Raw genomic sequence first — 72,089 nt, forward strand, 5'->3', positions numbered from 1 at the left:
CTGAGAAGTTATTCATAGTTTTACCACCTGTTATTTCATATGTGTTAATTAGACTATACCTTCCAAAGCACGTAATGTTATTCACAGAATACACAATTTATCAAAGTATTACCCATGAATCCCCCTTCCATTTCTCAGATGCCAGAAATGCAAGGGAGATTATTATGTGTACTCAATTACATTGATAAATGTGGTAATTATCTTCTTTAAAAATGTTCAGTCTGTGTCGGTGAAATAGTAGAGTTAGAGGCCCTTGTACATCTTACCATGTGGTTCCTTCAAGTCCTATGTGATTCAGTGAGGATGTATATGAATTAATATAATAACAGAACATATGGTAGCTAGATTTACTACAACAGAACAATATCAATTTAACGTTTCTAAAATTAGCATCTTTTCTTAGTGAGATGGGACCTTTATTACCAGCGGTAAGTAATACACAGAATAGGGGGATCTGACGCTTCTTGTCAGCAGCGGGAAGCACAGAGGGGCACCTGAAGTATTCCATAGTATAATATTGTAGAACAAGAATAGTAACAAACAGAACATTCTCATGGGTGACAATTCTTCCTTTCACAAATTCCACATCGCATATATTTGTATATATATATATATATATATATTAGGGGTGAGCGGGTTCGGATTTCTGAAATCCGAACCCCCCCGAGCCCCCCCGATCCGAGTCCGATCCGAGTCAGGCTCGACTTTTCCCGCCTGACTCGGATCTGAAATCGAGGCAAAACGTCATCATCCCGCCTTCCGAGTCTCGCGGGTTTTGGATCCTATATAAGGTACCCGCGTCGGCGCCATTTTCTCACTCGGCTGTGGACAGTGAAGAGGGAGGGTGGGAGTTAGGGCTGTGTAGTGTAGTGTAGTGTAGTGTAGTGCTGCTGTTGTCCACTACTTCAAAGTCCATAGGGGCTGGCTGTGTTGTGCTGTGCTGCTGTTGTTAATAGGGGCTGTGTCCACTACTTCAAAGTCCATAGGGGCTGGCTGGACTGTGTTGTGCAGTCAGTTCTCCATAGGGGCTGTGTCCACTCCAAAGTCCTGTGCAGTGTCCCAGTCCTAAAGGAGTGCTGTAGTGTTGTCCAGGGAGTGCTCTGTCCATCAGGGGTGCTCCCCCCAAGTGCTAAAAAAATAATATATTTTCTGTGTTTGTGAATTGTGTGTGCAGTAGCCGCACGTGCATCAACAAAGTAGTGCCAAGCGTGCGCCTGTGTCATAAGTAAAGGGCCGGCTGGCTTGACCGTTAAAGGGTGCTGTAACCCCCGAAAGTACACTCCAGTCCAAACCAAAAAAAAATTATTTTCTGTGTTTGTGAATTGTGTGCGCAGTAGCCGCACGTGCATCAACGAAGTAGTGCCAAGCGTGCGCCTGTGTCATAAGTAAAGGGCCGGCTGGCTTGACCGTTAAGGGTGCTGTAACCCCCGAAAGTACACTCCAGTCCAAACCAAAAAAAAAATTATTTTCTGTGTTTGTGAATTGTGTGCGCAGTAGCCGCACGTGCATCAACAAAGTAGTGCCAAGCGTGCGCCTGTGTCATAAGTAAAGGGCCGACTGGCTTGACCGTTAAGGGTGCTGTAACCCCCGAAAGTACACTCCAGTCCAAACCAAAAAAAAAATTATTTTCTGTGTTTGTGAATTGTGTGCGCAGTAGCCGCACGTGCATCAACAAAGTAGTGCCAAGCGTGCACCTGTGTCATAAGTAAAGGGCCGGCTGGCTTGACCGTTAAGGGTGCTGTAACCCCCGAAAGTACACTCCAGTCCAAACCAAAAAAAAAATTATTTTCTGTGTTTGTGAATTGTGTGCGCAGTAGCCGCACGTGCATCAACAAAGTAGTGCCAAGCGTGCGCCTGTGTCATAAGTAAAGGGCCGGCTGGCTTGACCATTAAGGGTGCTGTAACCCCCGAAAGTACACTCCAGTCCAAACCAAAAAAAAATTATTTTCTGTGTTTGTGAATTGTGTGCGCAGTAGCCGCACGTGCATCAACAAAGTAGTGCCAAGCGTGCGCCTGTGTCATAAGTAAAGGGCCGGCTGGCTTGACCGTTAAGGGTGCTGTAACCCCCGAAAGTACACTCCAGTCCAAACCAAAAAAAAAATTATTTTCTGTGTTTGTGAATTGTGTGCGCAGTAGCCGCACGTGCATCAACAAAGTAGTGCCAAGCGTGCACCTGTGTCATAAGTAAAGGGCCGGCTGGCTTGACCGTTAAGGGTGCTGTAACCCCCGAAAGTACACTCCAGTCCAAACCAAAATAAAAATTATTTTCTGTGTTTGTGAATTGTGTGCGCAGTAGCCGCACGTGCATCAACAAAGTAGTGCCAAGCGTGCGCCTGTGTCATAAGTAAAGGGCCGGCTGGCTTGACCGTTAAAGGGTGCTGTAACCCCCAAAGTACACTCCAGTCCAAACCAAAAAAAAAATTATTTTCTGTGTTTGTGAATTGTGTGCGCAGTAGCCGCACGTGCATCAACAAAGTAGTGCCAAGCGTGCGCCTGTGTCATAAGTAAAGGGCCGGCTGGCTTGACCGTTAAAGGGTGCTGTAACCCCCGAAAGTACACTCCAGTCCAAACCAAAAAAAAATTATTTTCTGTGTTTGTGAATTGTGTGCGCAGTAGCCGCACGTGCATCAACAAAGTAGTGCCAAGCATGCGCCTGTGTCATAAGTAAAGGGCCGGCTGGCTTGACCGTTAAGGGTGCTGTAACCCCCGAAAGTACACTCCAGTCCAAACCAAAAAAAAAATTATTTTCTGTGTTTGTGAATTGTGTGCGCAGTAGCCGCACGTGCATCAACAAAGTAGTGCCAAGCGTGCGCCTGTGTCATAAGTAAAGGGCCGGCTGGCTTGACCGTTAAAGGGTGCTGTAACCCCCGAAAGTACACTCCAGTCCAAACCAAAAAAAAATTATTTTCTGTGTTTGTGAATTGTATGCGCAGTAGCCGCACGTGCATCAACAAAGTAGTGCCAAGCGTGCGCCTGTGTCATAAGTAAAGGGCCGGCTGGCTTGACCGTTAAGGGTGCTGTAACCCCCGAAAGTACACTCCAGTCCAAACCAAAAAAAAAAATATTTTCTGTGTTTGTGAATTGTGTGCGCAGTAGCCGCACGTGCATCAACAAAGTAGTGCCAAGCGTGCGCCTGTGTCATAAGTAAAGGGCCGGCTGGCTTGACCGTTAAAGGGTGCTGTAACCCCCGAAAGTACACTCCAGTCCAAACCAAAAAAAAATTATTTTCTGTGTTTGTGAATTGTGTGCGCAGTAGCCGCACGTGCATCAACAAAGTAGTGCCAAGCGTGCGCCTGTGTCATAAGTAAAGGGCCGGCTGGCTTGACCGTTAAGGGTGCTGTAACCCCCGAAAGTACACTCCAGTCCAAACCAAAAAAAAAATTATTTTCTGTGTTTGTGAATTGTGTGCGCAGTAGCCGCACGTGCATCAACAAAGTAGTGCCAAGCGTGCGCCTGTGTCATAAGTAAAGGGCCGGCTGGCTTGACCGTTAAAGGGTGCTGTAACCCCCGAAAGTACACTCCAGTCCAAACCAAAAAAAAATTATTTTCTGTGTTTGTGAATTGTGTGCGCAGTAGCCGCACGTGCATCAACAAAGTAGTGCCAAGCGTGCGCCTGTGTCATAAGTAAAGGGCCGGCTGGCTTGACCGTTAAAGGGTGCTGTAACCCACAAAGTACACTCCAGTCCAAACCCAAAAAAAAATTATTTTCTGTGTTTAGCCGCACGTATATATCAAATCGATATAACATAAATGGAGGACCAAACTTTCTCCGATAAAAATAAAATAGAGAAAGATCAAGAACCACTTCCTCCTAGTGCTGAAGCTGCTGCCACTAGTCATGACATAGACGATAACATGCCATCAACGTCGTCTGCCAAGGCCGATGCCCAATGTCATAGTAGAGGGCACATACAATCCCAAATGGCAAAGTTCAGGAAAATGACCTTGAAAAAGACATTTAAATCAGCTGAAGAGAAACGTAAACTTGCCAATATGCCATTTACGACACGGAGTGGCAAGGAACGGCTAAGGTCGATCCCTAGTATGTTCATGACTAGTGGTTCAGCTTCACATGACGATGGAAGCCCTCCTCCCACTAAAAAAATCAAAAGAGTTAAGCTGGCAAAAGCACAGCGAAGAACTGTGCTTTCTAAGAAGATATCACAAATCCCCAAGGAGAGTCCAAGTGTGGTGGTGGTTGCGATGCCTGACCTTCCCAGCACTGGACGGGAAGAGGTGGCTCTTTCCACCATTTGCACGCCCCCTGCAAGTGCTGAAAGGAGCACCCACAGTCCACTTGCTGATATGCAAATTGAAGATGTCACTGTTGAAGTACAACAGGATGAGGATACTGGTGTAGCTGGCGCTGAGGAGGAAGTTGGCGAGGAGGATTCTGATGGTGATGTGGTTTGTTTAAATCAGGCTCCGGGGGAGACAGTTGTTGTCCGTGGGATGAAAAAGCCCATCACGGTCATGCCTGGGCAGAAGACCAAACATTCCACCTCTTTGGTCTGGCAATATTTCTATCCAAATCCGGACAACAACTGTCTTGCCATATGTACCATATGTAAAGGTGAAATAAGTAGGGGTAGGGACGTCAACCACCTAGGAACATCCTCCCTTATACGGCACCTGCAGCGCGTTCATAAAAAGTTACTGTCAAGTTCAGAAACTTTGGCTAAGACCGTAAGCAGTCCAGGGACACCTAAATCCCGTTGTCCTGTTGTATCCAAGCGCCTGCAAACCACACCGTCAACTCCCTCCTCGTCAATTTCCTCCTTAGTTAGGATCGGAAGTAGTCCTGCAGGCCATGTCACTGGCATGACTGACTCTCCTATCCGGGATTCCTCCGGAGGATCCTGCATTGCTACGCCTACTGCTGCCGCTGCTGCTGTTGCTGCTGCTGGGAGTCGTTCATCATCCCAGAGAGGAAGTAGGAACACCACTACTTTTACTAAACAATTGACCCTCCAACAGTCCTTAGCGAGGAGGATGAAGTACGACAGCAGTCATCCTGAAGCAAAACGTATAACTGAGGCCTTGACTGTTATGTTGGTGTTAGACGTGCGTCCGGTATCCGCCATTAGTGCAGTGGGATTTAGACAATTGATGGAGGTAGTGTGTCCCCGGTTCCAAATCCCGTCTAGATTCCTCTTCACTAGGCAGGCGATACCGAGACTGTACAGAAACGTCAGAAAAAGTGTCCTCAGTGTCCTGAAAAATGCCGTTGTACACAATGTCCACTTAACCACGGACATGTGGACAAGTGGAACAGGGCAGACTAAGGACTATATGACTGTGACAGCCCACTGGGTAGATGTATCACCTTACGCAGCAACAGCAGCAGCGTCACCAGTAGCAGCATCTCAGAAATGCCAGCTCGTTACAAGGCAGGCTACGCTGTGTATCACCGGTTTCAGTAAGAGGCACACCGCCGACAACCTCTTAGAGAAACTGAGGGAAATCATCGCCCAGTGGCTTACCCCACTTAGACTCTCCTGGGGATTTGTGATATCTGACAACGCCACCAATATTGTGCGGGCATTACATCTGGGCAAATTCCAGCACGTCCCATGTTTTGCTCACACAATAAACTTGGTGGTGCAGAATTTTCTGAAAAGCGACAGGGGCGTGCAGGAGACGCTTTGGGTGGCCCGAAAAATTTCTGGCCACTTTCGCCATTCAGCGACTGCGTGCCGAAGACTGGAGCACCAGCAAACACTCTTGAACCTGCCCCGCCATCACCTGAAGCAAGAGGTTGTGACGCTGTGGAACTCAACCCTCTATATGCTTCAGAGGATGGAGGAGCAGCAAAAGGCCATACAAGCCTATACATCCACCTATGACATAGGCAAAGGAGGGGGTATGCACCTGACTCAAGCGCAGTGGAGAATGATTTCCGTGTTGTGCAAGGTTCTCCAGCCCTTCGAACTTGCCACACGTGAAGTCAGTTCAGACACTGCCAGCTTGAGTCAGGTCATTCCCCTCATCAGGCTTTTGCAGAAGCAGCTGGAGAAAGTGAAGGAGGAGCTAAGACGGAGCGATTCCGCTCGGCATGTGGGACTTGTGGATGAAGCCCTTCATTCGCTTTGCCAGGATTCCAGGGTGGTCAATCTGTTGAAATCAGACCACTACGTTTTGGCCACCGTGCTCGATCCTAGGTTTAAAGCCTATGTGGTGTCTCTCTTTCCGGCCGACACAAGCCTGCAGAGGTGCAAAGACCTGCTGGTGAACACACTGTCAGCTGAAGCGGAACGTGACACGTCAACGGCTCCTTCTTCATTTTCTCCTGCAACTGGGGCTGCCAGGAAAAAACTTAGGTATCCTAAGCAACCCGCTGGCGGTGATGCAGGGCAGGCAGGACCAAGTTTGGACATCTGGTCCGGACTGAAGGACCTGGCAACAATTTCTGACATGTCTACTGTCACTGCATATGATACTGTCACCATTGACAGAATGGTGGAGGATTACATCGGTGACAGCATCCAAGTAGGCATGGCAGACAGTCCATACCTGTACTGGCAGGAAAAAGAGGCAATTTGGAGGCCCCTGTACAAACTGGCTCTATTTTACCTGAGTTGCCCCCCCTCCAGTGTGTACTCCGAAAGAGTGTTTAGTGCAGCCGGGAACCTTGTCAGCGAAAGGCGTAGGAGGTTGCTTCCACAGAATGTGGAGAAGATGATGTTCATCAAAATGAATTATCAGCTCTTCCAGGGAGACCAGCCTCCAGAAGGTACAGAGGGACCTGTGGTGGTGGATTCAAGTGGGGACGAGTTAATACTTTGTGAGGATGAGGATGTACACACTGAAGAGGGTGAGGAATCGGTGGATGAGGAGGATGAGGATGACATCTTGCCTCCATAGAGCCAGTTTGTGCAGGGACACATTAATTGCCAGCTTGTTTTGTGGGGGCCCAAACGAACCAATCATTTCAGCCACAGTTGTGTGGCAGACCCTGGCGCTGAAATGATTGGTTTGTTAAAGTGTGCATGTCCTGTTTATACAACATAAGGGTGGGTGGGAGGGCCCAAGGACAATTCCATCTTGCACCTCTTTTTTTTCTTTGCATTATGTATAGTTTGGGGCCTAGTTTTTCAAACTGCCATCCTGTCTGCCACTGCAGTTTCACGCCTAGATGGGTCACGTGTTTGTGCCGCCCACTCGTGTCGCTTAGCATAGTCATCCAGCTACCTCGGTGCAACGTTTTGGACATAAAAACACTATTGTGAGGTGTGAGGTGTTCAGAATAGACTGGAAATGAGTGGAAATTAAGGTTATTGAGGTTAATAATAGCATAGGAGCAGAAAAACCTACAAATTCTGTGATTTTAGCTGTTTTTATGCTTTTTTTTAAAAAAATACAGATCCAAAACACAAAACCCAGAACCCAAAACACGGAAGGGTGGTTTTGGCAAAACCAATCCAGATCCAAAACACGAAGAAAGATCCAGATCCAAAACCAAAACACAAAACACGAAAAGTGGCCGGTGCACACCCCTAATATATATATATATATATATATATATATATATATATGTCTGTCTGTCTGTCTGTTATTATTATTATCCTTTATTTATATGGAGCCCAAGTGTTCTGCAGCGCCTTACATAGTACATAGAACGAATAAGTGATCAAGAAACAAGTAACTTACAGTACATTACAGTGCAGGACAAGGACATGATTTATATACATTGCTGCAATAGCGATTAAAGCACTCACAGTAAGCAGCCGGGAGTTGGCAGAGATGTGTTAGGTGCCCTTATGGGGCGTAAAGAGTAGAAGAAAATGTAAAGAGAAGCACATGAGGGAAGAGGTCCCTGCTCGTGAGAACTTACATTCTTAATCTACATTCTATCTATCTATCTATCTCTTATCTATCTAATATCTATCTATCTAATATCTATCTATCTATCTATCTATCTATCTACAGACATGTGTGCATATATATATATATATATATATATATATATATTGGGTCGCAGGCCTTGAACAAGTGTTCGCTATGTCTCAGTTTGTTAGTTGTGGAGGAGTCAACCAGGATTTTAGATGAAACAAAAGAGGAAATTGAGACACTGGAAAAGTCCTCTAAACAATTGCTGATTGATGATAAGAATACAAATTGGTTAGAGAAGCTCAGCAGTAGTGTAGACACATATAGACGTGATTAATTAAATATAAAAAGAGTAAGCTGGCTACAGTTGAGAGAGACTATCAAGAGCAAACTGTCTACTCATGGGCTACAGGGAGATATCCCCCAAACAGGACTGATAAATTTAAAGCCAGACGACCGCTAAGCCAAATGGGTACAGATACAGATGTTACCACTGAGAATAGTTCATCCCAGAGTGAATTGGAAACCACTTGCATTAAATCAATTTGGAAGCCCTCTTTAGGGGTTACGACCGTGCGGAAGGGTTCGACCCTACACGCGTAGAGGTGGGCAGAGGACGAGGAAGGAGAATTTACAGGAAGTAGATTTAATAATTAATCTTTCATCACATGAACTATCAGCAATGGGAAAGAAGGTGTTAAATAAGGGGCTCTCGTTTGTGCCGACAGCGAATTTTAATGACTTCAGTTGGAAAATAGATGTTTGGCGTCACCAGCGTAATTTAAAATTAAAGGAGTTTTTTTGTAACCAACCTGTCACCATTAAAAATAGGACAATAAACCACCTATTTAAACCTAGATCTTATTTTGATCCGCAGAGACATAATCCCTCTATAAAGTGCTACTCTAGGATGCTGGAGCCGACGGTGCAGGAATCCATGAAAGGTCAAGTGCATTACAAGAACATGTCACATGATGAATTCTTGGCATTGAAGGGGTTAAGTGAGAATAACACCCTCATTATAAGACCAGCCGATAAAGGAGGTGCGATAGTGCTGCAAGGTATGGATAAATATAAAGATGAAATATACAGACAATTAAGTGATTTGAAAGTATATAAGAAATTGGAGGGTGATCCTACCCATTTATTAAAAAAAGAGATTCATGGCATTCTACAGACTGCAGTTGAAGATGGGATTATTGATGATAATACCTCTGAGGCATTACATGTGGCATATCCCATCATGCCATTAAAATATACACTACCTAAGGTACATAAAAACCTGCTGGAGTGCCCTCCAGGACGACCCATTATAGCGGCGCGTGACTCCTTATTTAATGTAATTGCTAACTCTTTGGACCATTTTTTGTAACCAGTAATCCAATCTGAGGCTACATTCCTTAAAGACACCACTGATTTACTCCTTAAACTACAAGATATACAGGATTTGACAGAGAACTCTTTATTATGTTGTATAGACGTGACCAGTCTATACACTGATATACCCCATGCCGGTGGACTAAATGCGGTACGAGAACTCCTGACGGATCATCCTAAGTATACAGGCCCGGAGTTATCTTTTTTTGGAATCTTTTGGAACAGACACTAACTAAGAATTTCTTTTACTTCAATGGTGAATATTTTATCCAAAAACTTGGTTGTGCGATGGGCTCGAATGTGGCACCTGCCTTCGCCAACGCATATATGTTTCAAATTGGGAAACGCCTCTTTCTACAAAATGCCCTCTTCAATGATAAATTGAGATTTTTTACATGTTATATTGACGATATTTTATTAATTTGGGAGGGCACTAAGGAAGAATTTGAGGCGCAAATGCAATGCATAAATGAAAGGGATAGCACAATAAAATTCGCCTATGAATGTAACATGACTTCTATATATTATTTAGATGTACTTATTACAAGAAAGGATCAACATCTGGAGACTAGCATATATTATAAACCTACGGACAGAAACACCTTTTTACACGCTAACAGTCATCACCCAATGTCTATGAAGAAAGGTTTGCCATTTTCACAATTATTAAGAAGAAGAAGAATAACTAGTTTAGAAGTGGAGACATTGAAACACATGGATGAGATGATACAAAAATGTATCCAAAGAGGATACTCTCACCATGAATTGGAAGCTGCCAAGTCAAAAGCTCTCTCAATTTCAGGAGAACAGTACCTAAAGTAAAAACTAGTCAGGAGATGCTTCCCTTTGTAAGCCAATTCTCTACAGCTAGTGCTGCCATAGTTAAAACATCTAAACAACTATGGCCCATGATAGCCTCTGATCCCCAGTTATCAGGGCTTAGAAATACCCGAGTACTAAATTGTCATAAAAGAGAAAGGAACCTTAAGAATTGGCTCATACGCAATGATGTGACTCCTAAAGGAATCCCTCGTCCACTCCATTTTTTATCAAAACCACCAGGATCCTACAAATGTGTAGGGTGCATGACTTGTAGGTATCTGGAAAATGGGTCCTATGTGACGCACCCACATTCAGGTGCCAGAATACCTATTAAACATGTGCTGAGCTGTAGCAGTAAATTTGTTATTTATATTATCAAATGCCCTTGTGGGCTTGCGTACATCTGAAAGACTGCCTGTAGCTTCAAAGAACGTGCTGCTCAGCATAGGTCACCAATTCGTCTCGCACAGGATGGCAAAGATATGGGACAGCCTGTGGCTAGGCACTTCAGGTATGCCCGACATGCACTGGTGACCCTAAAGTATAAATTAATAGATCATATTCCATGCCCTACTCGAGGGGGTGATCGGAATAGGATGTTACTCCAGAGAGAAGCACACTGGATTTTTAAATTGAATACAGTAGCCCAGAATGGTTTAAACGAACAACTGGGGCTGTCAAGTTTTATATGATATCCTGTTGCATCCGTTATGCTGTTGCGTTATGTGGCTTTATGCTCTACTTGTGATATATACTTATTGAATGGATACATGATATGTTGGTATTGGAAGGTTTGTCAATCATTTTTTGCAGTCGATTATGTGTTTGTCTCTGCACCCTTTTAGTTCTGTTTAGGTTTCTTTATGTCCTTATTTTTTGTCCATTTAATGTTTTTTACTTTTTTTTGTTTTTCATTGGATTATGGCTATAGCGAGGTGTTTTATCTGCGATTGTATATAGTAAGATCAGTGGACCTATTTGCCCGATATATGGTATATACTGTTCCCCTATGGTATTATAATTTAGTAATATGATTATTGGTGATCGCTGTTCTCTTATATGCATCGATATTATGCTTATGTTATGTGCAGATTTATTAATAACTATGCCGGTTATTTCCTATATTGTTCATGTCTCGATTGGCCCCTTATAGGAGTTCTTATATTTGGATCCCGTTAGCTGCTATTTTTATGCACTTTTTTAATGTATTTACTTTTTGGTGTTGGTTGTCACTGGTAGTTATGGTTACCGAGTGAACCACCTGATCTCCGTCGCGCTGTGTGCGACACCGCACATGCAACCGGAAGTCGACTGGGTCCCGGCCTGGTCTGAGCACTGGGTGTATGGTATTTAAGGAGGTAAGTTGTTTTGTATGTTATCCCTGACAAAAAATGTAATTAAAACATTTGAAATGTTGGAATCATTATGCCACCCGTTTTGGTGATCCTTTGAAAAAAACGAGGAGTGCCGCCCGCTTTGTTGTCACTATTCTTGGAGGCTGCTGCTATCCCAGGGAGGGCACCCAGGTACCTTTTGTCTTTTTGGAGTGCCGGTCTTAAGCTGGATTATATATATATATAATATATATATATATATATATATATATACATATAGGGCTGCCATCAGAAATTATGGATCTGGACTGTCAAAACAGGCAGTATCCTGGCCGTATCACAGTGTATTTCACCACGTCTGCTGACAGCTACTGTTCTTGGCAGCGTCACAGACAATATGTAATACGCTGCAATGCATCCGGTCAGTGCAGCCAAGGCAAGGGGCATACTAGCAGGGCTGTGCGAGCGTTGTCATCACCCAAGACGCAGGACATTTGGCTTGTAGCATGCCTAAAACGTCATCCTACAGCTAGTAGCACTGCCAAAATTCCACCCATCGCATCCATTTATTATTTTGCACTTTAGTATAAACTTTCATATGTCTTTCCACATCCAGGGTAAAATTACCTTTTGAAGTATCCATTAAAAAGATGATTTTGCTTCTCAAATTCTTTTTTAAATGTAACAAAAACATTTATATGACTATTGATAACTATTATTATTATTATTATTATTATTATTATTATTATTATTATTATTATTATTATAATGACTTGTCTAACCAATTCTACATCTGCTAGCCTGGTGATTCACTGGGTTTATTGTTTACTTGAATATTTATTTAGGTTAATGATTTAGAGATACCGCATACTGGGCCTGATTCAGAGCTGGACGCCCTGACCAGAGCGCTTGTTGTGAATCAGGGCCCTCCTACCTAAAAATGGAGCGGCCTCCTGGCCGCTCACATAGCTGTGGGTGACCACCCACAGCTTATGCGAGCGGCCAAAAAGATGGTCGCGATGGTCAAGACCATCGCGACCATCGGGCTTGCGACGAGACCCTGCGGTAGGGTCTCGCTGCCGCAAGCCCTGAAGTGATTTTTGCTCAATCAACAGCACGCAACAGAGCCAAAAGCACTCCCACTGACATCACTAGTGATGTCAGTGGGGCCGGCTCCAGACGGAAGGCGTTCCCATGGGAACGCCTCCATCTGGGCAGCAATACCCCTGGCACGCCCACCAAAGGGGGCGTGCTGTCAGTCACCATCAACAGCACGCCCCCTTTGGTGCGAGACCGATAGCGACAGCTTGGCTGTCGCTATGCGGGTCTCGCGCATGCGCACGACGGAGCTCCCTCCGTCGTGCGCATGCACATTAGGGCACCATCGTCCCGCTTGCGAGCGCTCAGCGCTTGTGAGTGGGTCTGAATTAGGCCCACTGTTACTACTTTTTGGGGTATATTTACTAAAGGTCAATCAATTTTGATAGAGCACAATTCATCAACATCGATGTTGTGTTGCTGGGGCAAATCTCACATTTACTAACACAATAAATGTTTTTTTAAAATATTATTTATGTGTGATTTAGCCGCAGAAACACAACATCTATGTTGATCGACTTTCATAAATTTTCATTGATTGTAAATCGATTAAAATCGACCTTTAGTAAATATACCCCTTTGTGTCAATTTTGTAACAAAACAAATAAATACTGAAAATTTTAAATTTTTGCTAGTTTGCCACCAGGACCCACCAACTGCTGATATTATGCCAGTGCATCTGATTCAGTAGTGTATACAATTTTAAATGAGAATAATAATTTTTAAATACCATATTAGATATAGAGTATATGCTTAGACCCTCTATGCTTAGAAGGGAATGCCAGCGGATGGGATGTTGGCCATCGATATACCAACGCCGGAATCACGCCACCTGGCAAAAATGCCAAAACCAGCGTCGGCATCTCGACTGCCAGCATTCCGAATGATGGATCCGGGTAAGTATGCGCGGCTAGCCAGGGTAAGGGGGGTTAGGTTTATGGATCCCTGGAAGGAAATTACGGATAGGTACAAACCAGGTTGGGTTAAGGTTAGGTTGCGGGGAGGGGGGGTTAGGGTTAGGCGCCTCGGGGCAGGGTTACGGTTAGGCAGCCCCCCAGAACGGTTAGGTTTAAGGTGCTAGAAGGGGGGTTAGGGTTAGGCATCACTGGGGGGAGGTTAGGGTTAGGCACTGTCCAGGGAGGTTAGGGTTAGGCACCACTAAGGGAGGGTTAGGGTAGGGAGAGGTTTAGGTTACTTACTACCGCCATTGGGATTCTCTACCTTCGGCCTTGCACTGTCGAGATTTGAACAATTAGTCAACCGCCGGTATTTCATACCCAACCCGCTTTGGAGAACTAACTGAATAATATTTGCTATAAATTATAATTAATGGAAACCATTGGTGGAATCTTTACAAAGTGTTTTTTCACCATATGTAACACTTTATTAAAATGTATTATTAAATATTAATTCAAAAAGTACCAAATGAAAGCCTAATCTCTATAAACTAGAGATTGTCAAAATGGTGTGCTGGTGGGGGATGGGCCTTAGATCAAAGACTGCAGACACCCTGCTTCCTGAACATACAGTAGGATGATCTGAATTATAGGTAATAGCTATATAAATCCTGACAGCGAGAGTATTCAGCAAGTCCATGTAGCCAAGGGGTGCCCTGGCTTTTCGTAAATCAATGATGCACAACAAGTGGACTAAGTTGTACTTGCATGTATGATTGATGCAGCATTTGTCAGATTTTTTCAAATTTAGATTAAAGCCACTCAAACTTTTCAATGGAATATCAATTCATCTGAAAAACAATATTTTTAATTACTGTGTAAATGATCACCAATAATGATGGTTATAATGGTCCCAATTTAGTGAATGATATATCCACAGTAGGTACAATTTTGGTTATTGAAAAATTTTAATTCTGAATTCAGATGTAGGCGCCCCCACAACTGTTGTATAGAACAGTGGAAATTTTGAGAAGTCTTGTTTATCGTTGGTGAACAAAATAAATTATTTTCATATCAGTCTTGCCGAAGAAAATTGACTGCAATAAAAAAACTGAGCTTCTCCTGTCTCCACGTGGTCTTCCAGTTGTGAAACCTTAAGGGGCCTATCCATTACGGAACTTTTTGAACGATCCGAGCAAAACCAGGAGGTTTTGGTCGCATTGTTCAGACAGTCGTCTAATGGATAGCCGGAAAGGACCAGCGATGCGCGTGCATGCTGGGTCCTTGCCGACCCCGACTATCTACAGAACATGCTGGTCAACCTGACGACAATCATCAGGTTCCACATGTTCCCAGATAGGAGGTTGGGATCCTGCACTGAATGACGTTCTGTGAACGCCGTTCAGAGTGGGCACCACACCTGGCAACCTGAAGGACTGAACGCTAGTTGTTCAGTTTTTCAGGTCGCATAATGGATAGGCCCCTTAAGCCTAACGCCAAAGACAGAACAGTATAATACCCTTTAGCATAGTCTGGCTTGATAAACGATCAGATAATTAATGAAGCCCTTTTTTTGTCTATAGAAAAGCAAAAATACCTGACTCACACATATGAGAGGAAATTGAAATTCACAAATCATGACTTATAGAAGGCTTAGGACCCAGATAAAGCACTTTTCATCGTTTTTTTTTGTGTGGGTTGTTCATTTGCTAATAGAATATTCATCCACAGTTGTTTGTTTTTGTGCTTTGTGTACAAGTAGATTATTTTTTTACTTATTATTTTTATTTTTTATTAATTTGTGTCAGATGTGACAAAAAAAAAAAAACAATAAAGAAAAGTAAGAGAACGAACCAGTTGTATGTTTTGACCTACTGTATTGTCTTTGATACAGCCAAGTTATTTGCGAAAAATAATTTTCAAACTTAGGCCCTGATTCGGCTTTGGGAATAGAGTGATACCCATTTCACACTACAAGCAATAACCCGGGAAACTACACATGAACGTGCGGCAACCAGGGTTATTGTGCATTTCAACCCTGGTCACGTGTTCAACCCAGCTCGCAGGCCAGTGTGAACGGGTAACCTGGGACGATGTGACCCGTGTCCCGTTCACTGCATAGGAAGATTTGGAGATGAGATCATCACCAAGCGCTGGCTCACCATGTGATGGCTTATTGTCGGGTCGATGACTCCAGTCTGAAAGGGGTCTCAGCCGGGTCGCACCTGGGATGGAACCGTGGACAAAATCCTGATGCGACTCGGTATTTATATGTGAAAGGGGTATAAGATATATCAAGTTACTGCAGAGAGGGCAGATGTAAAATGTGCAGAGACATTAAGATTTGGGAGAGGTGTGTCCAAGCTGACATCTAAATTGCAGTGTTAAAATAAAGCTGTCCGGCATTTGTGGGCTACATGCAAAAGCAGACATTATATCATGCAAAAAAAAATTATGTATTTGCACCCCTTTTATTGCAACATGGTTTGTCCAGGTTCATAGTTACTTGCTATATCGTATTCTGGGCCCCGATTCAGACCCGCTCGCTAGATGTGTTCGCATGCAGCCAAAGTATGAAAATCCCGTGATCGCATTTCAAGGCATTATTATTTATTACCAGTTATTTATATAGTGCACACATATTCCGCAGCGCTTCACAGAGAATATCTTACCATTCACATCTGTCCCTGCCCCAGTGGAGCTTACAATCTATGGGCCTGATTCAGAGCTGGCCGCTCCGACAGAGCGCTCGCTCTGAATCAGGGCAGTCCCTCTGTTTTTTTAGAGCGGCCTCCTGGCCGCTCGTATAGATGTGGGTGACCACCCACAGCTATAGCGAGTGGCCATGATGATGGTCGCGATGGTCAAGACCATCGCGACCATCGGGCTTGTGACGAGACCCTTGTGGAAGGGTCTCGTTGCCGCAAGCCCAGGAGTGCTTTTGGCTCAAACAGGCCCAAAGGGGGCGTGCTGTCACTCAACATCGACAGCACGCCCCCTTTGGTGCGAGACCCGGAGCAATGGTGAGCCCGTCTCGCGCATGCTCACAATGGAGCTCCCTCCGTCGTGCGCATGCGCAGTGGGGAACATAGACCCGCTTGCGAGCGTCCTACCGCTCGCGAGCGGATCTGAATGACCCCCTCAGTTCTGCCGTGCTAAACCTGTGAGGTAATAAAAAGTGGGAGGTGAATGCTCCACAACCACCAATCAGCTCATTTTAGGCATGACCCAGGTCGAATAACCCGGGTTGCACCGTTTACACTGCACCATTACCCGGTTCCATCCTGGGTCCAACCCTGGTAGGTACCTGGGTTGGATTGCTGGGTCACTTGACCTGGGTTATTTTTCAGGGACCCTTTTACACTGAGCTGCGACCCGGGTAGACCCAGCAATAACCCAGGTTTTTGCTCTGGTGTATAAGGGGTATAAGAGGGTGGGTAATTACTTTGTAAAAGTTTCCATCCAAAGTTGGATTTGTCCTTTAACACTTTACTGGAACAAGTATTTTTTTTAATAAAAGATCTCCATTACTATGCACACACAAAATAAACTTTATTATTTATAGAAATAAGTGGTTTTGCAGTGAAAGAAATTGCAAGCAAAAATGTGTTTGTTTTAAGGCCTGAGGCATCTCTACAGGAATGGAGTAATTCTTGAATCTCCAATTTGTGCTATAATGGTTTTCTGAAAATAGTTCAATATAGCAATCCCCTATTTATAACCTAAATAGTACATTTCAGGAAACGTGTTATTACAATATTAATTTTGCTAGTTTAACCCCCAAAATGTAAAAGGCTTGAAAAGCATCTGTCTTCCTACTAGACCCCGATAGACTTTATAGACGATTCATATCATAATACTATTCTGTCTGTTTCAGTGTAATTCCCCCAGGCTTAGCTCTTTGGGCCATTGCGTTAGTTAATTGGCAATTAAAGCAAATGATGGCAATTAACCAACATTTTTTAACAAATGTATTATGCTACAAAATGTGACGCTATGCATTTGCAATTATGCAGCTACTTAGCAGTTTTCTCTGAAAGCCTGCTCAAGGTGTTGTGCTTCTCCAGGTATTTGTAAAAGCAATCTAGGTCAAGGGAAAACTGGTAACATTGAATATCATATACTAATTGTAAGCAGATGAATAGCATCTAAATATACACATTTTTCAAAGGATAAGTTTGTATTTCTGACCAGACTGGTTCCCCCTGGACATCACCTACTAAGCTAATTACTTTTTTTGTAGGGATATTGATAAGAAACACCATTACAGTGAATTACACTGTATACATTTTGGGGCTGGCATAGCGTTGGAGGTATTTTGAGTAAAACAATTACAGTACACACAATGTGCCCAAAATACTGTAAGATGCAGCTTGCAGAATTGGACTCATTACACAATGATCTGATACCAACCCCCTTCTATTGAAATACAAGTACCAGAGCAATTTGAATCGCAAGCACCCGTTACTTTATACTTTACTATTATTTCAGCATGTTGCAAGCACTGAGATGATGATCCAGCTGCTGTCCAATCAGAGAACTTGAGACAGGAGGTGGCACAATGCTGAAATATAGCTACTGTCATCTGTATCTGGAATATTAAGAGTAGAGATGTGCGCTGACCCCTGTGTTTTGGTTTTGGAACTGGATTCATCTTTATGTTTTGGTTTTAGATCTGTTTTTTTTTTTTTTTTTAAACAAAATTGAAAAAAAAAAATTGAAAAACAACTAAAATCATGTAATTTTTGCAATGCAAAACTCAAAATTTGAAATTAAAATCCAAATTCCAAAATGCGGAAAGATCAGAACCGCAACTCGGATCTGTCCGGATTTACGAAATTCAGGTGGATTCAGATTTCTGGAGAACCAAACTGCAGATCTCTAATTAAAAGTCGGAGACACAGCCAAATCTTCCATTATGTTTCTAGCAGTAGGTTCCAGCATCGGCTCCTGTGAGCTCTGAAAAGGATAGATTATACAGTATTTATGTTTTTTGTGACATACACAGGTGGGAGTGGGACTCAGGCCACTATGTCTGCCCAGGGCCACATGGGGTCTTAATCTGGCTCAGGGAGCTGGTGAGGAGTGGGGTGTACTGTATAGTATGTATCTCACTTATATTGGTACTCCGAGTACTTTATATTCCTGGTTACACTGGCTGAGGATGGAGAACATGTTTCCCTGAGCCTAACCCTCTCCCTAATGCCTAACTCTAACCTCCACCCACAGCCTAACCCTAACCTCCCCACCTCACAGCCTAACCTAACCTCCCCCCACAGCCTAACCCTAACCTCCCCACCTCACAGCCTAACTCTAACCTCCCCCCATAGCCTAACCATAACCTCCCCACCTCGCAGCCTAACCTTAACCTCCCTGCACAGCCTAACCTTAACCTCCCCCCACAGCCATAACCCTAACCTCCCCACCTCACAGCCTAACCCTAACCTCCCCGCACAGCCTAACCCTAACCTCCCCCCACAGCCTAACCCTAACCTCCACCCACAGCCTAACCATAACCTCCCAACCTCGCAGCCTAACTCTAACCTCCCTGCACAGCCTAACCCTAACCTCCCCCCACAGCCTAACCCTAACCTCCCCACCTCACAGCCTAACCCTAACCTCACCCCGCAGCCTATCCCTAACCTACACCTCACAGCCTAACCCTAACCTCCCTGCACAGCCTAACCCTAACCTCCCCACCTCACAGCCTAACCCTAACCTCCACCCACAGCCTAACCCTAACCTCCCCACCTCACAGTCTAACCCTAACCTTCCCATTTTGCAGCCTAACTCTAATCTCCCCTCCTCACAGCCTAACCCCAACCTCCACCATCAGCCTAACCATAACCTCCCCACCTCACAGCCTAAAGGGGCCTATCCATTAGCAGATCTTTCTCTACGATGAAAGACAAAAGATTTATCCATTGAAAATTCCTGGGGCTGCGGTGACAGATATATGTCATGTACATGATAGATTTTTGCAAACTATGAACGACGAATGATATTGCATGACATCATTCAGAGAGTGGATTTTTTTATGTTTCTATTAATTTTCATTAAAAATATCATTCGTCGTTTACCGCTTATAAACTGACAGATATTTCTAATATCTGTCAGCGATAAGCGATAATTGACCAACATGTTGGAGAGCCGAAAGACACAATTTGTCGGCCGCGGGAGTGCGCATCTGTCATCGTTCAGGGCCTATCCATGACAGATAAATTGAACGACTGAACGATATATCGTTCATCATTCAAATTTATCTGCTAATGGATAGGTCCCTTAACCCTAACATCCACCCACAGCCAACTCTAATCTCCCCACCTCGGAGCCTAAACCCAACCTTCACCCGCAGCCCAACCCTAACCTCCCCACCTCGCAGCCTAACCGTAACCTTCACCCACAGCCCAACCCTAACCTTCTGGTGGTGGCAAACCATCGGCATCCTCAACATATTGACATTTCACATGGCGACAGTTCTGATATCAACATTGTGAACATGTCGTTATTCTGAGAATGTTGACAAGCTGCCTGTCGACAGTTTGAACCATGTCAACATTCTAATGCCGACATTGTAGTGTCAACATTATGAATGTGGACATGGTAACTGTCGTTCCTCTGACAGGATACCCTTATACTGTAGGAATGTTTCAAGATAAGGTGTATAGAGCCACTGCCCTGTGCTACACCAAGGGAAGAGACTCAAGTACATAAGAGGGCATTGAGGAGAACCAGCCCTTGGCATGCATCCTTAAAGACTATGGGATAGATTTACTAAGCGGCGACTTTTGTTAGCCGATGATTCTCTGAGTCCTTAAACGTAAAAATGTAAAATGGCAATAACATTAAATGTAAAACATGCCTGGCTTTGTATTTATTGTGATTGACGAATTAAATCTAAGGGTCAAAGCTGTCTTCAAAGGAATGCAAATATCATTAGCAGTATAAGTTATGGTATTTGTTATTATATGCAATTAAATATTGATTATAAAAGAATAATATCTTTTTTACTTATATCTGTATACTAAGTAACTGGATTTGTTTTCTATCAAGACTATTATATTAAGGTCTTCAATGTGTCCTTTCATTAAATTGCAAAACTATAAACACATATATAAATATATATATTAGACCCCTCACTAAAATGTAATGCGTATAAAGGGCCAGATTTGGATTTATATGCAAAAGCGATGGTTCCAAAGCTTCTGCGTCTGGCAGGCGCAGAAAGGGTCCTCTGTGATAGCTCACAGTCCCCCCTTAGCCACAGCATGATTAACAAGCTGCGGCATTTGGAGGGCAGAGCGGGGGCGGTGACCAGGACCGTTGTAGGTGTGCCAAGCCCAGGGTCTGCGTTGCTGGACTCGGCAGAGGGGTTCTGACGGCCAAGCTGAGTAAGCATCAGCTTACGTAGACTGGCCGAAGGCAGCGACCATCTCGCCTGATGGTCGAGATGGTGATCCCAAGCAGAGTCTACGGACGCTGCACTTGGATCGCAGATGCGTGCAAGTGGTGTCCATTTCCTACAGACACCTCCTGCTGCATTTGCATGTTACCGTACAAATTGGAATCAGGCCCCTAAGTGCTGACATCAGGTTTACTCTGCTCAGAGTTAGGACCAACTCCCAGCTCTTACTAAATTGCAGTCCTAGTGGGTATATTCACTAAAGTGAGAGTTTTTAGTAGTGGAGATGTTGCCCATAGCAACCAGATTCTAGCTATTATCTTCTAGAAGGTGTTAGTTAAAATATTAAGTTGCAATTGATTGGTTGCTATGGACAACATCTCAACTTCTTAAAACTCTCACTTTAGAAAAATCAGTAAACCCCACAGTGACCAGAGATAGGGTCTATCTCTGTGGTATACAGTCGGGAAGCCAGCTGCCTTAATACCGGCAGCCGTATTCCCGACTGTCATATCCCGGCGAGGGTGAAATGCTGGGTGTCTAGATGTAGACGCCTGTCATTTCCCCGACGCCAGGAGACTGGCGCCCGGCATCCCGATCGAAGGGATGCCGGGCGCCTCTGTAACTATCAAATAATGAAGGTTACACTTTTTTTTTCAGAGATGTGCACTGACCTCCATGTTTTGATTTTGGATCTCGATTCATCTTCGTGTTTTGGTTTTGGATTTTTTTTTTTTTAAATGATAAAAAGTTTTTTGAAAACAGCTAAAATCACGTACTTTTTGCAATATAAAACCCAAAATTTGGATTCAAACTCGGATTTATCCAGATCTCCTCATGGGATTAGAGCTGCAACTCGGATCTGTCTGGATTCACGAAAATCAGGTGGATTCGGATTGCTTGCGAACTGAACTGCACATCTCTAATTATTATTATTATTATTATTATTATTATGATCGTTATTATTATTATTATTATTATTATTATTATTATTATTATTATACCAACATGCAAAATATGAATCTAAATGTATAATTATGCACCACAGTTGTATAACAATAAGATAATTTGCTGTACAAAAATATACTAATGCTGCAGGAGGCGTCTGAAGAAAAAAGACGCCTTTTGCCGGCATCTCGGATCTGATAACTGGGTCCGAATCGGTCCTGATGGTTGCAGCTTCGCCATGTGAGTAGGACTAATCTTACCCAGAATGGCCACTTCCCGCTTGCGACGCCAATAAGTATGCTTCGGAACATTCTTGGTGCACTGCGTGCGAGCTCGCAGGACCCATTGTGCACTTGCATAGAACGTGCATGCGCGGTCCCCCTGAGATGTACATCTCTGAATGAGGCCCATAGAGAGGTAATAAAATACATTTTCCATTGCATAAGATATATAAAATTTTTGCACAGTATGCTGTCAGTCACCACAATACAAACACTTAATAAAATCATAGATACAGTACAGTAGAGCCATGAGAATTAACCTTCAAGATAAAAATGGTAGCACAATAGAAGTAAGACTAAAGAAGTCAGAGTTGTATTGCGTGTTCTTGCTTCGGAAAAACTTGCATTTAGAGAGTAATACAATAGACTTTAGAATACTTCCCCGTGGCAGGAACAAGTCAGAGAAAGTCACCTCAAAGATAGGACCTTGAAGGCTACGGAATCACCCAAGGTCACAAATCCATCTCCTAGCTATATACAGTAAATCCATCCTGTAGCTATATAGTACAATAGTACATGTAGATTTAATTTGTATTTCAGAACAAAGTAAAATAAATTCTCTATATACTCTATAAAATAGAAGGTTACTTATTCCTCGTATAGGTTTTCTAAATAAATTCTGTAACTGTTGTAGCTTACTATTTAAGTTGCAATGTATTGCTATGTTTTGTTGAAATATGTGTGTACAACTGGCGGTGGTATGGCAGAGTGTATGTACACACCAGCGGGTACCCTGAGTCATGGTACAGCCCAGTGCATAACCAGTGGGGTGGTTTATTTGTTTGTATTGTGACAGTACAGCCGTACTCACAGTTATACACACTCAGACTGGTCATTGAGCAGAGCTTGAGATGAGTGTAGGCATAGAGCTCACCAGCCGGTGACTGTATGCGGGTAGCGTTGCAAGCGGAATCAGGCTCTCTGGTAGTGTGGAATTACAGTATAATGCAGATGACTGTCTTCCACTGTGGTGCTCTTACACAGTAACAAGATGGCCCCAAGCATCAAGCCAGTTAGAGGAAGGAGCAGTCGGCCGTTTGGAGATCACCAAAGGTAAGTTCTCTGTATTGGCGGGGGTACCCGGCTGCTGGTTCGGAGGAACCACTTCTGTGATATTCCCTACCCAGACAGCGGCTCACCTCCCGGAAAGCACAGTCGCAATGGGGGCCTGGAAACCGGCACACTGCTGGTGTCCATTCCCGGCCAGAGGAGAGCCCAGTCCAGAGCACTCCTGCACTTCTCCGAATACCGTACTACCTTCCCCCGAGAAATTGACCCCCAGGGCAACGATACCATCAGTAATACACTTGCGACATTATCATCAATTTTTGTTTTTTTCATCATCGTATACAAGCTGTTTACTTTTATCTTGGATTTACTATATAAGGACATCATCCATAAAAATCCATTGAACATTTTCCTGTGACTAATTACCAGACTGTTTAATTATCAGACAGGAGTTATTGCTACCACTTACCGTATCCCCCAACCAGTGACTGTGGCCCAGTTGAAGATTTATATTTACATTTATTTCTACTTCATTGATTTATTTTATTATTTAATTCTTTGCGTTGTATATCATTTTTTTTTTTTTTAATTTTCATTTATTTTACCAGTTTGCAATGAATTTTACAATATATCAATTTGGGACTTAACATCCTAGAATCATTCATTGTAAATCTACTTGTACACTCTCAGTACATTTTTACATGCCTGTTTGCAGAGGCAATTTATGGAATTTATTGAATTGTTTGTTTTATTTACATGATTAAGGCAAGTAAAAGAACACTGATGTTATTTAACTGTCCTCTGTTTTTGACAATGGGTAATAAGACTAGTGTTATATACACATATGAGCATCACATGATTGCTTCCACACACTAATCAGGTTGAGTGCAGCACTACTTTCTTTCTGTCACAATCCAGGTCTGTTTCCCCTGTCACCGGGTCACTTACCAATTCTGCCAGCATTTTCTGTCACATCCCAGATGCACAGGCTTCAGTATTTCTCGGCCTGCTAGGCCCCAAGCAAGATCTAAGCCTGCTACAGAGTATTGTCTATCCTAGGTAACCCAGGGGTATATATCCAAGCTGCTGACTCTACCAAATCACCAGTACAATGTCTAATCTCAGTCCCTACTGAGTGAGCTATACTCACTCATGAGCTCCATCTTCCGGCTCCCGCATTGGGTAATGGGAGAGATGTCATGATATCTCTCCCATAATGCAGAGTGGACCGGCCCGGGAGGACGGAGATGCGGATGGCGGTGGGAGCAGGAGCGGGGATTCAGGTAAGTGGGTTTTTTTCTTTATTTTTATGTGTGCATTTGTCTGCACTGCTGATGGAGGAGGGGGGACTACTACTGGTGGCACTGCATCGGGGGGACCTCTACTGAGGAGGGGACTACAACTGGTGGCACTGCATTGTGGGACCACTACTGGGTGGGGGACTACTACTGGGGGCACTGCATCAGGGAAGCAGTACTGGGGGCAATACTGGGGGGACTACTACTGGGGGAACTGCATCGGGGGACCACTACTGGGGAGAGGACTACTACTAGGAGCACTGCATTGGGGGGAACCACTACTGGGGAGGGGACTACTACTGGGGGCACTGAATTGGGGTGACCACTATTGGAGGCACTACTGGGGGGGACACTACTACTGGGTGCACTGCATCAGGGCACCACTACTGGGGGCAATACTGGTGGGTACCACTACTGGGGGCACTGCATCTAGGGACCACTACTGGGGGGGGCACTACTGGGGGCACTACATTGGGGGAACACTAGTGGGTGGACTGCATAGGGGGGACTACTACTGGGGACACTATATAAAGGGCACTATATAGGGGGGCACTGCATAGGGGGGGCTACTACTGGGGGCACTATATAAGGGGCACTGCATAGGGGGACCACTACTTGGGGCACATGGGGCACTGCTTAGAGGTGACCACTACAGGTATGACCACTACTGGGGCCACTGAATAGGGAGGAACACTACAGGGGGCACTGTATAAGGGGTACTGCATAGGGGAGGTCACTACTGGGGGCCTGCATAAGGGGGACCATTCATGGGGGCACTGCATTTGGTGGGGACCACTACAGGGGGCCAGAATAAGGGGGATCACTACTGGGGGCATTGTATAAGGGGCACTACTGGGGGTCTGCATAAGGAGGATCACTACTGGGGACACTATAAGGAGAACTAATGGGTGGCTGCATAAAGGGGACCACTACTGGAGGTACTGTATAAGGGGAACTAATGGGGGCTGCATAAAGGGGACCACTACTGGGGGTACTGTATAAGGGGCACTACTGGAAGCCTGCAAAAGAGGGACCACTACTGGAGGCACTGCATAGGAGGGACTGCATTAAGGTGCATATGGAATGGAAAGGACTTTTCCCAGAGTGATGAGAAAGGGGTGTGTTTCAAGTTGACATGCCCCATTTTTCAGTGACCACACCCCTTGTGACCATGCCCATTTTTCAACACGCGCACCGAAGACTTGTGCACATAGGGGGGGAGACTACATTTTTCAATTTGCCCAAGGCTCCAAATTTTATAGTTGTGCTACTGAGTGGATGACAGGGAGAGGATGACAGCACTGAGTGACAGCAGGGAGATGGTGACAGCACTGGGTGAGAGGGACGGGGTGACAGCACTAGGAGACAGGGAGTGGGTGGCAACAGGGAGAGGGTGACACCAGGAGAGGGTGAAAGCAGTGGATGACAGGGGGAGGGTGACAGCAATGGGTGACAGGGAGAGAATGACCAATGGGTGACAGGGACAGGGTGACAGCCATACAGGGTATTTCAATTTCCTTACCTGGGTCCAGAACTGCAGCGCATGGATGGTGGCTTCTCCTTGGACCACACTTAATGCCAGGGACGGTCACGCGATAGTGATGTCAGATGCCCGGTGTCCAGCACAGCCTCAGAGAGAGAGGAAGCTGGGATTGGACTGTGAAAAGGGGATTAGTGGAGGAGAGCGTGGCCACTCCTCCCCATCCAGCCGACCACAGACTCTCACTCTCACAAGCTGTGTCACTCTGAGGGGCACAGCAGCATATAATGAGTCAGTGTGACTCATTGTAATGCCGGCGGCTGTGGGGGACTGCGTGGGTCTCAGGAGATGACGCAGCCGCCCTTATAGCTTGGTGCAGTATGCGGATGCGTACCTCGCATAATAGGCTGGCCGACCCTGCATGCGTGTGTGTTGTGTGTCTGTGTCAGTGTGTGTGTCTGTATCTGTGTGTGTAATTTGTGTCAGTGTGTGTAGTTTTAGGGAGTGTTCTGTGTCAATGTGTGTGTAATGCTAAATAGTCCATCAAACATATATATATTTCAAACAACGAGTGCTGCTGCTTGTTTTTATCTGGTTTAATTTCAAATCTCTCCAGTGGGCACTGTTGGACATTAGTAAAATTGTGGGAGTGCCGGGTTACTGATGTATATATATGTCAGTATATATATGTCTGTGTATGTATATATATATATATATATATATATATATATATATACATATATGTATGTGTATATAAATATACTATGCATATATATATATATATATATATATATATATATATAATACATACTATATTTGCTTAAGCAAAGAAAGCCTTGAGGGTCATCTGAGCTCATTGTATTGTAGCCATAGCTATTATACAGAACTGACAAGTGGAGGTTCCACCGAGATATCCAGCAAGCTGATCACTGGACGGACAAAAAAGTGTGTTCTGAGAGGAGAGACATCAGAATAACATTCCAAGGTGAGTAGTATAATTATACTGGTTATTTATAGACACCCTCAAGGCTTTATTTATTGTTTTTCTGAAATGTACTAACCAATCAGTCATTTGTTGTTGTATGCTAGGCATGATTGATGTATGAGAGATATTTTGTCTGTGTGAATTTGTATGTCTGAACATTGTCGGTGGTTCATCCTCAGAGTGTACAGAAGGGGGGATTAACCTTGGCATGATTGCGCGGTGTATTCTGGATCATGCTGGGGCAATTCTCAAGTCTGCATGCTTTGGGAGAAAGGCCGTGCTGTAAAATGTCAGGTGAGAGAAGTCCTGTTGTATAAAGGCAGGTGCTTGAATGCTTAACTTCCTTGCAGTTTCTATCTACGACCCATATGAGGTGTACTAGATCATGGAAAAGTCTTGTTTGTCTTCTAAGTATATGAAATTTATTTAACCCATTTAGAAATGTGTACTTAGAGTTCCATTAGTCTATCCTATAGATTTAACATTGAGTGGATTTGCTTACGATATAGAATAATCTAAAGAAAGTACATTAGATCTGCAGTCAACACCCACTGGGTTTTGACAAGAGGGACCTGACATTTTTAGAAGAGTCTGTTGTCATTTCTAGTTATCAAAAGAACAAAGAGATAGATCCTAGTGAACAGTAACCAGATAAATTAGAGGGAATAATATTCAGTTAACAGCACCAATCAGCCAATAGACCCTTCACAATAATGAAGTCTATAAATTAGACATTTAGTCAGTATACTTAGGGACCAGTAGGTTCCACAGATATAGGTCATAAGGGACTTTGCACATAACCTTTGTTAGAACAAGGGACAGTTTTAACACATGGGAATTACTAACTGTAAGTCAGGGCCTCAGGGTACTGCCCTGCAGGTGATAAAGAAACTATATGGTGATACAAAGGGCAACAGTTTTGGGAAGGTGTTTAAAAAGGCAGGATTAGGTGAGGAGTATTGGTTTGATTCTAAAAACTCTGATTTAAGAAGAGAGCATAGATTGCAGATAAGGAAACAGGGTATAGAATATGAGGTAGATAACTGTATTGAAATATGTAGTAAATTAGGAAAAGACAGTTAAGATAACACACTTGAAATCCAGATGGAACATTCTAATTAGACCCATACCACCTAGGAGGACAATATATCAACAACAATATCCAAATTGGTCATGTCTTGCTTGTGGATTTTGTACTGTCCCATGGGGATACAATATGTAAAAATTGTCAGGCCCTATGGTCTGAACAATGTCCAACCTATGGGTTAGGACTGATTGATAATTTAAGACCAAGAAACCCATTGACTCCAGAACAAATATTGCATCACATCAGAAATCCAGCTAAATATATTTGGAGATGTGACTCTGCCATTATTGGCAAGATAAACAATGTACTACTTGTAAGGTTCTAAGAAGTCCCTTTCTCTGAATAACCTAAAGGGGCTACAGACCCACCACCTTATGACACTAGACCATTATTTACAGTCTCAGTCTCACAGTCAAGAGACATTGATGATAATGTAGTATGTACCACCTCCTCCTATAAGCCTTGGATCCTTGTGGATGCAATGGGGCTCATAAAAGAGTTACCACATCCCAGAAACAATCCTATGGGTTTCCACAGGTATATGGAAAGGATTAGAAGTGTTCAGAATGCCACATGGTTAGATATGCATGATCTCACTGAAACAGCATCAGTACATGTAGCTAATGAAATAGCTCAGGCTAGAGCCTGGAGATGGTGATAACGATATTAATCCACCAAACATAGCAGGCAAGACAATAACAGAAAGTGGGACCCAATGGGTAGCTATTTGCAGAGTTTGGGCCCAGAGAGAGGCTGCTAATATGCCCGCTATAGAAGAGAACCAAACTAAGGGTCAATCTGTGGTGGAATATTATGAGCAACTCCATAAGAGGCATACAAACCAGGGGTTTAACACACAAGGTCCTGGTCATGTAAGGATTCTGAAATTAACTTTCTTTGCAGGAATGAATCCTGAATTAATGCGACAATTAGACCAGAATATTCCTCCATGCCTCTGAATGACCTAGTCAAAATACTTAGGTCTATAGAAGATAATGCTAAGGAAAGGCAAGAAAGTATGATAGGAAAAAAGATGTCATGCCCAAGCCTATGTATGTTCTTTCTTACCCTAATTTAAATCAGAAAGGTAACAAAGAACAGGGCTATAGACCACCCAAGCCACCAGGCAGACCTAGTGGTCAGCAATCTACAAGATCAGAAGAATGCATGAACAAAGGGCTTTGGGCCTGATTCAGAGCCGGACGCAATTAGCGCTTGCTTGTCCTGAAAATAGGGAGGCTATTCAAATGAACCGTTCGCTCTTTGCGGTCTGTTCACGCCTCTAGGTCTGAACGAGCGAACAAAACTTGCGGTAGTTTTTTGGAAACTACGCCCCCTGGCCGCTCGCATCCTACGTCATGTCCGCTATTTATTAGATTAATCGAGTACATCGACCAGCGTATGAACTGCTCGCTATTCTTGTGGTTGGTTTTTGCTACCACAATCTTGCGAGCAGTTCTGGCTATAAAACAACCCAGTGACGTGGTCAATGACGCTGCTGTTTTAATCATGCACACCCATAAAACGCCCGTTTTGACCTTTAAGCACGCCTGCGTTCTGATCTCCACTCCCCGTTTTCAAGCACCTTCCCCTGTTACCACCCACATACACCTCTTTCTGTCACTCAAATTATCAGGCATTCGCTATTTTGCGAGCACATGAATTTCGACCGCACTGACTGGTTCGCGTATGCGTATAACGATCCGTACGCATGTGCAGTTGGGCAAGCATCGCTCGGAGCGAACGAGAGGCCGCTTACGAGCGGCTCTGAATCAGGCCCTTTGTTTCAATTGCATGGAGGAGGGGCACATTAAGAGGAATTGTCCCAAGTTAAAGAATTCCAGACCCAAGACCTTTTGGTGAATCTTAGCCAGCAATTGGAAACAGGCCACCAGAGTCTAAATTGTACCTTAACATGTAATGCCCTAAAAGTACCACAAATTATGATACCTGTTAAATTGGGAAATAAGATAAACTGTCTCATAGACTCTGGGGCTGCTACAAGTCTTTTAAAAGAAAATATAGTAGAGCCCAAGTATAAGGGACCAGGCTCCACTAATGTAGTTGGAGTGGGGGGCCAAATTATCAGACTCCCTAAAACCAAATCTGTACAGATTGAATTAGACTCTGGAGTAGTGCTAACGACCCAGTTTCTAATCTCAAAAGATTCACCAGTGAATTTATTAGTAGCTGACCTACTGGCAGCTCTGGAAGCAAGCACAGTGTACAGAAATGTGGAAGCTATGTTAAGTACACCAGCAGGATTGGTACAAACTATGGGATATGATACAGCACAATCCGCAAAGACATGTTTACCCTCTGAACAAAAGGAGAAACCCTTATTGTCTGTAATTGAGGCAAGGGTACCATCAGGGGTATGGGCAAAGGGAAAAATGGATGTAGAACTCCTACCAGTAGATCCAGTAACAATCAAAGTTAAACCTACAGCAACGCCTGTGAAAATGAAACAGTATCCCCTTAACGAAGGCCAGACACAGACAATAGAAACACAGATACAACAACATATACAAGTAGGAGTGTTAAAACCCTGCAGATCCCCATGGAACACTCCCTTGTATCCAATTAAGAAACGATCTAAGGATAATGAACATGTATCTTATAGACTAATTCATGATCTTAGAGAGGTTAACAAGCGTATGGTAATTGATAGTCATAAAGGTTTCTTTATGTTGTTGGTAATCCTAGTCTCCTCTATTTCCCTTTAAATCTGCATCCTGAGTAGCTGGCCTGCTACTATCCAGATCTGCATCCTATCTGGATAGTAGCAGGCCAGCTACTCAGGATGCAGATTTAAAAGGAAATAGGGGAGAATAGGATTACCAACAGCATAAAGAAACCTTTATGAGTCTACAGATCATATCTACAGTGTGAGCTGGGGTACGCCCATTCATCTTTTACCACATCTCCTATTTCACAAGGGTGAACATGATAATTGGACAACTTTTACACTGGTGAAAAGCATCCTTTGGTTAAAAGAAACCTTTAGAGGAGGAGACCGTAACACATTAAAATGAGTACGGTATGATCACTTCACATATATATCTGGATGAAAGGGGATAGAGTCATGTTTTATTAGAATATTAAGGACTTAGCCAAGACTTATTACATTATCTCTGCCTTTTTTGTTTTTGTTCCCTCCATTTCTATATATTCACACAAGAGGAACTCCACCATTCACCGTGATGAACATTCTCGTAGTCCATTGTTTATCTCGCATCCTGGTGGAGTATTGGGATTATTCCTACAGCATTGTTATTTGTTATTTGTTTGAAGAGCGCAGAAGTTGGGCTTGTCGTCTTTTGTCTGGTTGAGTTGTTATTTCGGGAGGTTGTGACTTCCTCCTTGCCATTGCCCGTCTTTGCAGCCTTCTATGCGCAGTTGCCCACTGTCTCTTCTTTTTGCTTTGTACCACAATCAGCTGCTCTTATAGCATCATCTGTAAAATCTCCTAAAGTGAGTCAGGACCTTCTCTTACAGTTACAAAAACCGGCCTCTCCAGATGAGTTGAAAGCCTGGCAGAAACAAGGAGCTGTCTGAATACAATGATACTGGTCATGTAAAGGACTCACCTGCCTGCCCAGGAGCCTCTACCCAGTGATGGCACAAATCCAGCATGGAAAGGTGCATGTGTCTAGAGACACCATGATCAACACTGTTAAAAAACATTGACATGCTCAAGGATTTGGCCAAGCTGTGCAAGCCTTTGTGTCCAGGTGCATGGTGGGTGCACTTCACAACCCTGGCAAAGCTGTCAAGGTACCACTCAAAAGCACCCCACAGACATTTTTTCCTTTTCAGAGAATCCAAATAGATTTCATCCAACTACCTCCCTGCTCTGGTATGTCTATGTCCTCGTGGCAAGCAATCTTTACAGTCACTGGCCTGAGGCCTGGGCCTGTAGTGCAGCAACTGCTAAAACAGTAGCAAAAAAGCAAATCCAAGAAGTAATTTGCAGATAAGGGGTAGCAGAAACAATAGAAAGTGACAGAGGTACTCATTTTCAGGTGAAATTGCACAATACATAATGAGTGAGCTAGGGATAGTCTCCGCCCTTCATGTGCCGTACCACCCAACAAGTCCTGGGTGTGTGGTAAAACTAAATGGTACCCTAAAACTTAAGATACAAAAATTAATGGCAGAAACAAGTAAAACTTGGGTAGAATGCCTTCCAATGGCTCTACATTCTGTAAGAAATACCCCATTGAAAAAGACTAAGCTGACACCATATGAAATACTATTTGGTTGTCCATACAAACTTGGTTGTTACTTTCCTCAGCAGTTGCAACATCTACATGGTGATCTGACTGGTTATATGATACAGTTGCAGAAACAACTAACTCAAATCCACCATGAGGTGTTTTCATCTATTCCAGATCCCAACACAGACTGTAGTTCTCATAAGCTACAGCCTGGAGACTGAGTAGTCATCAAAAGACATCTGAGGAAGGTTCTTGAACCCAGATACGAGGGTCCATACCAGGTTCTCCTAACAGCTCCTACAGTGGTGAAGGTGGCAGAGAAAATCACATGGACAGACGCTTCACATTGCAAGTTCTTCACACAAGAAGAGTTGGAGTAAAATGAATAGATATATGCTTTTAGGCCCAAAGCCTGATAGAGGCCTGTGGGGATGTAGTCTATGTTCTGCTATGATAAAACTATTAGTAAATGAGGCCCACAGAGTGAAAGCTCCACTGGGGCAAGGACTGATGTGAATGGCTGAAATAAGCTCTGTAAAGCTTTCTGCAATTATGTATGTGTGTGCTATATAAACAACTGGTAATAAATAAATAAATAGAGGCATTCAATCAAATATAGGAGCATGATGTCACAAATTAATATTTATCCAGCAGTTCAGCACCTTTTTGCCATTTGCTACAATAATTTCTTTTATAATGCTTTTTCATAATGCTGTTTGTTATTGTGATCTGCTCATGAGATTTGATTTACAAAGAACGGAGAACAAAACTCTTATTTTGTTCTCTGTTTTTTGTTCTCCATTTAGAATTGTATTACAAATACAATTCTTAAGGTCACAAATTAGTAAAAATATATAAAACAAATGAACACTACAAAAGAATCTGCTAAATCAACAAACCTTAGTATGTATCTAAGTATCTATTCCATTAGATTTTCAGTAGAGATGAGTGGGTTCGGATTTCAGAGATCCGAACCCACCCGAGCTTCGTAGATCCGAGTCGGATCTGAGCCGGCTCAGGTTTTCCAGCCTGACTCAGATCTCAAAACGAGGCAAAACGTCATCATCCCGCTGTCGGATTCTCGCGGGTTTTGAATTGTATAAATGGTCTCGCGATAACCGCCATTTTTCATTCCTGCTGTGGAGAGTGAAGAGAGAGGGGTCTGTGAAAGTGCTGTTGCTGACGCTGTGCATAGCTGTGCTACTGTTGTTATTGTCAGTCAGGGGCTGGATGCTTATGTCCATAGGGGGCGGGGCTATCTGTTGTCCATATATAGGGGCTGGCTGTTGTCCTGTCCACTCCATAGGGGCTGGCTGTTGTCCATATAGGGGCTGGCTGGCTTTTGTCCTGTCCATAGGGGCTGGCTGGCTGTTGTCCATATAGGGGCTGGCTGGCTTTTGTCCTGTCCATAGGGGCTGGCTGGCAGTACTGCTGTGTTGTCCAGGGGGTGCTCTGTCCATCAGGGGTGCTCTTCACCCCCAATCTGACAAAAATAAATTATTTCTGTGTGTGTGTGTGTGTGTGTGTGTGCATGTTGGCCAAACGTATCAGCAACGTAGGTGCGCAGGGCTGCTGTGCTGCCTGTGTCATTTATGAAGGGGCTGCTGCCTCGTTCAGGGGTGCTTCCCTCTCCCCAGTGTGAAAAAAATAAAGGCAAATTTATCGCAGTGGCTGGTTGAGGATTTGTGGAGTGGGAAGCGCTTTCCAGTATTTATTCATATACTGTATTTTAAACACTGCCGTCCTGTGAAGCCAATCTCAGCACTGAGGTCTATGGGGGCGACCTTACCAAATTTCACATACAAATTGATTTGCTGATGGCTATCAATAACTCATGTCATCCAGTTTACTTTCAATGCTCCCCAAGACGACAGAAGGTCAACTCTTGTGCATGAATTGGTAAAATAGGGTATAGAGTGCTACTGCCATTTACACAGTGTATTAATCCAGGGACTTGTCTAGTTGTCAGCATGAAGTGATGGATGGTCAATAGCCATCTAGTGCCAACTGAACTGTGTGTTTTTTTATTTTCCTTCCTCTGTTTTAACTGACACCTTTTATAATCTGCACTATTCTGGCCGGCTTCTCCACGAGTCTTGTGTGGTCACTGATTGGTAGCTTGTATTTTAAAATGATCTCTCGATCCATTGGTTTACTGCTTGAGTAGCGGATTGCATTTAAGTCTGTGTGCAGTATATGAATGTGCAGTGCCTTTCTGCTTCTACTATTGTAAGCCTGTCATATTGATTAACTAATTACGGTAGTTAGGGCAATACTATTATTCTTCTACTGTTCTCAGTCTTATAGTCAAGACCAGAGGTGGTTTAAGAGAGGAGGGCGCCCATGTGCCAGCTCCATGTGGCCCCCCTCCTCTCTGGCAGTGCAGCAGGCTCTGGTTTTGAACCAGAGTCTAGTGCACACTCGCAGGTCTTCGAGAACATGGCGCCCATGCTATGGGCCTAATTCAGACCCGCTCGCGAGCGCTGAGCGCTCGCAAGCGGGTCGATGTTGCCCAAGTGCGCATGCGCACAACGGAGGCGGCTCCGTTGTGCGCATGCGCGAGACCCGAATAACGACGGCCAAGCCGTCATTATGGGTCTCGCGCCAAAGGGGGCATGCTGTCGATGGTGAGTGACAGCACGCCCCTTTTGGTGGGCGTACCGGGGGCTTGGCTGCCAGATGGAGGCATTCCCATGGGAACGCCTACCGTCTGGGGCCGGCCCCACTGACATCACTAGTGATGTCAGTGGGAGTGCTTTTGGCTCTGATAGAGCCAAAAGCACTCCAGGGCTTGCGGCAGCGAGATCCTACCACAAGGGTCTCGTAGCAAGCCCGATGGTCGCGATGGTCTTGACTATCGCGACCATCATTTTGGCTGCTCGCTATAGCTGTGGCTGGTCACCCATAGCTATGCGAGCGGCCGGGAGGCCGCTCCAAAAAGGAGCAGAGACGGCCCTGATTCACAGCGAGCACTCTGTCAGAGCGTCCGGCTCTGAATCAGGGCCTATGTTCTTGGAGATGTCTCTATTGCACAAATCTCTGGGAAAATGTATATCGCCCCATAATCCCAGTGATTTCAGTCTGCAGCACTCCGGAGAGGTTAGTATAATATAAAAGTGTAAAGTGTTCGACGTGGGCCCATGCGTACCATACATCCTGCACCCATTATAGATCCACCAATGGCCAAGCTCATTTTGTAGTAACATGCACTATAACATGCAATATACCAAATATGTTATTGACTGTCACTTTTAGAGCACCTACATATTATAGAGCACTTTACAAAGAAATGTATGTCTTTCCCATCAGTTCCTGAACCAGCAAAGCTTACTATCTATATTACCTGCCACATACACATGGCTTATGGCTTATTTTGTCTGAAGCAAGCTGAGCTATGTCTGCGGATTGTGAGAAGAAACCGGAGCACCTGATGGAAACTCACGCAAACACGGGAAGAACATACAAACTCCACATATATAGTGTCCTGGCGAGAACTGAGGCCCTGATTCAAAGCCGGATGCTCTTTCAGAGAGCTCACTCTGAATCGTTGTGGCATTTTTTTTTTGTGCCAGCCTCCTGGCCACTCGCTAAGCTGTGACCACCCACAGGTTTTGCGAGCGGCCAGGTGATGGTCGCGATGGTTGCGACCATCAGGCTTGCGAAGAGACCCTTGTGGTAGGGTCTCATCCATCGCAAGCCCCAGTGGACTTCCTGCTTTAATAGAGCAGGAAGTCCACCTACTGACATCACTAGTGATGTCAGAAGGGCCGCACACAAACGGAAGGCGTTCCCTCAGGAACGCCTCCGTTTGTCCAGCCACCCCCCCTGCCTGCCTCCAAAACAGGGCGAGCTGTCAATCACAATCGAAAGCCGCTCCGTTTTGGTGCGAGACCCGTAGCGATGGAGCGCCCGTCGCTGGCCAGGTCTTGCGCATGCGCACGCCGGAGGCGGTGCATGCGCAGGGGGTAAACATCAACTCGCTTGCGAGCGCATAGCACTTGCGAGCGGGTCTGAATCAGCCCCTGAATTAATTAACCAAACAGCAATGCTAACCACTATGCTGTTGCATGTACTGTCATACTATTTTAAATATAGCAAGAAGTCAGTTGTGCTCTATGTACGTTTAGCACACGCAGACCTTTATCCGCGCACCTATTGAATGACACTTTTTTAACATAAATACTGTACAGAAAACAGTTGTCTATAAAATAAAGCTTAAAGACTGATAAGATGCAAAATAATTGGGCTCCTTTTTTTTATCTTTGCCCAGATGTGTGAATTCCTTCATAAAACACGCTGCTGTGCATTACATTGTGAACAGAAGACGGCTTCTTAAGAAATGACAAATGTATTTATTTTGTTCTGGAATTGTATAGATCTTGCATTTGACAAACAGGAGACATCAGAGAGCTGAAGGTATAGAGAGGAATGGGCTCCTGTCCTCCTTGCAAACACAGCAGTCAACACAGGAGCCGCATCTAAAGGTCTTCTTATCTCCATCCACAGAGTATTACGGACACAGCTGCCCATCTTTGATGCTTTGTGTCTCTAGCAGATGGTGAAGTTGGAGGAGAGAGAACATGCAGATTTCTTGCTTCATCCTCTCTTGTATACTCAGGAAGGCTGGCTGGGTACAGCAGCAGCTGTGCTCCTCTCTGCCTTACCCTTCAGTGTTTATTCCGAAGATGAAACAGCAGAAATATTGGCGGTTTCTGCAGCATACACAACTTATTGAATCCCTAGCAGGCAACTGAGTCTGCAGACCTGTCGATTGCACTTACCTTTCCCCGGACAGCCTTCGTTTGTTTCAATCAGCGCATAGGTCATTGTTACCTTTGGCTCTGGGCTAATTGTGGATGGGTAATTTAAAATGTCAGATTTCCTTCTCCCTAAGAGGAAAAAGGATAAGTCTGGAGGAGGAAAGTCTGTCAGGCTCACACATGCATAATAGATCTAGATTAAGCAGCAGAGGAGAAGCCGACTACGCCATAGATTTTCTCTTTGCTGGTAATGTCAACCCTATAATTTGATGTACGATCGCCAACAGATAAAAATGCATTTATCTGATCTGGGACTAGATTAATCCAACAATACAGATAGAGATTTAACATAAAAAATTGTCTACTGCACATTTTCCACAATTAGAGCTGTTTAGGATTCGTGATGGAGTAAGCTTATGTTAGTGTAACCGGTGCTTTCCCTGTACACAGAATGGATGGATGTGCCTGCATTATCAAATTGTATACAAAATGCATACAGTAGCATAACTGGAAAACACATAAAACATTATAGTTGGATCATTGTAAAAATACAGATGTGTCCACACTCATCTATGCCACCGCTGCGACTTGCCGCAGCACGTATTCTGCGATTCGCATGCCTGTGAATGGGCGCGTGCATCTTGCTTGCTCCCGCAATCCATAAGATCTCATGGGGCGAATGCTGCCGTGGCCTGGCGTACTCTGACGTACGCGTGCACGGCAAATCTCATGCTGCGATGCGTGCACTCATTTGCAAAATCACTGTGTCAAACATGAGTGTGGACACATGTGTATGTCTACCGATTAACCCAAGAGGAACACAGACCTCAATAATCCGTCCTACCTCTAAACGACAGTGGTGGCATTTGACCTTTTTAAAAATCGTCTTGATATTAAGTGATGATATGTTTTTCTATAGGGTCCAGGCTCATATTAATGTAGCATCACAGTAATGCCGCTGACCTCTGGCACTGTGGTGGAGACCTGCACATGCTTACTGTGCATGAGCATGTCTCCTTCTGCGAATACCATCGTAATGCCCCTAAGCCACAGTATGACTGACATCCAACAGCGGTTTGGGATCAGCGACCGATGGATGCGATGGTGAACCGATGCTGCATCTTCTAACGCAGCGCTCGGATCTGCAATGCCGTCAATGGGCGTCTTCTGTCCTCAGCCACTTTCATTAGCATATTTTAGCGATGCGATCAGTGTACATCTCAGAATAAGGCCCTTTATATGCACTAGTAATGTACTGACACTTACTCAGACTTCAGGGGAGATTTATCAAGCAGAGTAAACAGTGGAGAAGTCGACAAGTGGAGAAGTTGCCCACAGCGGCCAATTAGCTACTAAATATCATTTTATAGAACGTACTTGAGAAATGCTACCTCGAAGCTGATTGGTTGCTATGGGCAACTTCTCCACTCTTTAACACTGTTTGACGCATCTGTCCCTAATTCTTGTGTCTCTGTAAGCGCAATGCTAAGTAAGAATGACAGGGTCTGTGATGTACACAGCGTGAGCCTGATTCTATGGGGTACACAAGTCCACTTTGCGGATGGGTCTCGCCATTTTTAGCATTTGCATATCTGCATCTTGGAGCAACTACTGTACAGGTCACCCGCATCGCCACTTGGTGATGACACGTAGGATAAGTATACTGCGGGCATGTCAAGGGTGTGTAGCAGGAATTGCGGGCTCTTTAGCGTTGTTTGGGATGAGGATTACTCTCCCGATTTATTCGGGAGACTCCCAAATATCGGGTGCTGCTCTCGGGCCCCCAGAAAAGTATGTAGGCCTTCCAGCCCCTCCAGTCCCCACGCAATGCAGCCACAAACACCCCCAGTGGGGGGGATAATGACACAATTAGCGCTGAATCGCATCATCATGATCCCGCCCCATGCTTCACAATGCCGGAAATCTCTGCATTGTAAAGCAGGGGCGGGGCCAAAATTACGCTACCATGTGGACATGCCCCCAGCCCCACCCCTAAATGTTGTGTAATGTTCCCAGCCACGCCCCTCTATGCCGGCCCCACCCCCCCTGCAAACCGACTTGGCTGTTAACTCCCGGAGGGGGCAGCCAGGATGTCGGCAAGAATGCTGTACATGTGACCTATATTATGTATGTTTTTATATATTTTATATATATACTGTATATATATATATATATATATATATATATTTATAGATACTAGGGGTGTGCACCGGACACTTTTCGTGTTTTGTGTTTTGGTTTTGGATCTGGATCTTTCTTCGTGTTTTGGATCTGGATTGGTTTTGCCAAAACCACCCTTCCGTGTTTTGGGTTCTGGGTTTTGTGTTTTGGATCTGGATTTTTTCTTAAAAAATAAAAAAAACCCGCTAAAATCACATAAATGGGCCTTTTTTTGTTCCTACGCTATTAATAACCCCAATAACATTAATTTCCACTCATTTCCACTCTATTCTGAACACCTCACACCTCACAATATTGTTTTTAGGCCAAAAGGTTGTACCGAGGAAGCTGGATGACTATGCTAAGCGACACAAGGGGGCGGCACAAACACGTGGCCCATCTAGGAGTGGCACTGCAGTGGCAGACAGGAAGCCAATCAGCGTTATGGTGCCCATTTGCATGTAGCACGAACCCGGGAGATCCGTGCTACATGCATCTGTGTGATTGGCACAGAGCAATGACAGGTCCGTGAGACCCGTCTGTGCTGCTGTGGTAAAAAAAAAAAAAAAAACCTGTGTAAAAAAAGAAAAAAATGGCGTGCACCCCCCCAAAAAAGAGCAACCAGCCCCGGGCATTAGTAACCCAGTGCTGGGTGTGCTTAAATACAGGGGACAAACGACGTAGGGGTCCCCTGTACTTAAGCACAACCAGCACCGGGCTAGTCAGAACCAGCGCTGGTTGCCAAAATACGGGGGACAAACGACGTAGGGGTCCCCTGTATTCTGCGCAACCAGCTCTGGGCTCTGATCCGGTCCTGGTTCTGGAAATATAGGGGACAAAAAATGAGTAGGGTTCCCCTGTATGTTCCAGAACCAGCACTGGACTTTTTCTAGCGGGGGGCTGATGCCACAGCCAGGGGAGCCCTTTCACCGGGCCCCCCAGCCGCAGCATCAACCCTGACCGCTAGTCAGCCCAGGCCGGGGATCCCTGGAGAGCTGGGGACCCCCCCAATAAAGGGGTCACCCTCTCCAGGGCACCCCAGGCCCAGGCTGATAGCCCGGGGCTATCCCCGCCACCCCTGGTGGCGGTGGGTGGCGGGTTGATTGTGTGGTGTGGTGTAAATAAAGAATATCAAACATTGTCTTTACAAGTAGAACTGCAAGTCCCAGCTAGCCTGCCCCGCATGCTGGTACTTGGAGAACCACAAGTACCAGCATGCAGGGCATTAAGGGCCCACTAGTACCTGTAGTTCACCTGTAAAAAAAATGTTTAAAAAAACACAGGACACACACACCGTGACAGTATAAGTTTATTAAACATACATACACACACACACACACATGTACACATACTCACCTATGTAACCCTGTAGCATCGGTCCACTTGTCCGGTAAAGTATCCATAGGGGACCTGTGAAAAAAAACATACTCACCATCTCCTATGCGAGGTTCTGTCCTCTTCGTTCCAAAGTAGGCATCCCCGGACTTGGCAAAAAAAAAAAACGAAAACGCGATCCACGAACTTAGTACCGTTCTATAGAACGGTACTTCCCGAATGAGAGCTTAGCGGCGGGGTATCACCATGGAAACCCCGCTGCTAAGCGTTCATTGGCTGAGAGAGGTCATCTCCCGTCTCTCAGCCAATGAACGGCTCCCTCCATTGTAGTCAATGGTGGGAACCGCAGGGTAAACTTTAATAACCTTGCGGCTCCCAGCATTGACTACAATGGAGGGAGCCGTTCATTGGCTGAGAGAGACGGGAGATGGCCTCTCTCAGCCAATGAACGCTTAGCAGCGGGGTTTCCATGGTGATACCCCGCCGCTAAGCTCTCATTCGGGAAGTACCGTTCTATAGAACGGTACTAAGTTCGTGGATCGCGTTTTCGTTTTTTTTTTTTGCCAAGTCCGGGGATGCCTACTTTGGAACGAAGAGGACAGAACCTCGCATAGGAGATGGTGAGTATGTTTTTTTTCACAGGTCCCCTATGGATACTTTACCGGACAAGTGGACCGATGCTACAGGGTTACATAGGTGAGTATGTGTACATGTGTGTGTGTGTATGTATGTTTAATAAACTTATACTGTCACGGTGTGTGTGTCCTGTGTTTTTTTAAACATTTTTTTTACAGGTGAACTACAGGTACTAGTGGGCCCTTAATGCCCTGCATGCTGGTACTTGTGGTTCTCCAAGTACCAGCATGCGGGGCAGGCTAGCTGGGACTTGCAGTTCTACTTGTAAAGACAATGTTTGATATTCTTTATTTACACCACACCACACAATCAACCCGCCACCCACCGCCACCAGGGGTGGCGGGGATAGCCCCGGGCTATCAGCCTGGGCCTGGGGTGCCCTGGAGAGGGTGACCCCTTTATTGGGGGGGTCCCCAGCTCTCCAGGGATCCCCGGCCTGGGCTGACTAGCGGTCAGGGCTGATGCTGCGGCTGGGGGGCCCGGTGAAAGGGCTCCCCTGGCTGTGGCATCAGCCCCCCGCTAGAAAAAGTCCAGTGCTGGTTCTGGAACATACAGGGGAACCCTACTCATTTTTTTCCCCTGTATTTCCAGAACCAGGACCGGATCAGAGCCCAGAGCTGGTTGCGCAGAATACGGGGGACCCCTACGTCGTTTGTCCCCCGTATTTTGGCAACCAGCTCTGGTTCTGACTAGCCCGGTGCTGGTTGTGTTTAAGTACAGGGGACCCCTATGTCGTTTGTCCCCTGTATTTAAGCACACCCAGCACTGGGTCACTAATGCCCGGGGCTGGTTGCTCTTTTTTGGGGGGGGAGGACGCCATTTTTTTCTCTTTTTACACAGGTTTTTTTTTTTTTATTTACCACAGCAGCACAGACGGGTCTCACGGACCCGTTAGTGCTCTGTGTCAATGACACAGATGCAAGTAGCACGGATCTCCTGGTCCGTGCGTGCATCTGTGTCATTGAAATACACAGCAGCACAGACGGGTCTCACTGACCCATCTGTGCTCTGTGTCACTGTCAATCACACAGATGCATGTAGCACGGATCTCACGAGTCCGTGCTACATGCAAATGAGCACCATAATGCTGATTGGCTGAGAGCCGTGACAGACGGCTCTGTCAGCCAATCAGCACTTTGCCCATTAAAGGCAAAGGCATTTTTTTTTAAATGGCCGCTCGAGGCAAAACCTCGAGATCCGACAGCAGATCTCGAGGTTTTGCCTCGGGAGAGGGATCCGGGGCAGACAGGGAGATCCGAGCTTGGGCTCGGATCGCCCCGGATCCCCGAAGTTCGGGTGGGTTCGGTTCTCAGGGAACCGAACCCGCTCATCCCTAATAGATACTAGGGGTGTGCCCCGGCCACTTTTCGTGTTTTGTGTTTTGGTTTTGGATCTGGATCTTTCTTCGTGTTTTGGATCTGGATTGGTTTTGCCAAAACCACCCTTCCGTGTTTTGGGTTCTGGGTTTTGTGTCTTGGATCTGTATTTTTTTGAAAAAAAGCATAAAAACAGCTAAAATCACAGAATTTGTGGGTTTTTCTGCTCCTATGCTATTATTAACCTTAATAACCTTAATTTCCACTCATTTCCAGTCTATTCTGAACACCTCACACCTCACAATAGTGTTTTTATGTCCAAAAGGTTGCACCGAGGTAGCTGGATGACTATGCTAAGAGATACGAGTGGGCGGCACAAACACGTGACCCATCTAGGAGTGACACTGCAGTGGCAGACAGGATGGCAGTTTGAAAAACTAGGCCCCAAACAGTACATAATGCAAAGAAAAAAAAGAGGTGCAAGATGGAATTGTCCTTGGGCCCTCCCACCCACCCTTATGTTGTATAAACAGGACATGCACACTTTAACAAACCAAACATTTCAGCGCCAGGGTCTGCCACACGACTGTGGCTGAAATGATTGGTTCGTTTGGGCCCCCACAAAACAAGCTGGCAATTAATCTGTCCCTGCACAAACTGGCTCTACGGAGGCAAGATGTCGTCCTCATCCTCCTCATCCACCGATTCCTCACCCTCTTCAGTGTTGTGTACATCCTCATCCTCACAGAGTATTAATTCGTCCCCGCTGGAATCCACAACCACAGGTCCCTCTGTACGTTCTGGAGGCTGGTCTCCCTGGAAGAGTTGATAATTCATTTTATGAACATCATCTTCTCCACATTTTGTGGAAGCAACCTCCTACGCCTTTCGCTGACAAGGTTCCCGGCTGCACTAAACACTCTTTCGGGGTACACACTGGAGGGGGGGCAACTCAGGTAAAATAGAGCCAGTTTGTACAGGGACCTCCAAATTGCTTCTTTTTCCTGCCAGTACAGGTACGGACTGTCTGACATGCCTACTTGGATGCTGTCACCGATGTAATCCTTTAACAGACAGACGCACGCTTGTCGCTGCTGCTTTGAGGATGCAAGTGCGGCTACAGCCCACACAATTCACAAAGACAGAATAAAGAAGAAGAATATTTTTATTGTTTGTGTAGCACACTTTGAGGGTGTCGCCACCCTTTAACAGACAGACGCACGCTTGTCGCTGCTGCTTTGAGGATGCAAGTGCGGCTACATCGCACACATTTCACAAAGACAGAAAAAAAAGAACAATATTTTTATTGTTTGTGTAGCACACTTTGAGGGTGTCACCACCCTTTAACAGACAGACGCACGCTTGTCGCTGCTGCTTTGAGGATGCAAGTGCGGCTACAGCCCACACAATTCACAAAGACAGAAAAAAGAAGAAGAATATTTTTATTGTTTGTGGAGCGCACTTTGAGGGTTACACCATCCTTTAACAGACAGAAGCACGCTTGTCACTGCTGCTTTGAGGATGCAGGTGGAATCTAGACGGGATTTGCTCCTTTGTTGATGCACGTGCAGCCACAGCGCACACAATTCACAAACACAGAAAATAATTTTTTTTTTGGTTTGGACTGGAGTGTACTTTGGGGGTTACAGCACCCTTTAACGGTCAAGCCAGCCGGCCCTTTACTTATGACACAGGCGCACGCTTGGCACTACTTTGTTGATGCACGTGCGGCTACTGCGCACACAATTCACAAACACAGAAAATAATTTTTTTTTTGGTTTGGACTGGAGTGTACTTTGGGGGTTACAGCACCCTTTAACGGTCAAGCCAGCCGGCCCTTTACTTATGACACAGGCGCACGCTTGGCACTACTTTGTTGATGCACGTGCGGCTACTGCGCACACAATTCACAAACACAGAAAATAATTTTTTTTTTGGTTTGGAGTGTACTTTGGGGGTTACAGCACCCTTTAACGGTCAAGCCAGCTGGCCCTTTACTTATGACACAGGCGCACGCTTGGCACTACTTTGTTGATGCACGTGCGGCTACTGCGCACACAATTCACAAACACAGAAAATAATTTTTTTTTTGGTTTGGACTGGAGTGTACTTTGGGGGTTACAGCACCCTTTAACGGTCAAGCCAGCCGGCCCTTTACTTATGACACAGGCGCACGCTTGGCACTACTTTGTTGATGCACGTGCGGCTACTGCGCACACAATTCACAAACACAGAAAATTTTATTTTTTTGGTTTGGAGTGTACTTTGGGGGTTACAGCACCCTTTAACGGTCAAGCCAGCTGGCCCTTTACTTATGACACAGGCTCACGCTTGGCACTACTTTGTTGATGCACGTGCGGCTACTGCGCACACAATTCACAAACACAGAAAATATTTTTTTTTTTGGTTTGGACTGGAGTGTACTTTGGGGGTTACAGCACCCTTTAACGGTCAAGCCAGCCAGCCCTTTACTTGATGCACGTGCGGCTACTGCGCACACAATTCACAAACACACAAAAAATATTATTTTTTTAGCACTTGGGGGGAGCACCCCTGATGGACAGAGCACCCCCTGGACAACACTACAGCACCCCTTTAGGACTTTGACACTGCACAGGACTTTGGAGTGGACACAGCCCCTATGGAGAACTGACTGCACAACACAGTCCAGCCAGCCCCTATGGACTTTGAAGTAGTGGACACAGCCCCTATTAACAACAGCAGCACAGCACAACACAGCCAGCCCCTATGGACTTTGAAGTAGTGGACAACAGCAGCACAGCGCAGCACAGCACAGCACAACACTACTCTGCACTACACTACACAGCCCAGCCAGCCCTAACTCCCACCCTCCCTATTCACTGTCCACAGCCGAGTGAGAAAATGGCGCCGACGCGGGTACCTTATATAGGATCCAAAACCCGCGAGACTCGGAAGGCGGGATGATGACGTTTTGCCTCGATTTCAGATCTGAGTCAGGTGGGAAAAGTCGAGCCTGACTCGGATCTGCCTCGGATCGGGTGGGCTCGGGGGGGTTCGGATTTCAGAAATCCGAACCCGCTCACCCCTAATAGATACCGACCGAAGATGCAGCACTCCATGCTCTTAATAATAGTCCAAGATAACGGCATAATATAGCAACGTTTCAGTGCCTTTATTGTAGCACTGTCATCAGGCTTAAGTGATATGACGTACAAACAGAGTTTAAATACAATTTACTCACCACCACGTGTATCAGCGCCCAAACAACTGGGCAGCACGTGCGTGTCTGCCGCGCATAATGATGATGTCATCGTGCGTGATGAGTCATACGTGACAACCATCACCATGGTTACAAAAAAACACATTCAAAATAAAACTTATACGCTGCTAAATGCTGTTGGATAAAGTCTCAAGGCAGTGACATACATTTAACCATCAAAGGTGTCATAAGCTTATAATGCATAGTAACAATAATCTAATGACTAATCGCTGGTGCAAATAGTAAACAATAATATCACATCAACAATATGTACTAATATAAATATAGCCGCTAAAAGGCTGGTGAAATACAATCACATATAATAATGCGTCTAAGACTCTAAAGATATTTATAACCAATGCACATTATCAAATTTACACTAAATACTGCAAAGATCCCATAAATGCACTAATCTAAAAAGGAATAGATATAATCACTCGCATAATACTAGAATATGCAGGCCAAAGAGCACAATCTAAGACATAGGCATGGACCGCAGTACATAATATAACATAATAGAAAAATAACAACACCCAATAACGATGTACTGCTATATAAAGTGGTGGAATCCGGAATGTTCATTAAGTCCCTTGGGAGCAAGGGTCCCCAATCGATATATCCATTTACTTTCAATTTGCAACAACTTTAGACCACGATTACCACCTCGAATAGAGAGGGGCACATGGTCTATCATTCTGTACCTAAGTGATGTTAACGAATGTTGGGCATTATAGAAGTGTCTAGCAAGGGGTTGATCGCTATGCCCTGTATTCAGAGCACTTCTAATAGCAGATCTATGAACTGCCATGCATTCCTTAAATGTGCGTTCAGTCTTTCCTATGTACGATAGCCCACACGGGCAAATGATCTGATACACCACAAACTTAGATGAACATGTTAATCTATGGCGGATATGATACAGCCTACCAGAATGAGGATGATTAAAAGTATCTCCTGTAATCAGGAAACCACACGCAGTACAAGAACATCTATAGCATCCATTCCTACCTTTCGAAAAATGACTAGGATGTATTTCTTTAGTACTAGTAATCATAGGTTTAACTAATCGATCTTTAAGGTTACGTCCCCGCTTGAAGCTAGCTATTAATTTAGTGTCTTGTAAACCAAATTCACCATCAGATTGTAATAATGGCCATAATTTTTTAGCGGTCTGATGAATAACTTTGCTCACTGGATTATATTGCATGACCCATGGGAATATCAGTGCAACAGAATTATCTTTTACTTTAGTGTGTAACTGCTCTCTATCATAACTTAACACCTTCGTTTTAGCCTCAGTCAGGGACTCCCAACTATACCCTCTTTGGTGGGCGTGCCAGGGGCGTGGCTGCCAGACGGAGGCGTTCCCATGGGCCCCACTGACATCACTAGTGATGTCAGTGGGAGTGATTTTGGCTCTGATAGAGCCAAAATCACTCTAGGGCTTGTGGCAGGGAGACCCTACCGCAGGGTCTCCGTCGCAAGTCCGATGGTCGCGATGGTCAAGACCATCGCGACCATCTTTTTGGCTGCTCGCATATGCTGTGGGTGCCCACCCACAGCTATGCGAGCGGCCAGGAGGCCGCTCCATTTTCATGGAGGAGGGCCCTGATTCAGAGCGAGCGCTCTGGTCAGAGTGTCCGGCTCTGAATCAGGCCATAAGTGTAAGGTAAATGAGTTGTAACGATGCATTCGCATGTAGTTCACTGAGGGCGTGCCAACTGTACTGACCTGCGGCCCGTGTAGAGTTGGATGGCCATGTAAATGTGCCTATTTGGAGACGTATCTGTTGCCCCTAGTAGAGGGCCCTGTAGGTGGAAGTGCAGAGACGTGCGATGAGGTCAACGGCAGGGGAGGCACACATATATAAAAAACACTGGGGGTCATTCAGACCCGCTCGCGAGCGCAGGTCGATCGCAAGCGGGTCGATGTTGCCCCACTGCGCATGCGCACGACAGAGGGAGCTCCATCGTGCGCATGCGCGAGACCCGGATAGCGACGGGCTCTCCGTTGCTCCTGGTCTCGCACCAAAGGGGGCGTGCTGTCGATGTTGATTGACAGCACGCCCCCTTTGGTGGGCGAGCCGGGGGCGTGGCTGCCAGATGGAGGCGTTCCATGGGAACGCCTACCATCTGAAGCCGGCCCCACTGACATCACTGGTGATGTCAGTGGGAGTGATTTTGGCTCTGATAGAGCCGAAATCACTCCAGGGCTTGCAGCAGGGAGACCCTACCGCAGGGTCTCCGTCGCAAGCCCGATGGTCGCGATGGTCTTGACCATCGCGACCATCATCATGGACGCTCGCATAAGGTGTGTGTGGTCACTCACAGCTATGCGAGCGTCCGGGAGGACGCTCCATTTTCATGGAGGAGGGCCCTGATTCAGAGCGAGCGCTCTGGTCAGAGTGTTCAGCTCTGAATCAGGCCCACAGTCTTTATACTGTATCTGAACTCTGGAGCATGACAGGGAGTATGATAGGGGAGGCACTGCCTCTCCTCCCTACCCTGACTGCACATCCCTGTGCGAGTGTGCAGAGCTGATAATGACTAGCAGCAAACCAAGCATGTATATCAGCAGTGAGCACACTGCAACATGCTTATAACCTGGCGTATGGGCAAATATACGCAATTTTTATAGGCATGCAGCTCATCCGCACATACCCCTGATATCTGTACATATCTGCATCAGGCACTATGTATGTACTGCATGTAATGTATGCACTATATGTAATGTATGTACTAAATGTAAATGTATGCACTAAATGTAATACACTGTATGTAATGCATTTAATGGATATGATGTTTCTAGGGTATATAATGTATGTCTTAGTGTAATGTATGTAATGTTATCTAGATTTTGACAGTGATGCTATTTATACAGATGTGTCCTCATACACTTAGCGTCTACAGTATATACCATAAGCGCAAGACACCCAGCACAATTGAGACGCTTCTAGATAAGTAGAATACCATATTGTTATAAACATTTTGCATCTTCTACACATCACAGAATTAGCGAAAACCTGCTCCAAGTGTGCCAGAGACGCTAGGTTGCGACTTTATGCGCAACGGTATTGGTTTTCCACATGTACAAATACGCAAAGAAGCACAATGGTACACGGTGTGAGGAAAGCTGGAGCTATTCGCATCGGATCCCTTTTCGCTCAGATTCAGACTCAGTAGTACAAGGATATACAATTGTACACTTCCAGCACACCTTTATCGCTTTCTGTAGTTTTATTTGTGTGAATAAGCCCCACATTTAGAGTGAAAAGCAGAGTTCGCCAGGACCTGGTGACGAGAGGGGTTGTCTGGTGCTAATGAAGCCATAGAATAACATCTGCCCCTATACATCTGTATAGGGGCAGATTCCATTAGCCACAAGGTTACGGTAGAATTCAATTAGCTGCAAGAATATGGAGGGGTTCAGTTAGCCGCAAGGTTCTGTCCTGGGAGTAGTTCCATGCATATATTACATAGCTGGAGGCTTTTCCAGGACATACTTTTCCAATTGTGTACAAAGCTGTTACCTGGATACTGCAGAATCGCTATATTAATGTGGAGTGTTGATTAGATTTCTGGGCCTGATTCAGACCCGCTCGGGAGCGCTATGTGCTCGCAAGTGGGTCGATGGTGGCCCAGTGCGCATGCACACGATGGAGCTGGCATGCGCGAGACCCGGATAACGACGGGCAACCGTCGCTCTGGGTCTCGTACCAAAGGGGGCGTGCTGTCGATGTTGAGTGATAGCATGCCCCCTTGGTGGGCGGGCCGCGGGTGTGGCTGCCTAGACGGAGGCATTCCCATGGGAATGCCTACCATCTGGGGCTGGCCCCACTGACATCACAAGTGATGTCAGTGGGAGAGCTTTCGGCTCTGTTAGAGCCAAAAGCTCTCTGGGGCTTGCGGCAATGAGACCCTACAACAAGGGTCTCGTCGCAAGCCCGATGGTCGCGATGGTCTTGACCATTGCGACCATCATCATGGCCGCTCGCTATAGTTGTAGTTGGTCACCCACAGCTATGCGAGCGGCCAGGTGATGGTCGCGATGGTCATGACCATCGCGACCATCGGGCTTGCGACGAGACCCTTGTGGTAGTTTCTTGTTGCTGCAAGCCCCAGTTAGCTTCGGGAACTCCTCTGTTTGGCCAGCCACCCCCCCCTCGACCCGTCTACCAAATGGGGTGAGCTGTCGATCAACATCTACAGCCGCCCCTTTTGGATGTGAGCACCGGAGGGAGTGATTTCTTGCTTGCTCCGGGGCTCTCACATGCGCACTGCCCGGCCATCGACCCGCTTGTGAGCGCATAGCGCTTGCGAGCGGGTCTGAATCAGGCCCTGTATACACAGTATCTCCACCAAATAATCCAATAGAAGGTGTACTGTACATGGGTGACAACTGCCAGATCATCACCAACAACTGAAGGATTAGATTGGGGCCAACTGCCAGATCATCACCAACTACTCAAGACTTAGATTGGGGCCAACTGCCAGCCCATCGCCAACAACTCAAGGCTTAAGCTGCGTATACACTAGACGGTAAAAATGAACGATATGAACGATAACGATATTGTACAACAATACATTGTTCGTATCATCTAGTGTGTATGGGCCGAACGATGCGCGCTCCCGCTGGATGATAACGATATCCCCAGTTGGCTGTACATGCAGCCCAATCTGGGGATATCCTGAGCTATGCCATGCTGCTGAATGCAGCATGGCCCCACTCCCCCCCACTCACCATAGTTCATCGCTGGTCGGCATCGGCAAGTGTGTATACACTTGCCAATGCTAGCACCCCCGCCGGGCACACCACTGATGCTGTCACTGCATACACACATCGTCTTATGTGTGTGTGTGTGTTATGAATCTAGGGAAAGGTTCACCTTAGACTTAAGGCAATAGTTCTGAGGATTATTATATGAAGCAATGGGAACGACTGAAAAGGAAGTCCTTGTCAGGAGTAAGGCTGGGTAACCCAAAGTTGAAGCAGTAGAGCTGAGGATTATATGAAGTGATGGGGACAACGGAGAAGATAGTCATTGTCAAGAGTGAGGCTGGTAACCCAGTTGCAGCCTTGAGGGCTGAATGATACTTGGCGAGGTGATAGTCTGGTGACCATGTTGCAGCCTTGCGGCTGATGTGAACATGGCTAAGGTGCAAGTTGCAGCCCTGGGGGCTTTTGTGAACTTGACTGAGGTGCAGCCTTGGGATCGAGTTGCAGCCTTGAGGCTGTTGTGAACTTTGTTGAGGTGCAGCCTTGGGGCCAAGTTGCAGCCTTGGGAGCTGTTGTGAACTTGGCTGAGGTGCAGCCTTGGGGCTGAGTTGCAGCCTTGGGGGCTATAGTGAACTAGGCTGAGGTGCGGCCTTGGGACCAAGTTGCTGCCTTGGGGCTGTTGTGAACTTGGCTAAGGAGCCGTGAGGATAGTTACAGAATGTCCACAGAGACACAGAAGTGTGATAGATACAGCGGCAATGTCCAATAACAAGTGTCCACTCAGACACTGCAGTGCGGCTGAGAATGCTGAAATGTTTGACGCAGATTGTCCACTCAGATGCTAAAATGCAGCTGAGACTGCTGAGATGTTTACACAGATTGTCCATTCAGATGCTGAAATGCAGCTGAGACTGCTGAGATGTTTGACGCAGATTGTCCACTTAGATGCTGGAATGCGACTGAGACTGTAATAAACGCTGGACACGAGAAGCTGGAAAACACAGGAGCAAGAATTCCACACCCAGGAACTGGAAAGCATGAACTGTACTGAATGCTATCACCGGCATCTGAGCAACCAGCAAGCGGGAAAGAAAAAGGAGAAGGAACCAATCATGTCAAGGCAGAGATGATGGAGCAGACAGGTAGGAGGACTTCACAGAGTAGCAGCGCGTCATCCACATTTCCTAGCAATGGTCCTGAGAGAGTTATCCGGAGAACTGTTATCCAACAAGGCACATAGCCTTGTTGTCAGGAATGGACAAGGCGTACAACCTGCCTTTGGGAAGTCTTGCTCCAGGCAGCAAGACAACCGCACAGTCATATGAGCAATGTGGAGGAAGCGTATCTGCTTTCTTCTTAGAAAACACTTCAGCTAAGTCTCGATAGGAAGCAGGAATCGCAGGTGACAGATCAGGCTGAATGGTAGCAGCAAGTCGAACAGGAAGGTTTAGACATTGAGAATAACAGGTGGACCCCCATTGAAGAACTTCATCAGTCTACCAGTTGATAAACGGGTTATGTTTACTGAGCCATAGTAGCCCCAGAACCATGGGGCTAGAGGACACTGAAACAGAAGATAAGTCATGTTTTCTGAATGTAAGGCACCAATGGACAACCGAGTGGGAGGTGATTGGAAGTAAACTGCCACCTTGGACAGTTTATTGCCATCTAGACCAATAACAGAGACCAGTTGAGGTAAGGGCTCGGAAACTAAACCTAGTGTGTTAAAAAATGAAATGTCCATGAAATGATCTGCAGCACCGCTGTCCAAGAAGGCAGAAATAGGAAATTGTTTATCATGAACCTGGATTACTGTGGGAATAAGGACTGAATTATTGGGAGACACAGATGCAAGGCATAGATGTAGCTCTCCCTCGACATTTAGACCTTGCCTTTTCCCAACTTGACTGGACAAACTAAGGCAGTATGTCCTTTTCCTCCACAGTACAAACATAAGCCTTGTGCTTTTCTCCTCAGAGGAAAGTTGGACTATGGAGAGGTAAGTATAAAAAAAAGTATGAGTGCTGGGTGTGCGATGAGGGCCCCCTTGGACCCTGGGGCCCGTGTGCCCTGCACACCCTGTACCCATTGTAAATACGTCCCTGATGACACAGCCTAGTAGTTTTAATTCCACCAGGCAAATAAAATACATTCTATCTTCTTATACAGTAGATGTTTATTTTTCCAACCATTAATCTCTGATAACCGATAGAAAGAACTAAGAGTTATTCTGTGAAACCAGAAGCTTCAAAATGTGGAAACTTTCCAAGAAGTTAGCTTCACGCTGAGTTTTTCCCAGATGTGCTTTCACAAAGAAAACCACTTAATAAACTCAAGCCTAAAACATCCCCTAAAAGTTAATGTGTGGGGATCGCCTGTTGTATTTGAGAATATATTGTAAAGATAAACCAACAATTATATAAAATAAATTCCTTAGGTCACTTTTTCTCTAAAATCTATAAACTAAAATAACTAAAATAATATTACACAAATAGGACTTAAATGTGACCATCATAGTGCAATATTTAAAATATTCTATGTCTTTAATTCATGAAAACAGATAAAATCCAAGAGACATACAGATGTATCCTGCTAAATATTTACTGAGTATGCGGAAAATCGTGCAACGCATGGCGCGAGGCGTGCAGCCGCTAGCAGATACGCGCACTGCGTTCGCACCTGTGACTCCATACGATTGCGTGGTTCGATCGCAGTGCACGCCAAAGCATACCGTAGCGTATGCTGCTGCAGGTAGTTGCATGGCGTGATGCGTGCGCTCGTTTGTAGCGCGATTGGCAAGGATGTAAGAGGACACATCTGTAGAAAGCATGATTGCTTTCAAAAATCATACCCACGGCAAATGATATTTTAAACAGATTATTGTGATGTAATAATATAATACATGATTGTATGGTATGTAGCCAATAGATCAATCTAATTAACATAAATTATATCAATATAGTGTCCGTAAAATGATGAAAAAGTGCCATAATAACACTGTAGCTTATAATCAAACGCATTTTGTGATTTAATATACATAAATTATGGCTGATATAGAGTTGGACGTACTGTACGTCAGGGTTTGTGGAATAAATATTGCTGCCTTTCCCTGCTGCACTGGTTTCTAGTGCATGTCGTAAACTTGCGCTTGGAGAGGCGGAATAAACATTAGTTGGTAACAGTTCTGGTGAGTTCACTTGCGTGTAGCACGTCCCTTGTTGACATATAATAAATAGAATTATTTCTTTGGTAATGTCTCTCCTGATAACTGGAGGGCTGGCGCTATGTTACGCAATGATGGCTGGCACCATTATCTAGTCAGTTTTGATTGGCTGCTTATTGTCCCCTGCAGCTGATAGTACTGATAGTGTATTAGTGTTATAGCCGTCTAATTACGTTGGATTATTTGTTTGTCATTTCCATTTGGACTGCTACAGGAAACAAGATTCCCATTTCATTTTAAATTGGTACACAATGGATGTACAGCAATATGCATTATTATTCATATTTATTTATAACATTTTACATGGATAACACAACTTTTGCAATTTTTAATAACACTCATTTTTTTTAATTCTCTTTTGTATACAATATACCAGTGGTTCTCAAACTCGGTCCTCAGGACCCCACACAGGTCACGTTTTCTAGGTCTCCTGGCAGGTGCACAGGTGTATTCATTACTCACTGACACATTTTAAGAGATCCAAAGGTGGAGCTAATTATTTCACTTGTGATTCTGTGAGTTTGAGAACCTGTGCAATACACTATATAAGGGCTCATTTAGAGTTGGACTAATATTCATTTTATCTCATGCTTAAACTAGAGATGAGCGGTACAGATTCCTTGACATCCAAACACACCCAAACATTGGGAATCCGAGTAAATCCAAGCGGCAAAACGTCACCCTTGCAGCGTTCAATTCTCGCGGCTTTTGGATTCTATGTAAGGCTCCGTGGATGGTACTCAGCTCCACTTCCTTGTTAAGCACACTGCTGTATGCTGCGCTTAAGTCTGCTGTATAAGCTGTGCTGTTAGTAATATGTATATATATATATATATATATATATATACTGTATATCGGGGTGCACGCTGCTGTGCTCTGCTGTATAGGCTGTACTGCTTAGTTAATGTATATATATGGGGGTGCACTCTGCTTTGCTGTGCTCTGCTTTATAGACTGTGTCCAGGCTCCAGACTCACAAGTCACAAGTGGTTGTGCTGCTCAGACAATGTGTAGTGTATAGGGCGTGCACACTACTGTGTGCCGTGATGTACTCTGCTGCAGTGGCGGATCTACATTTTTGGGGCCCTGAAGCTTGAACTGTTATGGGGACCCCTTTGCAACCAGCAACAATAGGATAACATCCAACAAGGTCAAAAGGGCCTTGCTGCCCTTGCAAGGACATTGAGGCCAAAATGGCGGGGATGTAGAAACCTCCCAGAAAGTGCGAGACTGTACATAGATAGATAGGTAGATAGATAGATAGATAGATATAAGATAGATAGATAGATAGATATGAGATAGATAGATAGATAGATAGAAGATAGATAGAGAGATAGATAGATAGATAGATAGATATGAGATAGATAGATAGATAGATAGATAGATAGATAGATAGATAGATAGATGTAGAACCTCCCCTTAGGGAGTGAGACACTGTAGATAGATAGATATATAGATGTAGAAAACCCCAGAGAGTGAGACACTGTAGATAGATAGATTGACTAGATAGATAGATAGATAGATAGATAGATAGATAGATAGATAGATAGATAGATAGATAGATAGATAGACTTAGAATCCCCCAGAGAGTGAGACACGATAGATAGACCCACCCCCCACATGGACTACTGTAGCGCATATTCTAAGGTCAATAGTAACTACTTCAAACCATTGGCTTTTGATTTTATCACTCAAATAACCTTATTTTAATAACACACACTTAAAAAACTCCATTGATTTTGTTGCAAAATTCACTAATTAAAAAAAAATTGCTTCAGGGCCGCTTTCAGGGTTAGGGGCCATGAAGCTAATGCTTCATTCGTTTCACAGTAGATCCGCCTCTGCTCTGCTGTATAGGCTGTGTCCACACTCACAAGTGGCTTTGCTTCTTATTCAATGTTTATAGGGGGTGCACACTGCTGTATGCTGTGCTGTACTCTGCTGTATAGGCTCTGTCCATACTCACAAGTCACAAGTGGCTGTGCTGCTTAGTGGATGTGTATAGGGGGTGCACTCTGCTGTATGCTGTGCTGTACTCTGCTGTATTGACTGTGCTGTGTCCAGACTCCATCAGTAAGACATTCACATGCATAAACCCTGTGACTCCACTCCACTCTGTTGAATAGAGCTTCACCTGCGACATTTTAAAAAATAAAAACATTTAATTAAATAATTGTACTGTACTATTTTGTGTGCTTTGTTTTGCTCACATGCATATATGGGCATTGGAACTGGGGGGGGTTCACCCCCCAAAAACATTTCAAAGGAGTGGCAGCTGTGGACTGTTAGGGTTGTGCAGCTTTATAGTAACAGGCTGAACAGCTCCTGAACTGAATGGAGGAGAGGGGAGGGAGGGGGGTGGCTCCAGAATGATTTTATGTTGCCCCCCCCAACATGAAATCGTTCCAATGCCCCTGCAGGCATATACAGTATAAACCCTGTGGCTCCAATCCACACAGAAATAGAGATGCACCATCAAAACTAAATAATTGTATTGTTTGTACTGTTTTGTGTGCTTAGTTTTGCTAGCATGCATATATAAACCTTTTTTGTGTGGCCACATTAATAGTTCTTCCACCCATTCAATAATCGAAATGGGCAGGTGCGACACAGGCATTACTCCCGTCGGTGGGAGGGCCCAAGGACAATTTCATCTTGCACCTCTTTTCTTTGCATTATGTGCTGTTTGGGGCATTGCTGACTGACATTTTTATAGTTAACTAAACTGCCATCCTGTCAGCCACTGCTGTGTGGCAAATGTTTCATAGATGTCCTATATTTTTTTAAACCCGCGTGTGGTTGTGCCGGTGCTCTGACGCTTACTTTTTTTTTTGCTTCATACCTTATCACAAATAATTATACAGGTTGAGTCTCCCATATCCAAATATTCCGAAATACGGAATTTTTTGGATGACTGAGATAATGAAACCTTTGATTTTTGATGGTTCAATGTACACAAACTTTGTCTAAGGCACAAATTATAAAAGAAATTGTATAACATTACCTTCAGGCTGTGTGTATAAGGTGTATATGAATCATAAATGAATTTCATTTCTGTACAGAAACTTTGTTTGAGCCACAAAATTATTGAATGTATTGTATAAGATTACCTGCAGACTGTGGGCCTTATTCAGAGCCGGTTGCTATTTGCGGTCGTTTGCTCAAAAAAAGGGGTGGCTATTCAAATGAACCGTTCGCTCTTTACGGTCTGTTCACGCCTCTAGGTCTGAACGAGCGAACAAAACTTGTGGTTGTTTTTTGGGAAACTACGCCCCCTGGCCGCTCGCATCCTACGTCATGTCCGCTATTTATTAGATTAATCGAGTACATCGACCAGGGTATGAGCTGCTCGCTGTTCTTGTGGTTGGTTTTAGCTACCACAATTTTGCGAGCAGAATATTCTGTTATCCAAAATACCCCTGGTCCCAAGCATTTTGTATATGGGAGACTCAACCTGTACTTGCAAAATACTCTTATGCCTTTTTCAACCTTGATTTGTAGATACCTGCCTGGTGGGCTTGGCTTTACTTGTTCATAACAGCCATGTTTTGTCAGATGCAACTCAAGTACCAAATGGAAAGGATGTTTTGTGATGTCTGGAGATGTTCTCCCCTCTCTCCTCCCAGCCTTCCCATCCATAATTCCAGAAGCACAATGATGAGAGATGTTTAGTAGCAGACTTTTGTAATCCCCCTGTCCACTTCCTGTTTAGAGCTTCCATATTGTTTGCTTCCACATTAATAGTTCTTCCACCCATTCATAAATCGAAAATTGAACTGCTACAGCCGCTGAAATCTTCTACATGTGGTTAATGAATGCCAAAAATGTCCAGATATTTATTTGGCCACAGACAGCTTCTCCTGCATGCCCCTTTCATTTTTTTTAAATTCTGTACTACAAAGTTTATTGGGTGGGCAAAACATGGGACATGTTTGCCCAGTTATAATTATTAAATAATTTCTGCCCTGGCAGTCCATTGTGAGCTCTACTTCTGGTGGTCCTGTGTGCAATGGCGCCCGAGTACCCTCAAGAGGGAGTAATATACAATCCAAAACCCCTGAAATCAAATGTCAGGATAATACATTTTGCCTCAATTTTGAATCCGAGCCTGGTGGAAAAACCCCAGCCAGTGGCTCGGATCACTTCAGATCCCCCTCCTCCCTTATAAATTTGCTTTGGAATCCAAAACTTAAATTAAATTTACTATGAATCAACTCTTCCTTTCCCTGACTTCAGCTACATACATACTCCATCTCCCTCAGGTCTCTTGATTAATAAAAATATTTGTTTCCTGATGTGCCATGTTGGAAGTTAAACTGCCATGTGCTTGTGCTGCCCACTGTTGTCACTTAGCGTAGTCAGCCATCTAGCTCGGTGCAACTTTTTGGCCTAAACTAGATGAAAACAATATTGTGAGCTGTAAAGTGGTCAAAATTGACTGGAAATGACTGGAAATTAATGTTATTGAGGTTAATAATACTCTAGGAACAAAAAAAGGCTCAAATGATGTGATTTTAGCTTTTTTTGTAAATTTATGGAAAAAATCCAAAACCAAAACCAGTCACTGTGTTTTGGCAAAACCAGATGACGAATTAGAACCAAAACCAGCAAAAAAGGTCTGGTGCACATCTCTAGCTTAAACACATTTCCATACAATGTATGTGCACTGGAATGTGTCCATAGATTAGTGCAGTGGTTCAGGGTTGTCACTGGGGTGCCGCAGCCGGAGGGAAGCTGCTGTCAGTTTTTTTTTGTATTTCCAAGCCTGGCCAAAACGTTGATCAGGTTCTACCGGTAGCTTGCGGAGCTCCTGCCGGTAGATCGCGATCAACTTTCCTACAGAAATTGGAATGCTTTCTCTGAAACTATTAGAGGCTAAAGAAGCCTCTGATCACATGAGCGTTCCCCGTGATGCCATGCGTGGGGGCGCAGGTGACATCATGAACTTTACATAAGGAGCAGTACTACAGGGGGCATTGCATAAGGAGCACTACTACATAGGGGCATTGCATAAGGGGCACTACTGCTGGGGGCATTGAATAAGGGGCACTACTATAGTGGGCATTGCATAATTGGCACTACTACAGGGGGCTTTGCATAATGGGCACTACTACTGTGGACATTTCACAAGGGGCACTACTACAGGGGGCAATACATAAAGGGCAGTACTACAGGCAATTAATTTGGCTTAGGGGTGCCTTGAACTGAAAAAGTTTGGGAACCACTGGATTAGTGCATTCTTAGTCTGGCATCGCATTATGCCTGGAGAGGTAGAACAGGAACAGGTAAGCATATGTTGAGGACAGTAATGCCATGTACACCTACAGTAATCTGACGTTGCCGCATCCCCAGATATGACTTTTATAAGGTGTATCCTTAGCAGGTGCTTGAGAACTGGTGCAAAAATTACACGATGATGATGACACCCCAAAAATATCTCTAAGGGGGAGAAAAAAAAATTATTTACCTCTCTGGTGGTCTCTATGGCTCACGGTCAAAGAATTACTAAACTCATAGACCCTCGAGGGTCGTTGCTTCTCTCATAAGATTTTCAATTTCAAGTACATTATTTAGCTGATTTTTGATACAACAGCATAACCGGCTGCAGTAAGCCCTGAAATAGGGAATAGATAGGTGCACGCTGCCTTCTTCCACATCTCCATATGCTGTACTTATGTTACAATAATTAAGTTGATGCAAAACTTCTGTCACACATGATTACATGTAGAGATCTAATACGTGGTATTGGTTCATTGTGTTGGCAGGCTTCCAGCTATCAGTAGGGTTGCCCAAACTTCTCTTTCCACTATGTAGTTCATCCAAACTAATGGAATTAAATAACATTAGATAAAATAAAACACGTTCCTTTAGTTAACGCCGGGTTATTTTAATCTGCACCGTACCCGCAAGCAGATAATTGTCTAGCGTGTGGTAATGAGAAGGGAATCGCTGAACAGCAGGGAGAAAATGAATTGATTTAGCAACAGAAAAAAGACAGAATACTGACATCCAAGAATCCAACTCTGAAGGAGCCCATGTAGCCTTGTTTACACAATACAGTCATTAAATATATTTTAAGCTTTCTTTTGTAAGTGCAGGACTATGTATTAATGTGTGTCAATATGGCTATATTCTTGATCACTACTTATTATTATGGTTATGAAAAATTATCAATTGCTACAATTTTATTAAAATATCACTGGAAACTGACTCGGGGGAGGGGGAGAGAGAGAGAGAGAGAGAGAGAGGGATGCCTATTCATAAACACTAAAATAAAATTTTTAGGGACATTTTCCTTAATTACCGTTATTTTAGTATTCATTAAGTCATGCGTTCATTTCCACGCTCCCCATAAATTAGTACATTAGCATGGGGATATGTAAATTAGGCTATTCATCGAATTCAAAAAATTATGTATTTTCGGAATTTGATGATGTTACTATACGTATAGCAGGTGACACTTACCTGTGTCAGCGTGGGTAGGTCCTCTGTCGGCTCCCTCCGGTACTCCCTGGTCTCTCCTCTGGCTCCGGTGGCTGCTCTGACACTGTGTTCTCCAGGCAGAATTCCTCCGGTAAGTAGGTAGAACTCCAAGCGAGTTCTAAACCTAATTACCTCCAGAGAAATTTTTGTTATGATGAATACGCCCAAGAGAGAGCGAGAGCGAGAGAGAAAGAAAGAGACTGACTTCTTAATCAAAATCTTTACTCTACATTACAGTTTACAGGACAGATCAACTTTTTTTCGATCTTAGTCATGATCACAAATCCAATGGTACGGGTAGCCTCTATGTGCCTGGCTTAAATAGCAGCAAAATCATCAAACAATAAAAAAAAAAAATCACATCTATTATATAATCATATATATTCATGGCCGTAGAGAGCTGTTTCGGGCCCTGGTACTTTTCAGGGACATCAAGTCTGTGCCCAGGTAGTTAGAACCCACACCCACTCCCCCTTCCCGGCTCCCCTGTATACTGTACATTAAAAACTTGTGTGCAGGTGAGCTTCAAAACCAGGAAGAATATCTCAAGCTTAATTGCACTGTGATAGCAATTGCCATGTTTATAATTCTAACATATAAAGTAGGACTTGTAAAAGTTGGGGTCCCTTGACGGCAGGCGGCAATATTAAATGTTTTGATCAAAATAAAAAAAATGCCCCAATGCTTTATTATGGTGAGCGCAGAGCCTCAATGATTTTCATTTAAACAATGTAGTCAGATAGACCGTGCACCCAGATATAGGAGTGGTGAGCACAGTGGATGAATGCCTTTTGTTTATTTGAATAATGTTTTAATGGTTTGCAGTCGGGAAGCCGATGGACCTAATCCCAACTGCCGGCTTCCCGACTGTCTATCCCCGGCACGGGTCTAAAGACAGGCGTAGAGATGCCGACACCTGTCATTAGACCTACGCCGGGAGCCCAATGCCCGATGTCCCGATCAAAGGAACGTCGAGCGCCGGGTGCGGACAGCCATGGGGGGGATGACAAATTACCAGCCAATCAGCCACTAACTGTCATGTTACAGTCTGTTTGAAAAATGACAGTTACGAGCTGATTGGTTGGTAGTTTATCACTTTCCAATTTATCACTTTCCAGAGCTTAGTACATCTGCCCCTAAGAGCTCAATTGAAAATAATGAATAAAGTGCCACATTACAACGACCTCAGGTAATGCATGGGAACACCGCCCAAAATGTGCCATAGAATTTATCAGAATATCTGGCCCAGATACTTTATTAGGTACAGTACTCGCAGGGTGGGGCGGTCCCAAAGCCCAATAATAATAATAATAATAATAATAATAATAATTATTATTATTATAATAATTATTATTTTTAATTAAAGATGCTACTTCAAATGTGTAACAAAGAGAGGTACATCATCAACATCATTACCACCACCACCACCATCACTATCATCATCGTCATCATCACCATCATCATCAATACCACCATCATCACCATCACTATCATCATTTGTGGTAAAATTTGGATCCTTCACCAGTTTCCATTTATGTGGGGCGTCAAAAATTCCTGCCTTTAATTTTCAATACTAAGAGATGGAAATGTTAGACAAATGCATGTGAAACAATTGCCTGACTTTTACAAATTGCTTCATTGAACCCAGTTTGATATGGAGAGGCGGCAGTATGATTTTTTTTCCTGTCAATTAAGGGCTCATGAATGATGGCTTCTCCTACAGTTATAACTTCTCTTGGAGGCCATACAATTTGCTGCCAGTGCTTTTGTTTTGCATGACTATCCCATAAGCATATGTGACTTAGTATATCCACTTTGCTGCCAAAGAAGAAAGTTTACCAATTTTAAATCGACACAAACAGACCACTGATGCTGAGAATAAGCAATATTTTCTAAGACTAACTTGATATTTTCATACTGTTCTTTAAGTTTTGTTGAATGACCGATAGGAATCGACGCAAATTTATTCCCATTGTGCAGTATTACGCATTTTAAACTCCTTTAAGAACTATCCTAAAAGAGCTGCCAGTCTTCTGCTCGATATTCTGGTAAGCCCATCATCTAGAGAAGTTCCAGAATATTGTTGCAATACACAAGATTGTTATCTTGGCTAAAGAACGGCAGTATGGCTTGCTCTCTATTTCGATACGTTGTAGTAACATCCGGCTCAAGACAGTGCTTTTCTTGAAGTCTGGATGCTAAAAGCTCAGCTCCTTTTTTCGATAAATTCAATTCACAAATTAAATCATTTAGTCCCTATTGAGAAAATTTGTTTGGAGTAGAAAAACTTTCTTCAAACTCACTTTCATCTGTGTTGTCACTTGCACTGGATGAGATGAACATTTCCACATCATCACATTCAACTTCACACAAAGAACTGAATGATGGTACAGGTATATGTTCACTATGTGGTATCAGTTGTTTTGCAGAATTCATACTTGGGTATTCCTATTTGCGCTTCTTAAATCGATTCATACCCTTCACATTTACAGCACAAATATAGCAGTCACTCAAGTGATCTTTTGGCTCATGCCACATCATAGGTATGCCAAAATTAAGTCCTTTTCGATCACCTTTAGTCTAATTGCGGAGTGATTCCACGCAGGTTTTACAAACTTTGTTAGGCACCCAAATCTTGTCTTGCTGGCTTATGGTACGTCCAAAATAAGCCTGATACACTTGTTTTACGAATACAGTTATATTTTTTCTTTCTTTTGCAACAATATATTTGCCACAAATATAACAAAAAACATTAGGGTTGTTAGTACACCGTCTCCGAGATTAACTAATTTTTACGGTGAAAATGTTTTGTTTCACACATTCAGTGCTAACTTCCAACAAAAGCTAAAGATGTACTGAACAAAACAAGCCCAAATGGCGGGAAATTGGTTGTGGTGGGACAAAGAGAGGGCCGAACAAAGGAACAGGAGGAGTGCTAACTGCATCACTCGGTCCTCTCCATTGCTCCTCTCTGTATGCTGGGAGGAGGCGTGGCTGTGGTCTGAGGATGTCCCAGCAGGCTCAGCAGTGCATTGCTCCTCTCTGTATGCTGGGAGGAGGCGTGGCTATGGTCTGAGGATGTCCCAGCAGGGTCAGCAGTGCACTGCTCCTCTCTGTATGCTGGGAGGAGGCGTGGCTGTGGTCTGAGGATGTCTCAGCAGTGCATTGCTCCTCTCTGTATGCTGGGAGGAGGCATGGCTGTGGTCTGAGGATGTCCCAGCAGGCTCAGCAGTGCATTGCTCCTCTCTGTATGCTGGGAGGAGGCGTGGCTGTGGTCTGAGGATGTCCCAGCAGGCTCAGCAGTGCATTGCTCCTCTCTGTATGCTAGGAGGAGGCGTGGCTGTGGTCTGAGGATGTCCCAGCAGGCTCAGCAGTGCATTGCTCCCCTCTGTATGCTGGGAGGAGGCATGGCTGTGGTCTGAGGATGTCCCAGCAGGCTCAGCAGTGCATTGCTCCTCTCTGTATGCTAGGAGGAGGCGTGGCTGTTGTCTGAGGATGTCTCAGCAGGCTCAGCAGTGCATTGCTCCTCTCTGTATGCTGGGAGGAGGCGTGGCTGTGCTCCGAGGATGTCCCAGCATGTTCAGCAGTGCATTGCTCCTCTCTGTATGCTGGGAGGAGGCGTGGCTGTGGTCTGAGGATGTCCCACCAGGCTCAGCAGTGCACTGCTCCTATCTATATGCTGGGAGGAGGCATGGCTGTGGTCTGAGGATGTCCCAGCAGGCTCAGCAGTACATTGTTCCTATCTATATGCTGGGAGGAGGTGTGGCTGTGGTCTGAGGATGTCCCAGCATGCTCAGCAGTGCATGGCCATGCCTCCTCCCAGCATTAGTGAGGAGATATGATTGTGTTATCTGTCTCAAATGTGACTACAAGCTACGTTATCACACATAAAACAAATTCTTGTTATTGTTGAAAGAGGGTAATTGTTAAAAAAGCAAAACTAAGTCGATTCTGTTAAGTAAATCGGCCTAGACTAATAATGTACTTCAAATGGAGAAAATAATTGAATTTTATAATTTTTCATTAATTTGAAAACTGGAGCCAATTCAGCTATAGCGAAGATCTAATGCGAAAATAGGACCTGTGAGTACTCTCAAACCGATCTTAATCCTTGGCAAGAAAAAAAAAATTTGTTCCCCAGTATTATCAATCGCAACTGCGAATATAATAGCGATTATGCATGTAGTTTCACTGTGATAGTATGTTAATCAATTGCGAATTGCTTTCTGCCGCAGCACAACATAAGGGCATCTGCTTTACCTACACACATCCGTAATCCTTAGCAGGACTGCATAACCATCGGTACCATCGCAGCCTCATGCACACTTGCACAATCTCTGACCTTACGCAGGAATTGCTAACTTCCTTGCACGCTAAGAGTACTCAGGCTGCGTAAGGCATCACAGTAGATAATTTATGCATGCCCATGCAACGGTGTTCAAATGCACTGGCATGCCTGCGTCTCGCTGACCACAACCCCCAAACAGAATTTCCTATCAATCTGCGCAGTCACTGCGATCGCAGCCCCGCATGCACAGCACGCAACAATCGGCCGATTGCCTGCGTATTAGCAGTTGCAATACTTGCTTAATCAAGCTTTGATCAGAATATGCTAAAATGTTTTATTCTCTCCATTATAACAGACATATTGTAACTTCCATTAATTTTGATTTGTTTCTCTATTTTCCTCTAGCTGAGTCTCACCGGTCACATTATTCTGTTACTACTGAGTACAATTTCATAAGAGCTTCTAAGTACAATTGCTAGAGAGCTGCTAAAATCTCTATTTTTATATGTTCCTCTCTTAAAACCACAAGACAAGAACAGATCAGAGATACAGAAAACTACTGTATATAATATAGCCATGTACTTTAGGAATCTTTGCTGTTTATGTGCTGATTCTGACCTATTCTTTGTTATAACTATGACTTTATCTATTGTAATGTTAAGGGATGAATTTAGGAATTTAACTTCTATAACATTTCCATGACATAATACCCTCATCTCCACAGGGAACCCTCCTGTCAGTCTTATTGATGTGTGATAATCCATAGACAGTACAATGGGCTTTCCTTGTTGGAATCGATGGAGCATTACTGGGGTTGAGTTATTGGGAAACATGGTCAGGAAACTATGGCATAGGGCAGGCATGGAATGTGTATGTAATACCGGTAGTCGGAATGCCTCCTGTCAAAGTACCGACAGCGGCATCCCAATGGTCGGTATCCTGACAGGGGTCAGTAAAGTTTACTTACCCTTCCCCCTTCTCCCCATAACCCTTCCTTCTTGTAGCCTAAAAATAATCCTCCCCACCCCACACCCTAACCCTCCCCTTTAGTGCCTAAACCTAAGTCTCCTCTCTTCATTCCTAAACCTAACCCTCCTTCTTAGTGCCTAGCCCTAACCCCCACCCCCCACAAAAACTTAGTGCCTAGCCCTAACCTGCTATGCTGCCTTAACCTAACAGTCCTCCCCCCCAGTGGCTAACAGCTAAAACGCCACCTGGCTGACCTCATTCGGGATGGCATCTATCTATATTACGGCATTGGGATTAAGATAGGCGTCGGTATTTCAAAGCCTATCTTAAGTCCCGTGTCAGGCTTGCACCGGCGGAACTTAGACCGGTGGCATCTCATCCGCTGGTCTGCTAACTACATTCCGGCAGGCACAGAGGACCCCCGCCAACAAAAACACTTAATTTGCTTCCTAGGAGTTACACTATTTATGGTGTTTTTATGTAGAAAATGTGGAGAGGATTGGCTTTACTCTTCTGCCTACATATGTACAGCTTAGAGGATGTAAGGAAAAGAGAAAGTGTTTGAAATTATCAATTATTAAGGTGGAAAATACGACTATACTTAAGTAGTTAAAGTAATTGTAAAACCACAGTAAATTAATGTCCCCATGCTTGATATGACCCTAGGTCAGTCCTGGGGATAAAGCCGTATGTAATAGGTGTATGAGACGCTGCAATCTGCTGACTATGTTCCTCCTGCGTTTAAAGAGATGTGTAGAGTAGACATCAACATTATTAGTGACAGCAATATGCTTTGGAAAAACATAGTTTTATCGTCCCTCTTTCTTCTTTCCCAGCGTTTTAACTATAATTTGGGTTATCAGCCACATCGGAATTCATTTGAAGTGGCAGTTTGTAAATGGGCGTTGCATTGCTCATTTCTGTGGGCTACTTATGCTGTTTATTTATTTATGTTTGATTTACTTTGATGATTTTCTTTTTTTGTGCCATAAGGGAAAATGGCAAATGTTCATTACACAAAGTCCACAGGAATCTAATTTGCCAATGGGAGTTAAAAGGAACCGAAGATCAATGAAAAAGATTCGGACAGCCTAATAATTAGAAGAGAGCCAACGGAACAGTGTGCTGCTGAGTGCAATGCATCTGTTTCTTTGTTTGTGCCTCTGTTCCTTGTTTATCTGTTCATGTAACAAGCTATTAATATTGTGTCCTGTGGATCTATGTATATAATTTACAAAAAAAAAAAAGAAAAAAATCAAAGAGAGATCAGCTTGCTTCATGACTGTAAGAAATAACATGGAGGTCTATAAAAAGCAAATTGCCGAAGTTAAACAGAAACAGTTGTCCTGAGCAAAGTCTCATCAAGGCGGAGGTAGGTGCTGAAGGCAGGGTTCTTCATAGAAGTCTAAAAGCTGAAATGTGAGTCTAACCATGATGCATAATGCCGCAAATGGGGTTTCTTTGAAATTGCATGTTTGTGACAATAATACTTTCCAATTCTGTACATAGGGGCAATCAATGCATTAATCCATGTAAACATTCTTGGTTCTTTGTTAAAAAAAAAAGTAGAGTTATAAACAAAATGAAAAAAGAAAATTGCTTTTTTTTCCGGTGTAAGATGTCTTGTTTTTCAGTTATATGTTATCACCATCAGAGGCGTAATATGTGATCACTGGAGCTATACATACATTACACCAGTGGAAACATCTACAGTATATCAAACTGCATCAGATGTACCTGCCCTGCTCTTTCATTGGGAGCGTGGGGGTGGTAAATGTGCAGAGAAACCCTATTTAAGTTTATATAATTATCAGAAGAGACAACTGGGGACCTTTTGTGCAGATGGACAAGTTTTTCCCAGCCCACCTCACCAACAATGAGGCCCAATGACTGTACATTACACCATTGGATAGGATGAGCTCAAACAGACTTTTTGAAGCGTATTTGAAGCACTTTGGTTACACGTCATTCTCTAGAATGAAATTTTTTTTTAGGAAAATGAGGACGGCATCGTTTTATGTGCTGCTGAATGTGGTACGAAGGGAAAGAGTAAACATTCTACAGTATGACTTTTTAAAAAGTTACAAACTTTTGGTAATTGCCTACTTTTCGTAAAGCTCTGGACCTCATTCAGAGGTGCTCAAAAAATGCGAGCGCTCGCTCTGAATGAGGGTGGCTGCATCTATTTTCTAACCCGGCCTCCTGGCCACTCATTAGGCTATGGGGGACCACCCACAGCTTTAGCGAGCAGCCAGGTTGGTGGTCGCAATGGTCAAGACCATCGCTTTCATTGGGGCTTGCGACTAGACCCTTGTGGTAGGGTCTCATCTGCCACAAACCCCAGAGAGCTTCCGGCTCTAATAGAGCCAGAAGCTCTCCCACTGACATCACTGGTGATGTCAGTGGGGCATCCCACAAACGGCAGGCATTCATTTGGGAACGCCTCTGTTTGGGAAGCCACCCCCCTACCACGCCTACAAAATGGGGCGAGCTGTTGATCAGCATCGACAGCCGCCCCTTTTGTAGTGAGCCCTGGAGCAAGAGAATTTCTCTCTCGCTCCGAGGCTTGCACACGCGCAGTGCGGCCGCTGCACATGCGCAGAGCCCAACATCGACCCGCTTGCGAGCACTCAAGTGCTTGCGAGAGGGTCTGAATGAGACCCTCTGTCTGCCTGTACTTTCTCAAACACAGCACCAGCCAGGTAGGCAGGGATCATTTTGATAATGTGTGTCATCAAGCGTATGGGCCAAACGTGTACTCAATCTCCACCCACCTCAGTAAAACACCAGATGGGCTGATGTGCAGATGGAGCACCATTGTGTGCCAAGCAAAGCCCTTCCCCCATCTATACCTGCTGCTGGTGGCCATCTTTCTTTTGACAAATTCAGAAAGATGTTGGCAAAAGTCATAAGGGGTCACTGCTCGGTGTAGAGAGGGGGTGCTGCACATGGGACCCACCGGCCCATTAATATGACTCCAAGATGGAGCATCTTTCATTTCTAATGTACATAGGGCATGCTTTGTGCTGCAAATTGTGCCTCCTTCCTGTAATCATGCTTTGCTCTCTAACACTTACAATGCAACGTGATGCGTTCTGGCACAATAAAGTATCACTGACAAGTACTGTATAAGAATATGCCATATCTCTAAAAGAAGTTCGCTCCCACTGTCTCTAATTTTACAAAGTCTTTATGTAAAATTTACTTTCAAATACACATTTCAACTAATATTATATTTATCATTAAAAGTAAGATCCAATGAACTTTTGCACAAATGATAAACGACATTAATAACCTCTGCCGAAAACAAACACGGAACGAGTATTTTTAGCATGCACAAATACTTATAGTTTATTGAGAGGCTAATTTGTTTGAATAGAGCAATTTTTTTTATTTGATTTAATAAAAAAAACACAATTATTGAAGCAAAAACAATCTATAGTTTTTCATTTTAGCAGATTGATTAAATTCACCTAATTCAAATGTCACCCTAAACTATGTATACGCCATTGATTTGAATTAAAATTATTATTGATGTCTCCTTGTGCCCAAAGTAATGTATCTTAGTATGTGTAGAGGCTAGTTTATTTTCTTAAAACAAGTGTGAAATGACAGGGAAATAAGTTGCTTTATATTAATTAGTAATTGACAATAGAATTACTTTACTATTGACTAAGCCACCTGCTGGATCAATACAGTTCGTCTGTAATGTGACAGATATATTACTCTTTTATTGCAGCTCAATTCTATCACTATGTATCTATAGATAACTGGGAAGCTGTTATACTGCCAAACATTGTATAATGTCACTTCAAAGTCCAATGTGTTTTTGTAGTCAATGTTTTTGAGGATTATTTTACAATGTACTCAAATTAACTTCTACAGAGGGTTTGGGTACGGGACACCGGCGCTCGAGATCCTAGCGTTCAGAAACCGGATGCCGGAATCCCGGTATCCTAACCCTCCCTCCCCACACCTGAAACCTAACTTCCCCCCTAGTGCCTAAACCTAACCATCCCCTAGTTCCTCACCTTAACCCTGATCCCAGTGATTAGCCTGAAGCCCTAACCCTTCCCCTGCGGCAGGATTCTGACTGGTGCCGGTATCCCGTCAGATGGAATTTCAACTACCTTCCCTAAAGAAGCAATACACAGGTTTATTACCCAGAATGCTTGGGACTTACGGTTTTCTCGACAAGTAAACATTTCCATACCTTCCAGCACCATGTCTAATTCAATAAACTAATGCACATTACTAGATTTCTGTTCCCCCTGCCCACACTGCCCCAAGCCTTACCCACCTTATTACATGTTTTAGCAGTGCTCCTCTATGTACCTGTAAAAAGAGACACTTGGGAACCATGAATATATCTATGTTTCTGACATTCACACGGAACACCTGCTATTTTTCATTTTTATATTTGTCTGTTAACTTTTGTAACTTTTTGGATCGAAAATTGATGTACACTTTCTCATACCTGTGTAATGCATAGGTGAAAGTGATTTAAATTGTAAACAAAAACATAATAGAAACAGTGTTAGGTTGCACAAGTTTTGTAGTACAAACCCTGTTAAAATTGAGAGCGAGTGGATTGTAAAGCAGCCAAATGACCTCACAGGAAGGTGATGAGTTATGAGATTAATGCCTTTAGTGACCTTTACATCAGCCCCGAGAATCCTCAACAAGATGCTGATATTTGCAAATACAGTATTGTGTAGATATCATTATAGGGGTTAGGCCAGTGGCATCTCGTGCAACAGAAAGTCGGTTGTCGTAATTGACTTTGATCGGAGTCCCGGGAAATGTATAAAATTTCAGAAATTCTGTTAATCTTGATTCAGCTGCCTTTTGTTTGTTTATTCTATTTCACTTGCATCTCACGCCAATATGACAATTGGAGAAAATATAATTTTTTTGCTATAGACAGTATGTTCCAAAAAAAAAACCCCATCAGTTTAGATAGAAAGAAAAATATTGCCAGGGTGTGTGAACACTTACATTGTGAAGGTTTAGGTGCACAGTGGAAAACAAAAAGACACATAATGAGCTCATTGTGAGTCATTAGAGAGATGCAAAATAAGAAATAGTCAAATTACTGTAGGCAATGCTGCTACATAAGTAATCATCTGGGATTGGATTTAACTGAGAATAATTCACACAAACCAAATGGTTATTTATTTATCTATTTTTTTTATTTATTTGGGGGGGGGGAGTTGGTAGCCTATAAGTCTATCAAGTGTCCTCCTGCTGATCTCATTAATTACATCAATCATTTTTGTTAATGCATGGGCTGTGTCCTTCAATCCTTTTGAAACACTACGGTTGTAATTAGTGAAGTATAGGCTTGTATTCTGATGACCAAATACACAAATGATATTGGCTGCTCCATTAAAAAAAAAAGAAATGGGACAAATGTTTTTGTACATTTTACAGATAGATGAAAATTCTGCAAATTTGAGCTGACGAATATATATAGAATTGTCACACTGTTAACTAAAATAACAAAATTGTCTTTGTATGAAAAATTATTTTTTATAGAATTTTATTTGTCAACCGTATTTTATACTGTATATTATATTTATTCATCTTTGGCTTCATTACCCATTCCCTGTAACAAAGCTAATTGGTGGCTCTGAAAAACAGACAAAAGCAATGCACCGATTCACGCTAGATATATGTAAAATAATTTAGTAAAGTTTTAAACAATATAAAGGTCAGCATTTCGTAGCTAACGAATCACTTTGCAAATGTCAAGCTGAAGAAATATCTGAATATCTGAATTTGGAGCAAAATTATCTTTTTAAAACGGTCAATTTTTTTAACAACAAATTCTATTAGGAAACAAAACTGACCATATTTACATAAAATTTGTATTTCATTAAAATCACTTTTTAAACAGATAAATTGTCTGAACCAATAATACCAGATGTACAGTATGGACTGAGCTGCGATAAATTAAATTTTTGACATTTCATGAATTTTTATTTCTCTGTGTAAACTGATTTCTTTATTTCCAAATTGAAACTGTTTTGATGAAAATGTAACATCCATTAGTCTTTACACATAAAGTGCATAGTTTTCAGATGCACCACTCAGGAGCGTTTCTAGAGAGGAGGGGCCCATGTGCAGTCTCCGACACGGACCCCCTCCTCTCCGTCCTGCGGCCAGCCAGTGCCACACTTATAGAATCTGGGCACTAGATTGTGCCCAGAGTCTATAGCGCATGTACAGGTCACCGGGAAAATTGCCACGGCGGCCCTCTTCCCTGCACTGCGCATGCGCAAACGATGAGTAAAATGGCCATGGTGGCCATTTTCCAGCCATTTTTACAGGTGCAGACACCGGATCCGATGTGGGACCCCAAAGAGGTAAGTTTTATGGGTGCAGGGTGTGTGGTGCGGGCCCCCCCTGGACCCAGGGGCCCATGTGCCCTGCACACCCTGCGCCCATTATAAATATGCCCCTGGCACCACTACATGTTACAGCTAAAATAGTCTCAATATGATGGCTGTATGTAAAGCTTGTTATAAAGGCCAAAGCAAATACATACAGACATACAGCATCCTGTAAGACAAATTAGCAGTGTGAATCAGCATTTGATAATCTTCCAAAGCCATCTGCTGTTCTTTAACCCAGTTTGAACTTTTCCTGCTTACTACAGAGTTAAGAACTAGCATGAAACCCAATATCAAACTTATTCCAAATAAACATCAGAGTAAAGTTTTCAGCATGAATGGGGAGTTTGGTGTAAAGGCACACATCCACTAGACGACAGGCAAAAGACTACACGATTACGACATTGTAATCGTGCAGTCGTTTGTCTGTCTGTGATGAGCCGTAACTGAATGAGCAGTCGGTCAGTGTAGGCACATCAATCAACTGCAAACATGTTGAAC

This window comes from Taudactylus pleione, unplaced genomic scaffold, assembly GCF_031769625.1.
Source record: "Taudactylus pleione unplaced genomic scaffold, aTauple2 ptg000174l, whole genome shotgun sequence".
In the NCBI taxonomy this organism is placed as follows: Eukaryota; Metazoa; Chordata; class Amphibia; order Anura; family Myobatrachidae; genus Taudactylus; species Taudactylus pleione.